This window comes from Malus domestica, chromosome 16 (genome assembly GCF_042453785.1).
Source record: "Malus domestica chromosome 16, GDT2T_hap1".
NCBI lineage: Eukaryota > Viridiplantae > Streptophyta > Magnoliopsida > Rosales > Rosaceae > Malus > Malus domestica.
The window spans coordinates 7,029,343-7,099,920 of record NC_091676.1 but is presented as its reverse complement, the minus strand read 5'-3'; the positions used below and the strand labels follow the sequence as shown (position 1 = coordinate 7,099,920).

Below are 70,578 nucleotides of genomic sequence, written 5' to 3'. Positions count from 1 at the left end.
TACTGCCGGCACACGTCAAAATTGTATAAAATATTATACATCGATATTTTATATGGGTAAAAAATATTATATAAAAAAGCAATGCGACAAATCCGCCTCCAAAAAAATTTCTTGTAAACATCTTTCACAAACTCATATCTTATGCAAACGAAAAAAAACCTTCACATTGGATAAAACACAAGAAAGAAAATATATAAGCAATGAAGTCCAATTCTTTCATACTGGCAAATAAGTTAGTTCAAAGTCATGTTTCTAATGCCCACAACCGCCTGTATTGTATAGAGATGTAAACCAAATACGAAGAGTACATATCCCAAACCTTTTATATCTTGTGGGAGGGCCACAAGTATTATTCTTCTACGAAATCATTTCCTAAAACTTACGGTTTAGCTTTGGCTCCGCCAGTGATTAAGACTAAGCAACATCACTCAAAGATTTTATATATGTGGGACGCCGAATTTGATTCCAACAACATATATAGAGCTTAAGATGGCATATATTATAATATGATATTAGGCAGGTGGTGGTGTCTGTGCATGCCGACAACATCCAGGATGGCAATTGTCCAAGAGGATGATCCGGTGGTGGTGCATGCCGGCGACATCCCTCCCATCGTCAGCTTCCGCGGCTTCTCCCGCCAGTTCTACAAAGAAACCAAAAAGCTATGGTACCTTGCTGGCCCAGCCATCTTCACTTCCCTTAGCCAATATTCCATAGGCGCCATCACACAGATCTTCGCCGGCCATGTGGGCACCTTAGAGCTTGCCACCGTATCTGTCGAAAACTCTGTCATAGCCGGTTTCTCTTTCGGTTTTATGGTTCGTACCCTCACCATGCTACCATAATCAACATATATACATTTATTTGGAATTGTTATTAACACTTCATAAAATATATTTTATATTTATTGGCATTCAAAAAAAATTATTTTACACTTCATACTTTCTATGATTAAAAAGTAAAATACACTTGTAGAGTGTAAAATGAGATTTTTAAAATGCTAATAACAATTCTCATATTCCTTCTATTTTGTTGAATATATACTTATAAAATACTAGTCACATACCAAATATGATAAATTTACAATATAACGTTAGGATACTGCTAAGGAGACCAACTTTTTAAACTAAATTTCTAAACCAAATTTGATGTCACCAATAAAAAAGCAAACACGTTAATCAATAGTTGAGTAGTAATCTACCATCAACTACCATTCATTTGGTTTTAAAGGTCTCCCTACCATTACGGTCGTGTAAAATTATCTTAAGTTTGCATCTATTTTTTTTATTAAAAAACATATTGACTTGTATATTGAAATTTTATTGAAGTATGGAATGGGGAGTGCGCTTGAGACGTTGTGCGGGCAAGCGTTCGGAGCTGGGCAGCTGGACATGTTAGGAATCTACATGCAGAGGTCGTGGGTGATCCTCAACGCCACCGCCGTACTGCTCTCCTTTCTTTACATTTTTGCAGAGCAGCTACTCAAAATGATAGGGCAGCCCGATGACATATCGAAGGCGGCGGGACAGTTCGCGATATGGATGATACCACAACTGTTCGCCTACGCCATGAACTTCCCGCTAGCCAAGTTCTTGCAGTCGCAGAGCAAGATCATGGTCATGGCAGCGATATCCGCAGTGGCTTTGGTCTTGCACACGTTGTTCAGCTGGCTTTTGACGCTCAAACTCGGGTGGGGACTGTTGGGCGCCGCCGTCGTGCTCAACACGTCCTGGTGGTTCATAGTTTTGGCTCAGTTGGTTTATATATTTTCTGGGACATGTGGTCGAGCTTGGGCTGGGTTCTCGTGGAAGGCCTTTCATAATCTTTGGGATTTTGTTAAGTTGTCTATGGCTTCTGGAATCATGCTCTGGTAGACTAGCTAAATTCAATTATAAATTATTTTTGACAATTATTTCAAAATGCTGAGATATATTAATTTTTCATAAAAAATAAAGGAGATATGATCAAAATTGTTCATTATATACTCATTATGTAAAGATTATTTCTACAAAAAATCAATTAAAACCAAAGTTGTTTAGTCAATCAATTATAGCAAATAAATAGACGGTTCGTAATAAGTTTGTTATTATAAGGATAATTCAAATTTAAATGCAAAAAATATGCCCTGCTCTAACTAACTTGATTATACTTACATCTGCAAATCTCATATAAAGTTGTTAGTCAAAGGTTGAGATCATGATTGACGTAACATTATGGCTTAAGCTATACGTGTTTAGTGTCAAATTGACCTTTGTCTTTTTGGTTTTACATTGAATATAGAATCTATATATATATAAAGGAATATATCAAAAACATTGCATATAGATTCTTGTCCAATTGCTCTTTTTGTTTGGTAAAGAAATGTTATTTCCATTATTTGTATGCAAAATATTATTTCCAAAGTTAAATGCTCTTTCAGGAATAATGTAAAGCTTTTGCACAAATTTTATTCATGATACTATATTATATATGTAATCAACCCTAAAAGTAATAATTTGTGGTATAATTTATAGGGGTGTGATATCCACACACCTCATTTTACTTCTCACACATTTTTTTAATTTTCGACCATCGGATCAGATGAATTGAAGAAAATCAACGGACATAAATTATCAAGGAGTGTGTGAGAAGTAAAATGGAGTGTGTGGATAGCACACCCCTAATTTATATTCAAGGGTTTTACAAATTGAATAAGCTCATTTGATTTTATTTTGTTAAATCTTGTGCAGTTTGGAATTTTGGTACTTTATGGCACTAGTTCTTTTTGCTGGGTATCTGAAGAATGCGAGGGTTTCTGTGGATGGCATGTCCATATGGTGAGTAGTTTCTTCTTCTGCTATTTTGTTACGCATTCGGGTTAGTTTTAAGACACATTGGCAAGCCTTGTTTGCATGGCATATATGGTAAAAATATAGAAATCTTGAACTATGTTTTGAAACTTTTGAGATAACACCAACTCCAAAAATTCCGAGAACTCCAAGATTTTGATTAATTCACAATTAGAAATAAATTTTGTTTCAGAAATTTAACAGATTAGAATCGGAGATCATGCTCTCGATTCCATCAGTTTGAAATCACCCCGTACTGAGACTCTTAGAAATAGATCATGGATCAACCACCAGCAAAAAATCCCAATTAGGACCTGCATATTGTAAGCATTATGTAATTCTTTAAGCAAGTGCATATTCTAGAAAATGAGAGATCTAAAGAAGTTATGAATCCAAATCCTCTTTCCCTAGCCCAATCAGTGAGTCGTGAGCGCTAAAAAGTTAAATTGGCTCAACCGAAATGTGGTGAAACGTACTTGGTGCATAAACATATTTCTTCAGGGTTTTTTTTTTTTTTTTTTTTTTGGCCAAATGTTTCATTTTGGTATATACGTTGTTCATTATCTTAAATTTCAGATAGACGGGCCATGAGCCCACTCTAACAACACCGATATTGTCCCCACTTGGTCACCTGCTGAATCTGTCAGGTGTGGGGCTTTAATACAAAAAGTCTCCCCTAAATCCGTAAGGTGTGGGGTTTTAATACAAAAAGTCTCGGTGTTAGTTAGAGTGAGATAATTCTATTTAAAGGACTTGTTCTCAAGCCTTTTGGCCGATGTGGGATAGAAGAATTCTAACACTCCCCCACACGTAAGACCCCATTTTATGGGTCACACGTGAAATTCCACACATCGGCAACCATGTGAAGCCAAGCCGGGGCTCACCAATTCGAGCGGGGAATGGGGACCCACCCATTCACATGGCATCTCTTGGCTTACGTGGAGCCAAGTTAGGGCTCACCCATTCACGCAGGGTCAAAAGGGACTCACTCGTTCATGTGGCAGTACGGGCCCGTCCCCTGGCTTTGATACCATCTTAAATTTCAGGTAGACGGGCCATGGGCCCACTCCAACAACACCGATATTGTCCCCACTTGGCCACTTGCTCAATCCGTCAGGTGTGGGGTTTTAATACAAAAGGCATCAGTGTTAGTTAGAGTGGGTAATTCTATTTAAAGGGCTTATTCTCAAGTCTTCTGGGTGATGTGGGACAGAGGAATTCTAACACATTAATTATGCAGTTCGAACATATTCGGATGGACGTTCATGGCAGCTCTTGGCATGACCACAGCTATAAGGTCAGTCGTTCAGTCCCACATCCATACTAATACATATCAAACCGATCTTCCTAACTTAAAAAAAAAAACATAAAAAAACATAATATGAAATGCAATCTTTATCACTTTGTAGTGTGAGAGTGTCTAATGAACTAGGCGCAGCTCACCCAAGAACGGCAAAGTTCTCGTTAGTAGTGGCCGTGGTGACTTCGTTTTTTATTGGCGTTGCTCTCTCACTAGCACTCATCATCACCCGGGACATATATCCGGCTTTGTTTTCAAGCGATCTGGCGGTGAAAGCTCTCGTGAAGCATCTCACCCCATTGCTGGCGACCTGCATTGTTATAAACAGCATTCAACCAGTTCTCTCCGGGGTTGCCATTGGAGCAGGATGGCAAGCTGTAGTGGGTTATGTGAACATAGTATGCTACTACGTATTTGGGGTTCCCTTGGGCCTAATCATGGGTTACAAGCTTCACGGGGGTGTTAAGGTGAGTTTTCGCAAACTGACCTAACCAACAGCTGCTTCCATTCTAGTTTTTATATTTCAAGTGGTAAAGTAAATATATATTGATAATTTCCAGGGTATTTGGACTGGAATGCTGTTGGGGACAGTCCTTCAAACTTGTATCCTTTTTTCGATGATTTGTAAAACCAGCTGGAACAAAGAGGTAACTATGGAGGTTGATCGAATATTCTGGTCTGTCCAGTAATAAAAACATAAGTTGAGAGTAATTTGTAATTATATTGCAGGCATCCATAGCTGAAGACAGGATAAGGAAATGGGGAGGGCAAATAGAATCGAAAAAGAACAGAGGAGGCTATACAGATTCACAAAACAACAACGGTGGTCATAAAGATTTGGAAAAGAACGGAGACCATACAGATTCGAAAGGAAACGGCATAGAAAATTGAAGTTAAAAGATCAAACAACATTCAGAAATTGATAAAGATCACACGCAATCATGAAGGAAAGACAAGAGAGTCATTCCCAGAGATTGAGTTATAAATAAAAGGGGTTTTTTAACTTTCAGCCTTGAAGGAGATTAAAATTCAATAAAAATCTGTTGGTAGATTGAATATTGATTTTAGTCCTCTAATGTGTATTTAATTCAAATTTATATTATATTTTTGTTTTAATATTTAATAGATATCTTATTTAATGTCATTACATTAATGGTGTGTTTACATAACCGCAATGAAAATAGGAGGAATTGAATTGAGGAGGAGTTGGAATAAGGAGAAGTCAGAATCAGATTCCTCTTTAAACTATTTACTTAAATGTTCTGGAATTGAAATAGAAATGACACTAATTTCATAAAATTGTTTACTAATTCAACAGAATCGGAATATAAACTAGTATGATTACTCAAATGCCCTTATCCCAAATCAAATATTTTATATAATTTTTTTAATAAAATTTGATATAATATATAATAGTAAGAAAAAAAATTAAATTGCTTTTTTATTTCATAGACAGATTAAAATGCTTTTGTTTATTTATTTTTATAAATTTAAGTATTTACTTTAATATTTAAATTTTCTTGCTCAAATTGTAGTTTCTTCTCTTCGGCATATGCATAGAGTTGTGCATAATGTGAATGTGGGCATAATAGGAAGAAAAAATGCATTCCTGATTCCTTCACCCTCCTGGAGGCTGGAATTCAAATACCTCATCTATCCAGGGAATCCCACTCCTCCAATTTCAGGTGGGGTCCACCCACTATTGATTCTCCAGTATTTAGTAAACACCAGAGTAATCCGTAATCGGAATTTAATTCCTTTTTTTAGGCACATTACCCTTACATAAATGCGCTCTAAAATTTAAATTTATTATTATACACATTTTAATTCATTAATTTAATTTTACTTCTTCTAATTAGTGTACTTAAACTTCCGTATCATGATATATTTTACTAAATTTGTGTACCGAAATGTTTGTAGCTAAATATATTGTAGTGAATTAGTGGCACATAAGACAATATGCAAAAACATAAGTGTACCGAAAAATTCAGTACCTAAATATATGATACTAAATTAGTGTACCAAAATATCGGTACCTAAATATATTATACTAAACTAGTGTACCAAAATGTCTGTACCTAAACATAATATACTAACCTAGTGTACCGAAATATTCGTACCTAAATATATTGTAATGAATTAGTGACACATAAGAAAATATGCAAAAACATAAGTGTACCGAAAAATCTGTACGAAAATATTTTCTTATATAAAATACTTACCATACTAAGAAAGGAAAACTAATGAAAATGGTTTGAAAACTTTAAGTTTTAATGATAAGGACAAAATAAAGGGTAAAGTGAATAGTATCAGGATTGACTTTTTAGTGTAAAAATGTGGTTTTTCGTTAAAGTGAACAGTACCGGGTGCTTTTCGTTAAAGTTCCCTATTAAGAATTGAAATTTATAATATTTTCATAAAATTATAAATAAAAAAGAGAGACATTCAATACATATGTTGACATTAAATAGAGTCTATGAACTAAAATAAATTTTTAATCTTGTATAAGACATTTTACTAAACTTCATCTTATTGAAAGATTAAAATTTAGTTTTCTATAAATAAAATCGAGTTATGTATATGCCTATGCCAGCCTCATACAGTATAAAGAAAGATTGAACTCAAATAGTGTTTGGATGCCAGGTGGCATTCTTCTATTGGTCCGTCAATAGTAGATACTTTTACTTGTATTTTCCTTACTGTGGGTCAATCATTTGTGAAATTTGTGAAATTTGTAACCTTAGTTAGTTGTTAGTTGGGTTATTGTAAATCGTGGTTAGTTGTTTGTCGTCAATCGGTTGGATGAGTTGAGAGATAAGCTTTATAGCTATCCATTGTAACTTTGCTCATTAGTGAAAGAATTTGCATCTATTTTTCTTGTTCAATAAAAGTTGAAGTTTCTTGTAATTAGAGTCAAGGTTGATTTAGGTCTTATCAAGAAGGAGGGCTACATATGGGGAAAGGTTGTGATTATGTGAATCCTGTATGGCAATGGAAGTCGACAATGAAAACATATAAAGAAGAATATTACTAGACTGTAGTACTAAGTGGCAAATATTTGAATCGCTTAAATAGCCATTATTTGAATACGGATGGGTACGTAGAATCTCTTCCCTTGATTCGTAGGTACGTCGTCCTTTCAGAGCTTAGCGAGTAACCCGTTCTGAATAGGTTTTGCAGCCATCCCATTGTCCTTGAGGTCCAAATCGCATGTGCTCGGAGGGACATCAACCGTGCGGCTGCATTACAAATAATAAGGTCAATCAGAATCGTGAACATTTTATCAAATGTATGTGCACTTTGGAGGTAGCAGCTCAGAAGTGTCAGAGGTGCAATTTCATGCAAATATATATGCTTTTGATCCCATTAAGTACCGATTTCAAGTTTTACACTATCGATAGTAGGGCTGCTCTCGGTTTGGTAGCCAAACTGAAAATGCCAAACAAAAAACCGAATCGAAATTTCAGTTAACTAAAAATCTAAACCCAAAATGAACCGAAATATTGGATTGGTTTTTGTTTGGTAGGCCAAATTATTTGGGCTCTCCCAATTTTAGCCCATATTTAAGTGACCATTGGAAAATTTTATGTAACTTCAAAATTCAAATGGCACAATAAGTTGAGTTCAAGTTGAAAGTTGAAACAGAAAGCAACTAGTTAATGAATCGAGAGGGAGAGGGAATGAGTCGAGGGGGAGATATAGAGAATGAGTCGAGAGGAAAGAGGAAGAATGACTGAATGAATTTGTCTTTATCAACCAATGGTCTCAATAAAATACATTAATATATTATATATTTTTAATAATAATAAATTTTCGTTCGGTTTGGTAAAACCAAACTGAAAAGTTCAATAATTGTCGGTTCTAGTAATTTTGGTTTTGGTATGCGGTTCATAAAATTCCAGCCCTAGTCGACATCATCATATGTTGACTAAAACTGTCCTAGGAAAGAGGTATATGGGTGGTTTGGGAGTGAGGTGCTTAAAAAACAAAGCACCCATGAAAAAAAGCTGTGAGGGTTTTAGGTGTTTGGTAAACTGAAAAAAAATGGCTTATTTTGGAAGCTGCTATGAGAATAAGCTGAAATCAAAGGAAAAAGCTCAAGCTGCTATTTGCAGCTTTAGAAAACTGGCTTTTTTTCAAAGCACACAGAGCTACAGTGCTCCTTTAATGAAAAGACTCACTATCAGACTGTTTTTTTTTCCAAAAGCACTTTTACTAAAAAGTTTACCAAACACTCTGCTGATTTATTTCACAACCGCTTATTCTCACAGCACAGTCGCTTATTCTTACAGCAACGTTTTTTCAAAATACAACAATACCAAACCAGTCCATAATGTAACAAAATATAAAGACAAGTCAACAATTACGAAGAAGTTGAACAAAAACAATAAATTGCGTACCATGAGAGTAAAGCCAGTCTTCCAGTCGAGGAGTGTGTGTCATTCCAAATACATACCTGTAACATTTGGACATCAATCAGATCATAGAAGTCTTAAGCGAACAAACACTGGAATTCGAATCACAGCAAGACAAGGCTATTTGGTCCCTCGAATCGCTTGCAATAGCTATCGATATAAACAACGAAAGTGCTGATGCACGGGTACATATAAGTCCGGGTGCAATAGTTGTACCATACGTTCGGGTTTCTCCTGGTTGCAGTGCACCAACGCTTAGTAGAAGTTTCACCTCAGCTTCAATATGCCCATCCTACAGAAAGAGAAAGTTGATAAGCATCACCATCGCTTTATTTTCTCATCTCGAGCGACAAAATCATAACCAAAAGAAAGGGAGCAGGCCAGGGTAGGTCAACTAGAGAAGAAGCACACAGATCGTCTAACTTCTGCTAAACTCGTTCTCCAATCCTGATGCTTCCATAAGATTCCGTGATCCTCCTCATGCAAGCAAACACAATTTTCAATTGTTTCAACACCTGCGGTGAAATTTGTTAAGTTCGCATCAAAGTACTTGATATAGCCTAAACAATCGCAACCTCCGACCTCGACTACCGTCAATATACGCGACGGAATAGATAACCAAGCCTTCCTTGGAGGTAAAACCAACGCGGAAATTCCACTGCCAACTGGAAATAAAAAGAAAATACGAATCAATATGACATGCTGATGTGAGGCAATCCAATGGTGCAGTTGCAAAAAATAATCAAGAATATTCTGCCATAATTACTTGACGAAAAACCTAACACAAGTATAACGTACAGTGGAAGAAAATCAAACTAAAGGTATGACTGCGAGACGTCATTATTTTATGTTATTTTGTTTTAATTAAGCTGATTAGTGAAATGGGCTTTCAGCCTTTTCTTTATGATGTATCTGGGTTGGGCCTATTTTTATGTTCACTAGTGTGCCTTGCTAAATGCTCAAATAAGGTTCCAGTTTAATCCTGATCACATAAACTTATAAAAAAAAAAAAAAAGCAAATGACAACGTACATGTAACGTGCTTGTCCATAATTGATTTGGATTGGCCCCAAATGACCCAGGAGGATCCCGAGGATCCTCTTTGTGAGGATTATATAAGAGGGTTTTTATTTTTAATGCATGTTGTTTGCTTTTTGAGCTTCTTTGAGTTCGTCGTGGACTGGGTTTTGATGTTGGTGGCTGCAGTCTGTCAGTGCCTTTCCGGTCTGCCTAATCTGTTGGGTTTGTATTTGATGACGACGAGCGTTTGCTTTTGCTTTGCAAGTTGTTCACTGTATTTTTGCTAGGTATACAGTTGAGGTGTATGTTGTTTTGTCTCACTGAATGCCTTCTCCTTGTTGGGTATACAGTAGCTATATGTTTGCCTACTCTTCATATGGTGGAGTCCAGATGGTTTCTGGCTTGTTTGTGGAGTAAAGAGCTTTTCTTTAAGTTGGTGTGTTAAGAATGAAACCTACATTGCCAGTTTCGTGGCTAAACTGCACCAACCCACTTTCTCTGTCTACCCCATTCGCCATTTTCTCGATTCTCTTTCTAAAAAGGTGAAGTCTTAATAATAACCCATAAATCCCAGAAGGTTAAATCAAAATAAAATTTTACCCATGTATTAACAGATAGTTAATAGAAAAATCACTTTTGCTAACGGAGTACACCACAGGGGTTTAAATCCGATTTTTTTAGCACAGAGACTATCTTCCAAATACCTTATGACCACATGTATCATTTATCTGATTTGACCTTTAGAATTTAAGACACACCTTAGATCCACAAGATGAACAAACTTCTAAGCACGGACGATTGAATCATGTGACTATGTTAATACATACAAAAACAACCGACTTCTCATACTTTGATCTCATCCCTATATAATATTATATTATTGAATTAAAATATCATAAACAATATTTAAAATTTCTTCGATACGATTGATATTTTCATGAAGATATAAAAAAAATCAGAGAAATATATGAAAATAGAAGGTGAAGTCTTAACTTTATCTTATATCAGATAAACTCTTAATTTGGGTTAAAACTTAAAATCGACATATATTGTTGATATTTCTTACGCATCTTTTAAATATTGGAGAAACTTGTATTTTGTCCAAATCAATGTTTTACAATCCTAAAGTTTTTTTAAAAATTATCATTATTTCTATCGAAAACAACTGATATCGATATTTCAATGCATCCATCGATATTTCTACAAATTTTCATATCAATATTTTAAATACTAATCATAAATGATGCTAAAATGTTTCGTATAAGTCATTTTACATGACCACGTAAGTATATCATTGATTGTCAGCTGCTTTTAAAAATACAAACAGCCATGATTAGGGATAGGCAACGGTTATGGCGGGCGGGTAACCGCGGTTATTTAGCCATAACCGTTTATGCTCATACCCACATAACCGTTTAGCCGTTGGGTAATTGCCTAAACGGTTATATTCATACCCATAACCGTTTATAAACGGTTAACCATATCCATAACCGCATACCCATTTAACCGTAACCGTTTAATACCCGTTTACCCATTTATCCTTTTTAACACGTTTATCTTTTTTTTTATGTTTTATTTTACCATTACTCCTTTTTCACCTGTCTACATGTTTTTTAACAACTTGAAAATTAAAAAAATTGTCATAATTTTCTCTTTTTTTTTGACAATTTAACACCGTTATAGATACATTCATCATACATTTCCATATTTTAATTTTTTAAGTCCTTATACCATTCTAATAATTGAAATAATAGTTTACGGACGATATTTTTAACTGTTACCAATGAAGGTAAAAATAATATTTGCTAAGTATTATTGGGTTACAAAAATTGTTTAGAAGACATTTTTGTCAAAGCATTTATGTCAATTTCACGGTTGCCCGCAAGATATTTAAATTAATTTGACCAATTCCTTGATGATGAGAATCATTATTCCTGTAGTAGTGTTATTAAGAGAAGGACCAATGAATTCCTTGCTAATTTATTGGGTGCTAAGTATTATTGGACCGAGAACATGGTTTGTGTTAGTTTTACATATATATAAAATAAATGGGTAAACGGTTACCCGTTTATAACCGCGGTTAGTACCCATAACCGTCCATTTAAATTTCGCGGGTAAATGGTTATATCCATAATCGTTTATTTATCTAAATGGTTACTCATAACCGTAACTGTTTAATTTAAATGGACGAGTAATCGCGGTTACCCATAACCAATGGGTATTTGCCCATCCCTAGCCATGATATGTACATCGGTTGACTAGTAGCTTCTGTTCTAACAAGACTGACAAATTATCCGGTGAGGTGCAAGGACATTGGAGAAAGTGGCCACTAATAATCTGGTAGCCAAAACGATCAAATCAAAAGAAAGCTGTGGAATTAACTCCGTGTTGTCTACCCGCCCACATGGTTCCAAATTAGTTAACGGGGATAAACAAACAAGACAGTCCTACTGCCGGCACACGTCAATTTTAACCACGTCAACCAAAAAAACATCATCAAATGGTCTTCGAGAGCTGAAATTTTGAAAGGGGGAGAGTGATTTTTTTGACAATATTTTTCGTTTCTTCATGGTCTTTTGTAATTTTGGTAAGGTTTTAAAAGATATTAGGCATTAGTCGGATGACGAATTAGAGTTTAATGTTTAGGCAGGACATATGTGGAATAGACGAATTTAAGTAAATTTATTACTATATATATGTTTATATATGTATAAATACCTATTTATACTTAAAAAACACATAATTGTATTATGATACACATAAATTGTAAAATAAAATGACATATAGATTATAAAATATTAGAATATATTAAAAACACGGGGAAGAAGCATTTAATAAGTGATCATCCAAATATCCAACAAGTGTCTTACATTTTTTAATTGATAAAAGAAAATATAAAATGAAAGTTAAAAATTACTTGACGAAAAACCTAACACAAGTATAACGTACAGTGGAAGAAAATCAAACTAAAGGTATGAATGTGAGAAGCCTTTATTTTATGTTATTTTGTTTTAATTAAGCTGATTAGTGAAATGGGCTTTCAGCCTTTTCTTTATGATGTATCTGGGCTGAGCCTATTTTTATGTTCACTAGTGTGCCTTGCTGAATGCTCAAATGATGTTCCAGCTCAACCCTAATCACACAAACTTAATAAATAAATAAATAAATAAAAGCAAATGACAGCGTACGTGTAACGTGCTTGTCCATAATTGATTTGGATTGGCCCCAAATGACCCAGGAGATCCTCTTTGTGAGGATTCTGGGGATCATTCAATTACATCTATTTATCGTACATCTTGCGGTCAGAAATCATTGTAAATTTTTTTATTTAAAATTGAATATAAACAGTACCTGATAAAAATCGGCTACACGATGTATGATAAACAGCTGTGATTAGAGGATTCGGTGAGGATCCTCTCTCCCAAATAACATGAAAAATTATGGACGTTACAATTATTGTACATTTAGAATTTAAGACACACCTTAGATCCACAAGATGAACAAACTTCTAAGTGCGGACGATTGAATCCTGTGACTATGTTAATACATAAAAAAACAACCAACTTCTCATACCTTGATCTCATCCCTGTATAATATTATATTATTGAATTAGAATATCATAAACAATATTTAAAATTTCTTCGATATGATTGATATTTTCATGAAGATATAAAAAAATCAAAGAAATATATGAAAATAGAAGGTGAAGTCTAAATTTCATCTCATATTAGATAAACTCATAAGTTTGGGTTAAAACTTAAAATTGACATATATTGTTGATATTTCCTACGCATCTGTTAAATATCGGAGAAACTCTTATATTGTTCAAATCAATCTTTTACAATCCTAAAGTTTTTTTTTTTTAAATTATCATTATTTCCATCGAAAACAACTGATATCGATATTTTAAATACTAATCATGAATGACGCTAAAATTATTCGTACAAGTCATTTTACATGACCACGTGATCACTCATATATTTCATGCATTTATACCATCCATTTCTAAAGTCTTTGTGATGTTTTTGTGTTAAAATGGTTGCCTTTTACCTTACCTTGTGTTAGTGTGCAGTTAAATTTGCTTTAGGATCAATTTCAAGCAAAAAGGAGAAAATGAAATAATAAAAACAAACAAAAGAATTGGAAATGAGGCTTGTCTTCCAATTGTGGCCTTAGTGACTTGGAAAAGAGCTGCCTTTTGGTTAAGGGCAAGGAAAACACACGGAAGTGGAGGTGGGGAAGACAGAGAGGACACGACAGAGAGTGAATGGAGCAGCAGAAAAGTAGGAAAAGAGAGAGCAAAAGAGGAGGAGCACACACGGAAGTGGGAAAGAAAATATGGTAGAAAATAGGAGATCATGGGGTACCCACTATGAAGTGGAGTTTGGTTGGTCTTCCAGTTGTAGCTTTGGTTGGTTTTGGCAATGATGGCCTTTTGTTGAAGGCAATAACGAGGGGAAAACGGAGGAAAGGCAGAGGAAAGAAGTGAAGAGCAATTGAAAGGCAGAGGGGAGGAAGTCAGGAGCAGAGGAGAGCAAAGGAACAGAGAGCTCGTCTTGTAAAAAAGGGTGTCTTCTTTCTTTGTTTTTTCATGGATAATTTCTTATGTATTAATACAAGTATGTGTAACTAATTTCCTTTCGCTAGAATGAGGCCATGAGCCGCAACATGATTACGTAGATTTCTCTTTCAATTGCTTAAGTGTTGTTACATGCTTGCTTTGATATTTTCAATCTCTAAATTAAATTATCTATGTGTCTTGATTATTGATCACCATTAGGATGCTTAGAAAAGTCATTGGATGCAATTTTGAACGAATGTCACGTTAAAATTGGTTATGCTTCTTGTGATTGAGGATTGTAATTTCTTCTAAGGTAAATATCATACTCTTAGGGATTACATGGTTTAACAAAATGATTTTCATCAAGATTAATGAATCATTCATGTTTATATTTAATCCAAATGTTATGGATAAATTGCATGTAGTGGTATACGTTTTAACTTGAATATCACAAGTAAAACATACACAAGGAAAACCCAACCTTCAAAGCATATATGTTTTTTATTACTTAAGCAATTGGAAGAGCTACGTAGGAGTGTTGTTGGTAAAGGTTGAACTCTAGCATATTGTCAATCTATTTTTCTTCAATCATTTATTTTATCTTGAATTTCCTCATTTACTTGTTTTGTTTAGTTGAATCATTATTTCTATAAGCCATTTCCCTTTTTAAATGTTTGTTTAAGTCACGTACAATAGTATTTAGTTTTGTTGAATTAGTGTAATTCTTAGAGTTAACTAAGTTAAATACACAAAAACTCATAAATTGTTTATACCAGTTCATGAGGAGATTGACCTTGCTTGAGTCATTCTATACTACAACACTTGTTCTCTTGCAAGAATTTTCTATGGTTTAAACCTTTGTTTTACAAGTGGTAAAAATCACCATCACCACGTAAGTATATCATTGATTGTCAGCCGCTTTAAAAAATACAAACAGCAATGATATGTACATCGGTTGACCAAAAGCTTCTGTTCTAACAAGACTGACAAGTTATCCGATGAGGTGCAAGGACATTGGAGAAAGTGGCCACTCATAATCTGGCAGCCAAATCGATCAAATCAAAAGAAAGCTGTGGAATTAGCTCTTTGTTGTCTACCCACCCACATGGTTTCAAATTAGTTAATGGGGACAAACAAACAAGAGAGTCCTACTGCTGGCACACGTCAATTTTAACCAGTTCAACCAGATAAACATCATCTAATGGTCTTCGAGAGCTGAAATTTTGAAAGGGGGAGAGTGATTTTTTTGACAATATTTTTCGTTTCTGCATGGTCTTTTGTGATTTTGGTAAGGTGGAGGTGGATTGTCTGCCCTCCCATTTCCATACTCTTCTCATGCTATCTTGTTATGTGTGGTCACGATTAAGCCACGTCAATATTTTATATTAATTTTTTATAAAAATAATAAAACAAAAAGCAATAGGAATATAAAATGTTGACATGGCTTAACCGTAACCACACAAAAAGGAGGGGATGGGGAGAGTATGGAAATGGGAAGGCAGACAATCCACCTCCTTAAAAGATATTAGGCGCTAGTCGGATGGCGAATTAGGGTACGGACTAGACGAATTTAAGTAAATTTATTATTATATATGTGTGTGTGTGTGTGTGTGTGTGTGTGTGTGTATACCTAGTTATACTTAAAAAACACATAATTGTATTATGATACACATAAATTGCAAAATAAAATGACATATAGATTATAAAGTATTAGAACATATTGAAAACATGGGGAAGAAGCATATAATGAGTGCTCATCCAAATATCCAACAAGTATCTTACATTTTATAATTGACGAAATAAAATATAAAATGAAAGTTCAAATTTTTTGTCGAACTAATAGTCACGACCTAGGCAAGTTTAAGCGGGTTAGGCGGGCTAGGTGGGTGCCCATACGGGCTAGGCAGACGTCTAAGCGGATCTAGTCACACTTTCTTAGTTTCAAACGTTTAAGGACTAATCGAAACGGTGGCCAGCTATTTAGCACTTAAGCGAAACCTAGACCACGGTAGACATGATTTTTAGCAGAACGGGGTCATACAAACAAATAGATTGCTTTCAAAACCACTTGGCACTGACATATTTTCAAATTTCAACAGAGCATCTGATCTTCTTCGCACTACATGCTCCACAAATGCAAATAGAATGACAGTATATGATTCCGTCTAACCATAAGGGCTGACAGAGAGAATATGATCCCCCAGCAGCATATAGCATTTCTATTACATTGGCCGATCAATGCCAGAACTAGTCATAATTTAATTGTTCCAAACCCTACTTGTTGTTCTATATAACAGAGATACACTCACCCACAAATGCAGTTAAGTACCATACTTAATTACAAACAAATGTATATTTGGTTATCTCATTTACGAGAGTCAAACTCTAACATTGTCTAACCAATTAAAAACACTACCGGGCTTAACTAAATCTAGTTGTTTGTGGTTGTTGATTTTACCTTACTATGACCATCTGGGCTATATTTGAGGGAGAAGCTTCCAAGTCTCAAGGAAGGAGAGGAGTCATGAATTTATGTGTGGGAGGGCCAACATAGAAACAAAAAACAAATCATTAACCTTAAAAATGTATGGTAAAAATTTGAAAGACAGAAAATGATTATATTTTTAATCATGTAACAAAATAAAGATTGCATCTGAAATTAACCAAAGTTTGGAGGTAGATATGTGGCACCAATTTTTTTACACAATTTTTAACACACGTTTGGAGTTCATTCCGTAATATATTTAATGATTGGAACCGTCCATTTTTTAGAACATCATTCATAGATCATCCTAAAATTAGACAAATCCAAAACCATTTAGACATTTTGTAGTGAAGAAAATAGGCGGATACAACTTTACAAAGAAACAATAAACACTTAATCCAATGGTCATATAATTTTAGATTTGAATGATTTTTGGTAGACATGGTCTTGGAGGAAAGACCTAAAAGGTAGACAGTCTGGATTGTTGAAATACAATACTAACTGGCCCCCCAAATATATGGGTAAAAAATATTATATAAAAAAGCAATGCGACAAATCCGCCTCCAAAAAATTTTGTTGTAAACATCTTTCACAAACTCATATCTTATGCAAACGAAAAAAAACCTTCATATTGGATAAAACACAAGAAAGAAAATATATAAGCAATGAATTCCAATTCTTTCATTCAGGCAAATAAGTTAGTTCAAAGTCACGTTTCTAATGCCCACAAGCGCCTGTATTGTATAGAGATGTAAACCAAATACGAAGAGTACATATCCCCAACCTTTTATATCTTGTGGGAGGGCCACAAGTATTATTCTTCTACGAAATCATTTCCTAAAACTTACGGTTTAGCTTTGGCTCCGCCAGTGATTAAGACTAAGCAACATCACTCAAAGATTTTATATATGTGGGACGCCGAATTTGATTCCAACAATATATATAGAGCTTAAGCTAGCATATATTATAATATGATATTAGGCAGGTGGTGGTGTCTGTGCATGCCGACAACATCCCGGATGGCAATTGTCCAAGAGGATGATCCGGTGGTGGTGCATGCCGGCGACATCCCTCCCATCGTCAGCTTCCGCGGCTTCTCCCGCCAGTTCTACAAAGAAACCAAAAAGCTATGGTACCTTGCTGGCCCAGCCATCTTCACTTCCCTTAGCCAATATTCCATAGGCGCCATCACACAGATCTTCGCCGGCCATGTGGGCACCTTAGAGCTTGCCACCGTATCTGTCGAAAACTCTGTCATAGCCGGTTTCTCTTTCGGTTTTATGGTTCGTACCCTCACCATGCATCCATTATACCATAATCAACATATATACATTTATTTGGAATTGTTATTAACACTTCAAAAAATATATTTTATATTTATTGGCATTCAAAAAAAATTATTTTACACTTCATACTTTCTATGATTAAAAAGTAAAATACACTTGTAGAGTGTAGAATGAGATTTTTAAAATGCTAATAACAATTCTCATATTCCTTCTATTTTGTTGAATATATACTTATAAAATACTAGTCACATACCAAATATGATAAATTTACAATATAACGTTAGGATACTGCTAAGGAGACCAACTTTTTAAACTAAATTTCTAAACCAAATTTGATGTCACCAATAAAAAAACAAACACGTTAATCAATAGTTGAGTAGTAATCTAATCATCAACTACCATTCATTTGGTTTTAAAGGTCTCCCTACCATTACCGTCGTGTAAAATTATCTTAAGTTTGCATCTATTTTTTTTTATTAAAAAACATATTGACTTGTATATTGAAATTTTATTGAAGTATGGCATGGGGAGTGCGCTTGAAACGTTGTGCGGGCAAGCGTTCGGAGCAGGGCAGCTGGACATGTTAGGAATCTACATGCAGAGGTCGTGGGTGATCCTCAACGCCACCGCCGTACTGCTCTCCTTTCTTTACATTTTTGCAGAGCAACTACTCAAAATGATAGGGCAGCCCGATGACATATCGAAGGCGGCGGGACAGTTCGCGATATGGATGATACCACAACTGTTCGCCTACGCCATGAACTTCCCGCTAGCCAAGTTCTTGCAGTCGCAGAGCAAGATCATGGTCATGGCAGCGATATCCGCAGTGGCTTTGGTCTTGCACACGTTGTTCAGCTGGCTTTTGACGCTCAAACTCGGGTGGGGACTGGTGGGCGCCGCCGTCGTGCTCAACACGTCCTGGTGGTTCATAGTTTTGGCTCAGTTGGTTTATATATTTTCTGGGACATGTGGTCGAGCTTGGGCTGGGTTCTCGTGGAAGGCCTTTCATAATCTTTGGGATTTTGTTAAGTTGTCTATGGCTTCTGGAATCATGCTCTGGTAGACTAGCTAAATTCAATTCTAAATTATTTTTGACAATTATTTCAAAATGCTGAGATATATTAATTTTTCATAAAAAATAAAGGAGATATGATCAAAATTGTTCATTATATACTCACTATGTAAAGATTATTTCTACAAAAAATCAATTAAAACCGAAGTTGTTTAGTCAATCAATTATAGCAAATAAATAGACGGTTCGTAATAAGTTTGTTATTATGAGGGTAATTCAAATTTAAAATGCAAAAAATATGCACTGCTCTAACTAACTTGATTATACTTACATCTGCAAATCTCATATAAAGTTGTTAGTCAAAGGTTGAGATCATGATTGACGTAACATTATGGCTTAAGCTATACGTGTTTAGTGTCAAATTGACTTTTGTCTTTTTGGTATTACATTGAATATAGAATCTATATATATATAAAGGAATATATCAAAAACATTGCATATAGATTCTTGTCCAATTGCTCTTTTTGTTTGGTAAAGAAATGTTGTTTCCATTATTTGTATGCAAAATATTATTTCCAAAGTTAAATGCTCTTTCAGGAATAATGTAAAGCTTTTGCACAAATTTTATTCATGATACTATATTATATATGTAATCAACCCTAAAAGTAATAATTTGTGGTATAATTTATAGGGGTGTAATATCCACACACTCCATTTTACTTCTCACACATTTTTTTAATTTTCGGCCGTCGGATTAGATGAATTGAAGAAAATCAACGGACAGAAATTATCAAGGGGTGTGTGAGAAGTAAAATGGAGTGTGTGGATAGCACACCCCTAATTTATATTCAAGGGTTTTACAAATTGAATAAGCTCATTTGATTTTATTTTGTTAAATCTTGTGCAGTTTGGAATGTTGGTACTTTATGGCACTAGTTCTTTTTGCTGGGTATCTGAAGAATGCGAGGGTTTCTGTGGATGGCATGTCCATATGGTGAGTAGTTTCTTCTTCTGCTATTTTGTTACGCATTCGGGTTAGTTTTAAGACACATTGGCAAGCCTTGTTTGCATAGCATATATGGTAAAAATATAGAAATCTTGAACTATGTTTTGAAACTTTTGAGATAACACCAACTCCAAAAATTCCGAGAACTCCAAAGATTTTGATTAATTCACAATTAGAAAGAAATTTTGTTTCAGAAATTTAACAGATTAGAATCGGAGATCATGCTCTCGATTCCATCAGTTTGAAATCACCCCGTACTGAGACTCTTAGAAATAGATCATGGACCAACCACCAGCAAAAAATCCCAATTAGGACCTGCATATTGTAAGCATTATGTAAATTCTTTAAGCAAGTGCATATTCTAGAAAATGAGAGATCTAAAGAAGTTATGAATCCAAATCCTCTTTCCCTAGCCCAATCAGTGAGTCGTGAGCGCTAAAAAGTTATATTGGCTCAACCGAAATGTGGTGAAAAGGACTTGGTGCATAAACATATTTCTTTTTTGTTTTAATATTTCTTCAGGTTTTTTTTTTTGGCCAAATGTTTCATTTTGGTATATACGTTGTTCATTATCTTAAATTTCAAGTAGACGGGCCATGGACCCACTCCAACAACACCGATATTGTCCCCACTTGGTCACCTGCTCAATCTGTCAGGTGTGGGGCTTTAATACAAAAAGTCTCCCCTAAATTCGTAAGGTGTGGGGTTTTAATACAAAAAGTCTCGATGTTAGTTAGAGTGGGGTAATTCTATTTAAAAGGCTTGTTCTCAAGCCTTTTGGCCGATATGGGACAAAGGAATTCTAACACTCCCCCACACGTGAGACCCCATTTTATGGGTCACACTTGAAGTTCCACACATCGGCAACCATGTGGAGCCAAGCCGGGGCTCACCCATTCGAGTGGGGAATGAGGACCCATCCATTCACATGGCATCTCTTGGCTTACGTGGAGTCAAGTTGGGGCTCACCCATTCACGCAGGGTCAAAGGGGACCCACTCGTTCATGTGGCAGTACGGCCCGTCCCCTGGCTTTGATACCATCTAAAATTTCAGGTAGAGTGGGGTAATTCTATTTAAAAGGCTTGTTCTCAAGCCTTTTGGCCGATATGGGACAAAGGAATTCTAACACTCCCCCACACGTGAGACCCCATTTTATGGGTCACACTTAAAGTTCCACACATCAGCAACCATGTGGAGCCAAGCCGGTGCTCACCCATTCGAGCGGGGAATGAGGACCCACCCATTCACATGGCATCTCTTGGCTTACGTGGAGCTAAGTTGGGGCTCACCCATTCACGCAGGGTCAAAGGGGACCCACTCGTTCATGTGGCAGTACGGCCCGTCCCCTGGCTTTGATACCATTTAAAATTTCAGGTAGACGGGTCATGGGCCCACTCTAACAACACCGATACTGTCTCCACTTGACCACCTGCTCAATCCGTTAGGTGTGGGGTTTTAATACAAAAGGCATCAGTGTTAGTTAGAGTGGGTAATTCTATTTAAAGGACTTATTCTCAAACCTTCTGGGTGATGTGGAACAGAGGAATTCTAACACATTAATTATGCAGTTTGAACATATTCGGATGGACGTTCATGGCAGCTCTTGGCATGACCACAGCTATAAGGTCAGTCGTTCAGTCCCACATCCACACTAAATACATATCAAACCGATCTTCCTAACTTTAAAAAAAACATAAAAAATCTTAATATGAAATGCAATCTTTATCACTTTGTAGTGTGAGAGTGTCTAATGAACTAGGCGCAGCTCACCCAAGAACGGCAAAGTTCTCGTTAGTAGTGGCCGTGGTGACTTCGTTTTTTATTGGCGTTGCTCTCTCACTAGCACTCATCATCACCCGGGACATATATCCGTCTTTGTTTTCAAGCGATCTGGCGGTGAAAGCTCTCGTGAAGCATCTCACCCCATTGCTGGCGACCTGCATTGTTATAAACAGCATTCAACCAGTTCTCTCCGGGGTTGCCATTGGAGCAGGATGGCAAGCTGTAGTGGGTTATGTGAACATAGTATGCTACTATGTATTTGGGGTTCCCTTGGGCCTAATCATGGGTTACAAGCTTCACGGGGGTGTTAAGGTGAGTTTTCGCAAACTGACCTAACCAACAGCTGCTTCCATTCTAGTTTTTATATTTCAAGTGGTAAGGTAAATATATATTGATAATTTCCAGGGTATTTGGACTGGAATGCTGTTGGGGACAGTCCTTCAAACTTGTATCCTTTTTTCGATGATTTGTAAAACCAGCTGGAACAAAGAGGTAACTATGGAGGTTGATCGAATATTCTGGTCTGTCCAGTAATAAAAACATAAGTTGAGAGTAATTTGTAATTATATTGCAGGCATCCATAGCTGAAGACAGGATAAGGAAATGGGGAGGGCAAATAGAATCGAAAGAGAACAGAGGAGGCTATACAGATTCACAAAACAACAACGGTGGTCATAAAGATTTGGAAAAGAACGGAGACCATACAGATTCGAAAGGAAACGGCATAGAAAATTGAAGTTAAAAGATCAAACAACATTCAGAAATTGATAAAGATCACTCGCAATCATGAAGGAAAGACAAGAGAGCCATTCCCAGAGATTGAGTTATAAATAAAAGGGGTTTTTTAACTTTCGGCCTTCAAGGAGATTAAAATTCAATAAAAATCTGTTGGTAGATTGAATATTGATTTTAGTCCTCTAATGTGTATTTAATTCAAATTTATATTATATTTTTGTTTTAATATTTTATAGATATCTTATTTAATGTCATTACATTAATGGCGTGTTTACATAACCGCAATGAAAATATGAGGAATTGAATTGAGGAGGAGTTGGAATAAAGAGAAGTCAGAATCAGATTCTTCTTTAAACTGTTTACTTAAATGTTCTGGAATTGAAATAGAAATTACACTAATTTCATAAAATTGTTTGTTAATTCAACATAATCGGAATATAAACTAGTATGATTACTCAAATACCCTTATCCCAAATCAAATATTTTATATAATTTTTTTAATAAAATTTGATATAATATATAATAGTAAGAAAAAAAATTAAATTGCTTTTTTATTTCATAGACAGATTAAAATGCTTTTGTTTATTTATTTTTATAAATTTAAGTATTTACTTTAATACTTAAATTTTCTTGCTCAAATTGTAGTTTCTTCTCTTCGGCATATGCATTCCTGATTCCTTCACCCTCATGGAGGCTGGAATTCAAATACCTCATCTATCCAGGGAATCCCACTCCTCCAATTTCAGGTGGGGTCCACCACACTATTGATTCCCCAGTATTTAGTAAACACCAGAGTAATCTGTAATCGGAATTTAATTCCCTTTTTTGAGTCACATTACCCTTACATAAATGCGCTCTAAAATTTAAATTTATTATTATACACATTTTAATTCATTAATTTAATTTTACTTCTTCTAATTAGTGTACTTAAACTTCCGTATCATAATATATTTTACTAAATTAGTGTACCGAAATGTCTGTAGCTAAATATATTGTAGTGAATTAGTGGCACATAAGATAATATGCAAAAACATAAGTGTACCGAAAAATTCAGTACCTAAATATATGATACTAAACTAGTGTACCAAAATATCGGTACCTAAATATATTATACTAAACTAGTGTACTGAAATGTCTGTACCTAAACATAATATACTAACCTAGTGTACCGAAATATTCGTACCTAAATATATTGTAATGAATTAGTGACACATAAGAAAATATGCAAAAACATAAGTGTACCGAAAAATCTGTACGAAAATATTTTCTTATATAAAATACTTACCATATTAAGAATTGAAATTTATAATATTTTCATAAAATTATAAATAAAAAAGAGAGACATTCAATACATACGCTGACATTAAATAGAGTCTATGAACTAAAATAAATTTTTAATCTTGTATAAGACATTTTACTAAACTTCATCTTATTGAAATATTAAAATTTAGTTTTCTATAAATAAAATCGAGTTATGTATATGCCAGCCTCATACAGTATAAAGAAAGAATGAACTCAAAGAGTGTTTGGATGCCAGGTGGCATTCTTCTATTGGTCCGTCAATAGCAGATACTTTTACTTGTATTTTCCTTACTGTGGGTCAATCATTTGTGAAATTTGTGAAATTTGTAACCTTAGTTAGTTGTTAGTTGGGTTATTGTAAATCGTGGTTAGTTGTTTGTCGTCAATCGGTTGGATGAGCTGAGAGATAAGCTTTATAGCTATCCATTGTAACTTTGCTCATTAGTGAAAGAATTTGCATCTATTTTTCTTGTTCAATAAAAGTTGAAGTTTCTTGTAATTAGAGTCAAGGTTGATTTAGGTCTTATCAAGAAGGAGGGCTACATATGGGGAAAGGTTGTGATTCTGTGAATCCTATATGGCAATGGAAGTCGACAATGAAAACAGTTGATAAATGAAATCTTATGTTAAAGCTTTGGATGAACTGGGGCTTCAATATGGCGATAGCCCAACCATAGCATTTGTTTTGTCCACATGAAATTGTGTAATTAGGACTAGGGACTTAATCCAAACAAAAAAATTGAAATAATAATTTCAGTAAAGGGAAAATTAATAGAAAATCGAACTGATTTTTTCGGTTAACGAAAATTCGAGAAAGCTAAAAAAGTTTCGGTATTCAGTCGGTTTTGGTTAACCAATTTTTGCATATTTCTTGTCCAATGTCGCCAGTCCACCACCCCAAGACGCTAGCCATTTTTCTAGATCGAGCGTGTCACATTCTGGTCCGGGTCCCCACCACATCTCGGGCTCAACTCCGCCGTAGCACGATATTGTCCGATTTGGGCCTTGACCACGCCTTCACGGTTTTGTTTCTAGAAACTCACACGAGAACTTCCTAGCGGGTCACCCATCTTAGGATTACTCTCGCGCGAACTCGCTTAACTTCGGAGTTCCAATGGAATCCGAAGCCAGTGAGTTCCCAAAAGGCCTTGTGCTAGGTAGATATGAGAATATACATATAAGGCTTACATGATCCACTCCCCTGGGCGATGTGGGATGTAATAAAACGTCAGTTCTAGTCTGAAGCAGGTGGTGTCACACCCCCGATCCCGAAGTACGTCCAGGTTCGACACGTGATGTCACCAAATACCCGTATCTCTAACATACCCCGCCTCTAGGAAATGGCAAAAAACAACTTAAGATCCAACTGCGCAACAATTCTTCATAGACTTTATGGCTGCATCTAACATCCTCGTTAGACTGCCTACGCACCCTAAATAGGGATCAAACCATTCGTAGTTCATTATTCACTACATTAGAACATTCATCACATAACTCGTTATGTCCCAACAATATACCACAATGCATATCATGCAATATTTCAAAGAACAAACGACGAAGCACAATCATACTCTCTAGCCATATTTATCGACAAGTCTAATCATAACAATAACAATGATATCTAACAAAAGCCATAATTCAGTTCTCATCCAAGTGATCCAATGATGTACGCATTCAACAAGAGTAATCAACCATGAGATAAATAATATAACATTCCATGATGTTAAATACAATCAATCTATGTCATATTTCCCCTACTTGGATTCCTAAGCATTGTTCTTAGTTACTAACACCCATTGCAGCCAAATTCTGTTTCACAATTGTAAGATATTACTAAATGCATGACATGAATTTTAATCCTAGTTAAAGTACTTCGAATTACTAATGTAACAGTATCCAAATTCAATGCCCTTTTGGTTGATCTAAAATAAATAATTGTAAATACATGAATAGGAATAATTTTCGACCATTAGTAATGATGTGTTTCAGTAGGTATAAAAATGCACCAAAACAATAAAATAATTGAGCTTATAATTATATCATAGCTTTACTCAAATTTATCTTATCAGCCAAGGGATGGAATCATATAGTGCACACTTATCAGCCAAAGGATGGAATCATATAGTGCACACCTATATAATATACATTGTTTCTGACTTTAAAGAAATGCTTTGATCGATAAAGTTGGAACTACACAACAGCTACAGAAAAAAAACAGTCTTAGTCAACCAAGATTAAGCTCGATTTTGAACACCCATAACCATACCAAATGATGCAAACTTACATGAGATTGGAAGCTTGTTTTGAGTACATTAAAAGCATATAAGATTTGTAGGAAACGGGGTTCTGAGTTGAAAGTTATGCAAGATACAGAATAGATCCCCGAAACTAGAAATCCAGTATTTGCTATTGTTTGGCAGCTTCAGGACTCAAATTTGTTTTTGTGTACAATTTGATGACCAAATGATCTCATAGTTAATTAATTTTTTGTAGAGATAATTTTTATGTAGTGATTTATAATATGAATGATTCGGATTATAAGCATGAGGTTCCGTAAATTGGCTACATAGTGAATTGAAGAGGAACTCCTCATTCATTGAGGAGCCAAGTTAATTCCAAAATAAAGGTAATTTAATTTTGTGAATAATGGCAAGTGAGGAAAAATATATTCTATGCTAAATTTATCTAAAAGTTATGAGGAGGGTGATTTGAACTTCAGTACAAGAGAAAAAACACTACTCTAACTAATTTGAATAAGAATATTTTTATAAACTTATTATTATTAAGGGTGGGGAAAGGGTTGAAACTATTACAACAATTTCACGAACGAAATTTCAAATTTGAAACGTATGGGTAGAAGGCTAACACCCTATCCATTATGATATAGACCAAATGAAACGTATCGGAAATCTTTGAAAAAAAATTAACAAGGCGCATCTCACCCAAGAACGGCAAAGTTTTCGTTAGTAGTGGCCGTGGTGACTTCATTTCTGATCGGCGTTGCGCTCTGGCTAGCACTCATCATCACCCGGGACATATATCCGTCTTTGTTTTCAAGTGATTCGGAGGTGAAAGCTCTAGTGAAGCAACTCACTCCGTTGCTGGCTACCTGTATTGTTATAAACAACGCTCAAACACTTCTCTCTGGGGTCGCCGTTGGAGCAGGATGGCAAGCTGTAGTGGGTTATATGAACATAATATGCTACTATGCATTTGGGGTTCCCTTGGGCCTAATCATGGGTTACAAGCTTCATGGGGGTGCAAAGGTGAGTTCGCACTAACTGACCTAGCCAACGTCTGCTTCCATTTCAATTTTTATATTTACTCTAGTGGTAAAGTAAATATATTTTGATAACTTCCAGGGTATTTGGACCGGATTGCCGCTGGGGACTGTCCTTCAAACTGGTACCTTTTTTCGATGATTTGTTAAACCAGCTGGAACAAAGAGGTAACGGTGGTGGTGGTCGATCGATATCGAATATTCTGGTCTGTCCAAATATAAAAACATAAGCTGAGACGTAATCTGTAATAATATTGCAGGCATCCATGGCTGAAGACAGGATAAGGAAATGGGGAGGGGAAATAGAATCGAAAGAGAACGGAGGGCATACAGATTCACAGAACAACGGTGGACATAGAGATTTGGAAAAGAACAACGATTTAGGTCTTATCAGGAAGGAGGGCTATATGCTGTAAGAAGTAACATAGATCTTGTGAATCCTATATGGCAATGGAACTCGACAATGAAAACAGTTGATAAATAAAATCGTGTTATTATTCTTTATGGTTAAGTACCGCTCGGGTCATGTTCAGTTTTTTCGGTTTTCTTCCTTTTCAGCCCTAATTAGGACACCGCCCCAGTTGCATGTAAGTTCTTCTCCCAAACAGCAGCACTAAAAATTTATTACATCTTGCATCATATGCTTGTACAGCCTAACAGAACAAACTAGCAAATGCAGCTATATGTAGTGCTTAAGAACATCTGCTTTTGATAGTTACTAAATACTTAACTGAATGGATTAACAAGAAGGACAGAAGATCAATTCAATTTGACTCTGCCTCTATAACATCTGTTCAACTTGTAACCAACCAAGAACACATCACAAATGCAAATGAATGTGAATCTTAAGAGGGTCTAATATGCAAAACAATCATAAACTGTTAAGCAGTCGGATGGCCTCTACCCTAAACACACCGGTTAAAAGCATTTCCGGCCATACATCCTTTGCAGTGGAGGACTAACAAGATACAGTTATGGCCTACGCCCAGCCAGCACATATGTTGTCGAAAAGAGATGAAATGCACAAATGCAAAAACTCGATTTCACAAGTGCAAGTGGCGTCGAATCAACATGAATTTCAATGCTGCATTCGGAAAGCATACATAGCAATGCTCACGAGCTTTCGAAAATGGATAATCATAATGCCAAACAAATTGTAACAAACACAAAATCGAAACAAAACCGTCACGATACCACAACATAATCATACATCCACAGCAAAACCATTCATTTGGAAAAGCAGAAATGCATATAAATATCCGCTAATTAAACTTCCAAAATATAACATAAACTGTAGCTCAGCAGTCTAAACAGAAATTCCAAATCCAAAAGACAGCAACTTTAATCGAAAACCCTAGTGCACAAAATTCCAAAACAACCCAAACCTAAGCGGTGAGCACGACGGCGCCACCGGCCTCCTTAATCTTCTTCTCAGCGGTCTTGGAAATGAGCTTGGCCTTGACCACGACGGGCTGGTTCTGAGGCAACACGCCCTTGCCGAGGACCTTAAAGAAGCCGTACTGGGTCACGTCGATGAGCGGCGTGTTTTCCTTGGTGGCCTTGTCCTTGGCCTCCTGGGGGAGGAGCGACCAGAGCTTGTCGACGTTCACGATGGGGCAGTAGAACTTGTTGCGAAGCTTGTGAAAGTACCTCATACCGACTTTACCGAAATACCCCGGATGGTACTTGTCGAAGAGGATCCGGTGGTGGTGCATGCCTCCGGCGTTACCGCGACCTCCGGGATGCTTTCGGTGCTTGCCGATACGACCGTGACCGGCACTGACGTGGCCTCTCTTCTTGCGGTTCTTCTTGAATCGGGTCGTCATTTCTCTCTCTCTGTCTGCGCCTCCTGCTCTCACTCACCTAGCTAGGGTTTCGGCGGCACAGAAGACTGGGGGGGGGCAGGGATTTGGGGTATTTATCCGGTGGGAATTCGTGTGGTTTTACGCTTTTACCCTGAGGATTGAGGATTCGAGAGGCGTTTCAAGTAGGGCTAACTGTGGTATTTTAAAGCCAGGCCATATCTGTACTCTTTGTCATAGCCCAATCATCCGGCCCACACCAGAAATAATTTTAGGACCTAAAGAACCCCACAATGTGAAAATTAACATTTCAGATGTCAAATTCCAAGTGGAATCATGGAATGCCACACAATCAAATTTGAAGGTAGAAAGAAACTTTAACCGATATGCAATCCTACGTGGATTGACATATGAATTTTTTAAAACGGGCTCAACTCACTTCTAGATTGTATAGAGGCCACACTAAAATCATTGGGTGATTCATTGTCATTTCAGAATACAATTCGTTGTCAGTTCGGAATATTGTGACCTATTTGATAATATTTGCTTTCAAAGTTGTTAAAATCAGGTTACTCAAACAAAAAGGAGTTGGAAATGAAAATGCAACCTTGAGAAAGTAGAGAGATTCAACATTTTTGCCATGAAATGTACATATATTACAAGAACAACCAATAATTACATGAATAAGAAGAAGGATTTGTATAATTCAGTTTTGAATAAAGAGCGCAGCTCCAACTAAACCCAACCACAATGCCAAACCTATCCAGAACGCTTGGTTTTTCTCCAGTCCGATTGGAGGTCGCCATACCATAAAGTCTCCGAAATAGTCTCTAGACGACGAGAGCTGATTGGTCACTGTCCCGCTGCTAGTCGGTTCTTTGCCTTTGTATTTATCACTCCACGTTCCAGCATAGCTGCATTGCTCAAGCATCATAAACCACATTAGTCAGGGAAGATTTGAGAAGAATTGCAGGAAATGAGAAAAAACTGAGACATAAACGGGTGTTAACCAAGTGTTTTTGAGAAAAAACTAAAAGCGATGTGGTTATCAAACGACCTCCAAATTATTCAAAACAAAGCTACTGAACTGTGATACAGCCTTAGTTCAATATGTTTATTTGCATTTGCAGCCCTACTTCTCTAGAACTAGTAGAGACTAAGGGTGACACCAACTCAAAGCATTGATTTCAGACAGACTCCAAATGTTAATTAAATTCAAGATTATCAAACATCCGTCAAGAGGTTAATTTTCAGTATGACCATCTTAAACAAAGATTTAGGGATCAATAATGTCTCCATTACAAGTTGGAAGGACCTTAATGCTCGACGAGGAGGGCATCAAATGTTTTAGCTTTGTAATTGATAGACCGAGAACTGGAAAGCCCAATGCAGGTGATTCAGGGATTCCTCTATGCAGATCGAAACACATGCACTTTAACCATTGGCTAATTACAATTAGCATGATATGCTTGAGTGAGAAGGGCCAATACCTGTCATAACTAGAACCAATGAGTGGTATGGTTACCATCTCTTCTTGTGTTATCTTGAGCTTTGGTGCTTGCAAAATGTACCGAAGCTCTGCTGCTTGGCGCCGGATGCTGGCACTCGGGTGCTTCTTCTCCAATTGATGGTAAAGTTCAATGCAATCGGTATGGCGGTTGTTAGCCTCGTAGGCCATAGCAAGCCAAATTTGTATCTGAAAACAACACAAAAAGTTTCCATTAGCAACTGAACAAACATGTACTGGCATTAACACAATTGTCCGAAGAAGTTCCACATGGTCCATGGGAAATTAAACCAACCTCACCACCGAATAACGTGGGCCTAGGAATGATCGTGAGCGCGCCTTCTAAAAACTCAATGGCACGGCCGTACATGCCCCTTCCATACGCCTTCTGTCCCAAATCAAACATCAACTGCGCCGTGGCTCTCCGCTCCGCCTGCTCCTTAGCCACCTGCCCTCATACCACAAAAACAAATTAAACCAATCAATCTCATTATAACTACAATTGAACCTACCCGTAATTTCACAACCAACCATGAAATCAAACACATATTACATGCGCCTAAAGCAATAAGCACTTCAAGAATCGAGCTTCAATTTGCTATATAAATCAATCGGGAAATAATTTCCGCACAACCCCTTTATCCTTCTGCACACCTTGTTCACGCGTATACTTGTGTCACGCAAAGTTACGTGCCTCCTTTTTATTCAATGTGTGCAAGTGAGAAAGGGTGTGCGCAAATCACTTGTCGACGCAAAATCGAAAACTTTTACTCTGTTTTCCGAGGAACCAAACAGTAAATTAGCTCAAAAGACTGACCTTTTCGAGCTCTTTCCTCACTCTCATCCGCTTCTCCTGCTCCGTCTCTTCCCTGCCGTCGTCTTCGAAATCCTCCTCCATCCGGTTCTGTATCTCCTCCGCCTTCTTCTCCAACTCCCTCCTCTCCTCGATCTCCTTCACCCTCTTCCGCATTTCCTTCTCCCAATCCAACGGCTCCTGATCGTCCCCGTCCCCGTACCCATTCCCGTTCCCCTCCTCGTCCCTGTCGAAGTCCACGCCGTTTACCTTCGAATTCGCTTTTCCCCGAGCCACGACTCGCTGGCTCCGAGTCTCCCCGTCCGAGTCAAACCCCTTGACCGCGATAAACCCGTTGTGTGCGTGACTCTGCGGGTCCCGCTTCGGCAAGGTCAGGTTCATGTTCAAAAGCGCGTCGAGCGCCACCGGACGAGTCTTCCGATCAGGAATTATGGTCCTCGGCGACGTGACGTCTAGTAGCAGAGCTAGGTTTCCGATAACCACGGCCATCGTGTTCCGGAAAGAGCCAGAGAAGAGTAAGATATGGGGTTCCCGCTGAAAAGCCAGTGGGAGAGAGATTTGGGTCGTTGATTTATATAGACGGAAATACCCTTAATTTGATACGTAATTACGTTAATAATCTGGGCGCTCTGGTTCATAGATTCTGAGTTTGGCTAGGGCAATAGTCTTGGAAAGCATGTGAACGTGGCGCGTCACAGACGAGAGACGTGTGGCAACTGTAGCAGCCTCGACTTGTCTCGGGAAAACACGTTTCTCACGCCGTCGTTTTACGAGTAGGCGTACACGCGTCAGTATTTTTTTTTTTTGCGGTAACTTCAGATATGCCCAAAAAGTTTTGCCTTCAAAATTTTTTTATTTTGTACACATTTCTCTTAATTTTTAACCGTTTAATTAAATTATTGAAGTTCGGTTGCTTGAAGTAGGTACCCACCAAACCAGGAGGCTTAGTATCTTTTGTACCTGCTAATCTCTCTTCCTTTTCATTTCTTCTTATTTGAACGATTATGATTAAACTACGTCAACATTCTATATTGATTTTTTATAAGGAACTTTAACGAAAAGCTTCCGGTACTGTTCACTTTAATGAAAAACCATATTTTTACATTAAAAAATCAATTATATTACTATTCATTTTACTTATTATTTTGTTTTTATCGTTAAAACTCAAAATTTTCAATCACTTTTCGTTACTTTTTCTTTTTTATAATTTGAATACAACTTTTGTGTTACACAGACTGGGAGTCACAGGGTGGTTCTCTTTGGGGATGGCCTCTATGCACGACTGACGAGAAGACAAGCCGATGCTGTGGCACGATCTAAAGAGGATCATAACAACACAAGTTTAACTCGTATTTATTCGATTATTTTTTGTTTATGAGATGCATCATGGATCATGGAGGTGCAACCAAATTTCATACTGCTGACACATACAATACGTGGAAACGAGAACTCGCAGTGGGTGTAAAGTTGTGAAGCAAGGTCCTCTATAGATCATGCAGCACCAGAAGCCGCTGTTATAGTGATGCCATTGCCAACTCCACAAGTTATACAAATGCTGCTACAAACGGAATCTGCAGCGTCGTACTCCCTTTTTTTTTTTATGCCTGAAACTGTATGGATTCAATCCAGTGACAGGAAATATACTTGTACGTATGGCTTCGGAAATATACTTGTACACCAAAGTTTTTATAGAATTTGTGTATATACTCACTGTTGTATTTATGTAAAACGAACAAACACAATTATAGAAAAAAATTTGAGTGATTGATTATGATTTAATTAGCTTGTTTGGCTCTTGGTTGAATTGCTTAATCCTACCACAATTTTGTGACTCACTTACTTTCTTTGTACATTTCTTTTTTTTTTTCCTCCTTTTGTGAATCTGTGATGGAACCGATATTGGAGGACTTGAACACAGGATCTTAATAGTAAATGCTTTTAAATATTCACACTTATGTTTAATCTTGTCTAATCATAAAAAATAAAAAGAATGTAAGAAAGTAAAAGTAAGATGTGAAAAATCAGAACTGCAAAATATAGTGAAATTCTTAAATAAACCCCCACGGCCCAAAGGCCCAAGTTAGAGCAAGTCCACCGAGGACTTTTAGGCCGGCACCTAGCCCAAGTTGGTCTTCAGGCCAGCCCAAAATCGACAAACCCATAGGACGGTCCATCTAACGTTATGCTGATGCCAGCGTGACGTTGGAGGCCATTTTAATATTTTTTTTTACGCCAGGCCCGTGTCGCCGACAAGAAATTAGAGGCGGGCTCACTTGCGCAGGTGCACTAAACCAAACTGATGGGAGGCCATGTGGCCCGTCCTGGGCCGTTGGATTTCCAACGGTAAAAATTTTTTGAATTTGACATCCAATGGCTAGTGATGTGGCTTGATCTGGACTGTCCGATCCAGAGATCAACAATCCACGTTTTTCCCCCACAAATTTTTTTAAAAAAAGGCACAACAGTCATAATTATGACATTTGGCCACGTGTCAACGTATAGGTTGTTGGATTTGAATTTTTTTCAAATCCAACGGTCTAGATTAATTACCTAAATTAAAATTTATAAAAGTTAATTAAAAATTATTAAAAATTGTTAAAAAATACATAAAAAAATTAAAAATTAAAAATATTTTTCCTATAAATACCTAACCCTCATCTTCCACCTTACACCATATTTCAATATTTTCAACACTTCCTACCAAAACTTTCATATACTTTTTGTGCAAAAAAAATACCAAGACCCTCATCCTTTATGTTTTTGTTCATATAAACTCTACATCCCTACATCCCTACATCCATCTTTATTGTTTTCAAATCTTGAGTTTTTACAATGTCTTCTTCAAGGAGAGTGTATAAACAGTTTGAAGAGTAACAGAAAAGATTGTTGGCACAACAGGAAGAATTGGTCAATCTCGAGGAAGGTGGAGGTGGAGCTGAGGCTTTCGCAATGAAGGAGGATGAGGATGATAACCATAGAAAGCAGATGGCCTCACATTCTCGCCGTGTCATGGAAGTTGTGGGTTAAATATCCAAACCCAGACGTGCTACAAACTTCGAAAGAAAGAGGGAAAAAAGAGGTACAAATCTCTTGAAAGATTATTTTATCCCCAACTGTATATTCCCTTATCATGTTTTTAAACGTCGTATTATAATGCAATGAAGTTTGTTCGACAAAATCATGAGTGCTATTTGCAACCATGATCAATACTTTGTGCAAAAAAATGATGCTTTTTATGTTTTAGGTTTTCTTCCTGAGCAAAAAGTTACTACTGCCTTACGGATGCTTGCATATGGAGTATCTGTAGATCAAGTGGATAAGATAATGAGGATGGAAAAATCAACTGTTCTGGAGTCCCTGATGCAGTTTTGCTCCGCAATCAAAGCCCTCTATATGAAGGAGTACCTCCATAAACAGACACTTAGGGATTTGCAAAGGCTACTAAGGAAGGGTGAGATGCGATGCTTCCCTTGCATGATTGGAAGCATCAACTGTATGCACTGGACCTGGAAAAACTGTTAAAGTGTGTGGCAAAGAGCGTATGGCAACATAAAATGAGCCAAAAATATCATTTTGGAAACGGTGGCTTCATTTGATACATGAATTTGGCATGCATTTTTTATGTTCCAGGAGCTAAAAATGACCTAAATGTCCTTGCCCAATCTCCAGTCTTCGACGAAGTGCTGTAAGGAAAACACCCAGAGTCATATATTCAGTTAATGGCCATACATACAAAATGTCGTACTACCTTGCATATGAGATTTACCCAAGGTGGACACAGTCCCACATCCACAAAGTGAAAAAGAAAAACACTTTGCAAAATGTCAAAAAAGGTGTAGGAAGGATATTGAACGTTGTTTTGTTATCTTGTAAGCTCGTTAGGCAATTGTCAGGTCAGCTGCCAGAATGTTTGATGTCGAGGCACTTCGATCCATTATGATGACGTGTATCGTTCTCCACAACATGATTGTGGAAGATGATTATGATTATGATGCCGTCGACGGATACGAATCGGACACAATGAACAAATCAAGAACGCGTATCTATTGTGCTCATGACGGCACCGAAGATCCTGTGTAACACGAGCCATTGGAACGAGATGAACGTTACAATCAATTGATCACTAAGCGGTACACTTCATTGCAAGAGCCATACTAGCACTGTACCCGTCAAAGTGACTTGATTGAGCACCAATGGGAATTGCAACAAGGTCAAGATAATTAAAAGGAGCTTGTGGTGGAACAATAAAGTTCTTAGTTTATTTAGTGTATTTTTAAAGTTTATTTGATGAGTTTATGTAATTTTATTATGATAATGACATATGACGTGACAAGATTGGTTAAAAATCGTATCCGAAATTTAAACTATTTATTTATTTATTATTTTATAAAAAATTTAATAATATTTTAAATGGGCTGGATGCCAGCGCATTTTATAGGAGTAGAGATTATTTGTGTCAACGTATTTTTTAAAAGTGAAGATGTTTTTGGCCTATTACTATTTATTGGGATTATCACTGTCACTGAACGGATTAAATGAGTTTGAATCTGACGCATTTTTTTTAGGATGGACTTGCTCTTGTAGAAACCCACCGCGGCCCCGCGGGAGTGGAAACATAGAAACGAAATCAGAGGGCCCCTTTCTTCCTCCTCTGTCTTCATTCAATTGCACAACACTTGTGCAAACCCTCGCTACAAACAACCAAAAAAAAAAACGAAAAAAAAAAGAAAAAAAACAGGAAAAAGAGCCAAAAATCCAAGGGGAAATCGCCATGGATTCGTACCAAGCGCAGCAGCGGTACCTGAGACCGCCCCCGCCGCCGCAACCACCGGTCACGTCGGATCCCTATCACTACCAGCAGCAGCAACAGCAACCAAGGCCAGAGTGGTACCCCAACCAGTACCAGTACCCACCACCTCCGCCGTACGCTGAACATCTCCCTCCCCCGGGTTCTTATCCTCCGCTCCCTCACCCTTATCCTGCGCAACCCCCAAATCACGCCCACTTCCCTCCTCCCCCTCCCCCTCCTCATCAATCTCGCCCTCACCTGCCTCCCCCTCCGCCTCGCCCTCCTCCACCTCATTCTTATCAGCACGCCCAGGCATTCCCTAAACTCTCTCTCTCTCTCTCTCTATATATATATATGTATATTTATATGTATATCAGTACATGTATATGTATGCATGTGCACCTGGTGTTGATAAATTGATTTTTGGGTGCATTGAACTCGTTGTTTCTCCTTGAATCTTGATGTGAGGGTTAACATAAAGTTGGAATGCTGATGTTCTAACGCAAAGCATAAACCTTTGCAGGAGTGGGGAGCTGCTCCTCCGAGTTGGCCGAATTACGCAGGTGAGTTCTCTCCGCATCACATTTCATGTAAACCACAACTTTATTTGTTGAATTCATATGCAGTAAAACACTATGTTCCCCGTTATATCTTTGTTGTCCACTTAATCTGTTCGGTGGAATTAGTTCCCTTGTGAAGTAAAACAAACTCAGGTCCTATTAGTGCAACTATCCAATTGCTTATTTGATCTAGTGTATAGATTAAATGCTGCTAGGAATAGGATTTTCTGCTTTTTGTGGGTTAATGGCAATGAATTAAATTTGATTGTTTTATGAAATGGTAGCCCCAAATAATCAAGATTGGGAAGCAAAGGCTAAGGCGTGGGCAGATGCCAGAACGGCAATGGAGACTCAACATCAACAGGTGCAGTTTCCACCGGCGGGGGGATTAGAAGAACAGAGTCACTATCAGGAACAGTATCCCCACAACGGTGACCCGCACTATTCTGGTAGTCACCATCAGTCATTTTCTGCATCTAGCTATCAACAGGTTCCAGATTCAGGTGCTCCAACACACTATCCACCGGGAATTCATTCCCAGGAGACTTCATCAATCGGCTCTGAACTATCTTCTTGTGCTCATCACGCTGTTAGAGATGGAAAGCCAGCTGGGGACTCAAATGCTCTGTTTCACCGTCAAGGAATCTTATCTACAAGTCCATCTGTCCATCAGCAGGAGGTACCTTATAGTTATTCTTCTGTTACAGGTAATAATTCAAATGGTATTGGCTTTGCATGTGAAGCTTGTGTTCCACAACTGCTGTTATGGAACTCAATTTTACTCCTTAGTTTGACATTCTGGATTTTTTCAATTATACCAAATATAGGACCTTCCATACGGATTATTAAAGTATCTTGATTATCTATTTCAAATGGATGCTCAGTTTCTTTTTCGCAATCCTAATACCATTTTTTGCAGGTTGGTTATAGATGTAATGCAATGAAATGCATAAACTTGACACTCTTTCTGCATATGTAGGCCTCCATCTGGATTTTTTAAAATAATAATTATAACAATGAGAATGAGAGTATATTATTCCCAACTCCCTTGCAAGACATAGTACTACCTCTCTAATATTTATTATGACTACGAATTGGTAGAATACAATAAAGCTCGTTATGGGTGAACCGTGCAAGCCTTAGAAATTTACGAATTTTACACGTTGGTTAAGCAAGAAGTGGGGTGAGACCCACATTAGTCGGGTTGGATACGAGTTCGAAGGAGAAATTTTGGGAAGATCTTGGAGACTTGGTGCAAGGAATTGCTCAGACGGAGAAGTTATTTATAGGAGGAGATTTAAATGGACACGTGGGCAGGGAGACAGGCAACTATGGAGGTTTTCATGGTGGCCATGGTTTTGGGGAGAGAAACGAGGATGGGGAAGCTATCTTGGATTTTGCAATGGCATATGATCTCTTCTTAGCCAACACCTTCTTTAAGAAGAGAGAAGAACATGTGATCACCTACAAGAGTGGGTCGTCAAAAACACAAATAGATTTTCTTCTAATGAGGAAAGGGGATCGTATAACTTGTAAGGATTGCAAAGTTATACCAGGAGAGAGCGTGGCTAATCAACATCGCTTGTTGGTGATGGATGTACATATCAAAAGAGTAAGACAAAAGAACAAGACTTGGAAGTGCCCAAAGACTAGATGGTGGAATCTAAAAGAAGAAAAACAAGCCATTTTCAAAGAGAAGGTAATCACCCAATGTGTGTGGGATAGAGAGGGGGAAGCTAGCCAAATGTGGGATTCCATGGCTAGTTGTATCCGAAAAGTAGCAAAAAAGGTATTAGGAGAGTCCAAGGGCTTTGCCCCACACCAAAAGGAATCTTGGTGGTGGAATGAGGAGGTACAAACAAAGGTGAAGGCTAAGAAGGAATGTTGTAAAGCCTTATACAAGGAGAGGACCGATGAAAATGGTGAAAGGTATAGAAAAGCGAAGCAAGAGGCGAAGAAAGCTGTCAGAGAAGCTAAGTTAGCGGCTTACGACGATATGTATAAACGACTAGATACCAAAGAAGGAGAGTTGGATATCTATAAACTATCTAGAGCAAGGGAAAAGAAGACAAGGGACCTAAACCAAGTGATTTGCATCAAGGATGAGGATGGAAAGGTTCTTGCTACAGAGAACGCGGTTAAAGACAGATGGAGAGGTTATTTTCATAATCTTTTCAATGAAGGACATGAAATGAGTGCTTCTTTAGGGGAGTTGAGTAACTCAGAAGAGTGTAGAAACTACTCTTTTTATCGTCGAATCCGGAAGGAAGAAGTGGTTGTAGCTTTGAAGAAGATGAAGCATAAAAAAGCAATAGGCCCAGACGATATACCAATCGAAGTGTGGAAACTTTTGGGAGAGACAGGTATAACATGGCTCACTGACCTTTTCAATAGGATTTTGAAAACGAAGAAGATGCCAAATGAGTGGCGAACGAGCACTTTGGTGCCTATCTACAAGAATAAGGGCGACGTACAAAATTGCATGAACTATAGGGGTATTAAGCTAATGAGTCATACAATGAAGCTCTGGGAGAGAATCATTGAGCATAGATTGAGGCAAGAGACACGGGTTTCGGACAACCAATTCGGGTTCATGCCAGGGCGCTCAACCATGGAGGCAATCTATCTCTTACGAAGATTGATGGAAAGATATAGAGATGGGAAAAAGGATTTACACATGGTCTTTATAGATTTGGAAAAAGCGTATGATAGGGTCCCAAGAGACATTCTTTGGAGGATTTTAGAGAAGAAAGGAGTACGAGTAGCATATATCCAAGCTATAAAGGATATGTATGAAGGAGCAAAGACTGCCGTAAGAACTCATGAAGGACAAACCGAAAGCTTTCCTATAACTGTAGGATTACATCAAGGCTCATCCTTAAGTCCTTACCTTTTTGCGTTGGTAATGGATGAGTTAACAGGACATATTCAAGATGATATTCCTTGGTGTATGCTTTTCGCAGACGATATAGTGTTGATAGATGAAACTCAGGAAGGGGTAAATGCAAAGCTTAACCTTTGGAGAGAAGTGTTGGAATCTAAAGGTCTTCGCCTAAGCCGATCAAAGACAGAATATATGGAGTGCAAGTTCAGTGCAAATGGAGGCCAAAATGAGTTAGGGGTGAGGATCGGAGATCAAGAAATACCAAAGAGCGACCGTTTTCGTTACCTAGGATCTATCTTGCAAAAGAACGGAGAATTAGATGGAGATCTCAACCATAGAATACAAGCTGGATGGATGAAGTGGAAGAGTGCATCCGGCGTGTTGTGTGACCGCCGTATGCCACTGAAGCTCAAGGGAAAATTTTATAGGACGGCAATAAGGCCGGCGATGCTGTATGGCACAGAATGTTGGGCGGTGAAACATCAACACATACACAAAATGGGTGTAGCGGAGATGAGGATGCTTCGTTGGATGTGTGGGCACACGAGAAAGGATAAGATTAGGAATGAGGATATCCGGGGTAAAGTAGGAGTAGCCGAAATTGAAGGAAAGATGAGAGAAAATCGGTTACGGTGGTTTGGACATGTGCAAAGAAGGCCTACTGACGCTCCGATTAGAAGATGCGACTATGGGACAGAGGTTCAGGGCCGAAGGGGTAGAGGAAGACCTAAGAAAACTTTGGAAGAGACTCTAAGAAAAGACTTAGAGTACTTGGATCTAACGAAGGACATGACACAGGATCGAGCACAATGGCGTTCTAAGATTCATATAGCCGATCCCACTCAGTGACTTGGATTTTCCAAGTCTCCAACCGAGAAGTTTTCCTCACTCGGGAAATTAAGGGAACACTACCCCAACCTACATGCTCCACTCAGAAAGCTTCAACATACAAGCTTCAACAAAAGAAAATTCAAAGAACTTAGCGAAGAAGGCTTTGGTGTATTTAACACAATACGTTGAAATGAAGGAAAACTTATTTATTGATATCCCCGATAAGCTACAAATATGTACATATACATGAGTCAAATAAACACACAAGAGGGAGCCTTCACAAAGGTTGCTTAGGAGAAGTCTCAGCAGTCGGTAGAGCCCCAGAAAGAGAAGGCACCGGAGGGGGATCATTTGGAGCCTCAGTACTGGACAGAACCCTAGAAGGAGGAGGCATCAGAGGTTGATCATTTGGAGCTTCATTACGTGGTACAGCCCCAGAAGACGAAGGCAATAAATGCCTTTGGAACAACACAAATCTCTGATGATCAAGTAAAACCTGACCATCAGTTTCCTTCATCTGGTCAAGCTTCCTCTTCATGTTTGTAGCATAGTCATGTGCGAGCCGGTGCAACTGTTTATTCTCATGCTTGAGCCCCCTAATCTCCTGTTTGAGAGTCATCACTTCAGCCGCCAATGATTCAACTTGGCGGGTTCGAGCAAATAGGCGTTGGGCCATATTAGACACAGAACTTGCACACTGAACACTGAGAGCCAGCGAATCCTTAACAGCTAACTCATCAGACCGTTTGGAAAGTAGTCTGTTATCTTTGGGAGTGAGAAGGTTCCTGGCCACCACCGCAGCGGTCATATCATTCTTCATCACGGAATCCCCAACGGTAAGAGGACCAGTAGGGGAGACGAAGGATGGGCGCCATATGTTGTCTGGAGAAGGCGGGGCTGCCTCTTCAACAAGGTTCAAGTCAAAACGACGGTCGGAGGGGCCAGACATTTTCAAAGGTGTTGAAGAGAGAAGAGGTCGGACAAATCAAGATCTTAGAAGTGCAAGAATGAAGCTTCTACTGGTGGAGATTCAAGTGTGCTTTGGAACTTAATGCCAGCCCCTATAAAAATCTGCACTCGACGGAGCTTCAGAAATCGAAGAGGCGTTTGCTTTCTCAAAAGCTGGGCTGCTTAGAGATCACGAGGGTTGATCTCAGAAATCGAAGAGGCGTTTGCTTTCTCAAAAGTTGGGCTGCTCAAAGACCACGAAGGCCGATCTCAGAAATCGAAGAGGCGCTCGCTTTCTCAAAAGCTGGGCTCCCTAGAGACCACGAGGGCCGATCTCAGAAATCGAAGAGGCACCTACTTTTCCAGCCTTGTCAGCACCTGTCACACGCACACTCAGCTTTGCGGAAATTATGGGCATTCTGTCAAAGACTTCTGGGGAAGTAGAAAACACATGAATCTTACTGTTCAATCACCCACTTCCCACACGCAACAATAGCTCATGGGTACCACAGATAACTTTGCCAAAGTTCTCTGCCAAAGTTGAGCACGTGAAGCTTGCAGCTCCCACTACATCGCTCTGACCAAGAAGGGTAAAAGAATAGCAAAGAAACAGCACTAACAAAGTTTAGACCCATAAATTTTGAAGGTCTAGCTACCATATTATTACCCACAAGGGTAAAGGAACAGTACCACTGCTGGATAATTGGAAAGTCCCTGTGTGTCAACCTCTGTGCTTCGTGGCAAGGTAGACTAGCAAACATGCCCAACCTTTACTCACATTCGAGAAAACACTCCCAATAAGATTGCTTGCTCCAAAATCGAAGAGGCACCGTCCTCCGAATCTCAAGAGCCAGACTCCCAACATGACTACTTTCTTAAAAATCGAAGAGAGGGTAAAGGAACAGTACCATTGCTGGATAATTGGAAAGTCCCTGTGTGTCAACCTCTGTGATTCGTGGCAAGGTAGACTAGCAAACATGCCCAACCTTTACTCACATTCGAGAAAACATTCCCAACAAGATTGCTTGCTCCAAAATCGAAGAGGCACCGCCCTCCGAATCGAGAGAGCCAGACTCCCAACATGATTACTTTCTCAAAAATCGAAGAGACACTGCTCCCCGAATCTCGAGAGCCAGACCCCCAGCATGATTGCTTTCTCAAAAATCGATGAGGCATCGTTCTCCGAATCAATCGAATAGGCGCTCGCTTTCTCAAAAGCTGGGCTACTCAGAGACCACGAGGGCCGATCTCAGAATTCGAAGAGGCACCTACTTTTCTAGCCTTGTCAGCACCTGTCACACGCACACTCAGCTTTGCAGAAATTATGGGCATTCTGTCGAAGACTTCTGGTGAAGTAGAAAGCACATGAATCTTACTGTTCAATCACCCACTTCCCACACGCAACAATAGCTCATGGGTACCACAGATAACTTTGCCAAAGTTCTCTGCCAAAGTTGAGCACGTGAAGCTTGCAGCTCCCACTACATCGCTCTGACCAAGAAGGGTAAAAGAATAGCAAAGAAACAGCACTAACAAAGTTTAGACACATAAATTTTGAAGGTCTAACTACCATATTATTACCCACAAGGGTAAAGGAACAGTACCACTGCTGGATAATTGGAAAGTCCCTGTGTGTCAACCTCTGTGCTTCGTGGCAAGGTAGACTAGCAAACATGCCCAACCTTTACTCACATTCGAGAAAACACTCCCAACAAGATTGCTTGCTCCAAAATCGAAGAGGCACCGTCCTCCGAATCTCGAGAGCCAGACTCCCAACATGACTACTTTCTCAAAATCGAAGAGAGGGTAAAGGAACAGTACCATTGCTAGATAATTGGAAAGTCCCTGTGTGTCAACCTTTGTGCTTCGTGGCAAGGTAGACTAGCAAACATGCCCAACCTTTACTCACATTCGAGACAACACTCCCAACAAGATTGCTTGCTCCAAAATCGAAGAGGCACCGCCCTCCGAATCTCGAGAGCCAGACTCCCAACATGATTACTTCCTCAAAAATCGAAGAGACACTGCTCTCCGAATCTCGAGAGTCAGACCCCCAGCATGATTGCTTTCTCAAAAATCGAAGAGGCATCGTTCTCCGAATCTCGAGAGCCAGATACCACAGACCACTTTTTCAAAGTGCTCTGACAGAGTTAAAACATGTGAAACTGGCAGCTCCCACTACCGTGCTATGACCAAGCAGGGTAAAGGAATAGCATTACTACTTGTTGTTAGGGAGACTCCTATATATGTCGACCTCCATCCCCAACGGACAGGCAGACCTGCAAAAATGCTCAACCCTTCATCATATCTGAGAGGGCACTCCGAACGAAGCCTTTCGAAATATTCAGCTTTCTTTCCCCCCGATAATACCTCTGCAAACAAGCTATACTAGAGCAAGAATATCTCATATCATCAGGGTTAAAAGCAAGAGTATCCCATATCATGCTTTTTCCCTGTCTTTTCTTTTGGCCTTGTTTTTACCTGCAAGACAAGGAGAAAGAGAGCAATCGGTCAGCACTTGGAATCAAGCTTCCAGCCAGGAACTGACTGCCTGGAACCCCTTACCTGATTACTTACCTGGCATTGCTCTCGAGTACTCATCTTCAACATCTTATGTTTCCAGGGAAGATTCCGCATCTGCTTGAGGAACAGATAGGGCAAGTGCGAAGGATACAAGGAAGCATGTGGAGACAAGCGTAACAGCACACGTGCCGATACATCCATTACTCTGTCAAAAGCAAAAGTATCCCATATCAGCAGGGTGGAACGTACTCTAGATTTGATGGACTTGTTTTGACCCTCAAATTCTTCAGTCGGCCTTATACTTTGGAGGAAACCAGAAAACCCTCCAGCTCAGTTCAAGAATAAGCCTGTGGAAAGTTATTTCTTCAAAAGCAAAAGTATCTCATATCATCTCTTCTCATTTTTCTTCTCTTTATCCTTCATGCTGCTGCAAGATGGGGAGAAGGTGAACAATCAGTCGGAGCTCTGATTGCTTACCTTGTCTGTCACCTCTTTCAGCAGACCTCCTAGCTCGGCGACTTGGGGGACTCCTACTACATGGTTTGTATCGCGCTTGACCAAGCCTGAAACTACAAGTAAGCTTCAAGTGAAATTGATACATTACCTTGTGCATCTCCACCAGTTAAAGATACCACCCCTGGATGGAGGAAGAGTACTTCCAGAGAAGATGCCACATCTACCTATGAGACAGATAAGGCAAGTCAAGACGACACCACACTCCGATACTTAGAAGTTTCGTGATTACGAGATCTTTCTCCCACAATATTTCCTAATGTCATTTGTACTAAATCATTCACTTGTACTCACTAAAGGAGAGCTTGAACCTATGTACTTGTGTAAACCCTTCACAATTAATGAGAACTCTTCTATTCCGTGGACGTAGCTAATCTGGGTGAACCACGTACATCTTGTGTTTGCTTTCCTATCTCTATCCATTTATATACTTATCCACACTAATGACCGGAGCAATCTAGCGAAGATCACAAAAAGCGACCGTTTTCGCTACCTAGGATCTATCTTGCAAGAGAACGGAGAATTAGATGGAGATCTCAACCATAGAATACGAGTTGGATGGAAAGAGTGCATCCGGCGTGTTGTGTGACCGTCGTAGGCCACTGAAGCTCAAGGGAAAATTTTATAGGACGGCAATAAGGCCAGTGATGTTGTATGGCACAGAATGTTGGGTGGTGAAGCATCAACACGTACACAAAATGGGTGTAGCGGAGATGAGGATGCTTCGTGGGATGTGTGGGCACACGAGAAAGGATAAGATTGGGAATGAGGATATCCGAGGTAACGTAGGAGTAGCCGAAATTGTAGGAAAGATGAGATAAAATCGGCTCCGGTGATTTGGACATGTGCAAAGAAGGCCGACTGACGCTCCGGTTCGAAGATGTGACTACGGGACAGAGGTTCAGGGCCGAAGGGGTAGAGGAAGACCTAGGAAAACTTTGGAAGAGACTCTAAGAAAAGACTTAGAGTACTTGGATCTAACGGAGGACATGACACAAAACCGAGCGCAATGGCGTTCTAGGATTCATATAGCCGACCCCACTTAGTGGGAAAAGGCTTTGTTGTTGTTGTTGTTGTTGTTGTTGTTGCAAGAGACACCTTAGCAAGCAATTGGTGCAAAGTTCAAAGGAGGTTAGAGTAATTGACTCATACCCAATCAGATATGCTGATTTTGTTACTCTGCGAATTAAATTATCTTATTTTTTTAAGCTGAAGGAGTTGTACCATTCACACAAAGAATACATTTTCCATTTGATTGAGTGGCGACCATCTCCCTTAAAAGAGCAATATTAATTGTCAAGAACTCCATCTCCCCTGTTCAGATGCTCCGAGTTGGATTCGTGGAAATATAAATGGGTTTTTGGAAATAACATGCCTATGCAGAGATTAGAAAGAGAATAAGTATCCAGCTCTAATACTTTTAGTTGAATTGGAATATTTAGAGTCTGTTTACATCTTTGTTCTCACGTTTACATCGGATATTTATGGTCCATGTAGGAATTCATGCAAAAGAGATGAGCTTTAATGATCGAATTCCTAGTAGCGAATTTGTACCCTTATTTGTGCCAATGATATTTCCCCTAAAAAGCCTTTTGATTTGCTGTTTGACTATTTACTTGAATGGCAGGCAATGAAGGGACTGCAGCTCAAGAAGGACAACATCACATGCAGCCATCGCAGCCCTTTCCTTTTGCCTATGGCAGTCAGTCTGCTGATCCAACAACCAATCTTGCTGACCAGCCTTTAGAATTTGCACCTGGGTTTAGCTTTGATCATGGTCCACACATGCAGTCCAGCTATACTTATCATGATTCACATGGAACTATAAGAGGTGTCGACCCAGTGACCACAGCACCCTCCGTGAATACCTGGCCTAGTTCTGTTGCACCTGGTGTAGGTTATCCTCATAATGTTCCAGTTCCATCAGGACTACAGGTGTTAATTCTGGTGTCATGTGTCTATCTTCAGTCCTAAGTCCTTTGTATGAATGTGTGCTGACATTTGTTTAATTCTGCAGCATGATCCCTGCAATGCAATACCATCTCCTGTTCCTGGCCATTCTCCACATTCGTTTGGAAGTTTCCCATCTGCTGCAATGCCCTTTGGTCTCACTGCAGGAACCACAGTTCACTCTACTGCAGCCTTCCCTGGTGATGCATACGGAGTTTCTACAGTTACTGAGCGCCCCAAAAAGGTAAACTATGCCATTGTTAACATATGTTTATACTTGATGGTGAGCTACATGATTGTTATTAAATCTGTTCTACTGAAATTTCTGCCAGGCTCCAGTGCCTAGTTGGCTTAGAGACGAAATTAAGAAAGCAGTCATCACAAGTTCTTCTATGGACCATCCTAAGGAGGAAACTCAATCTTTTGAGGATGAAGGTTTTGACAGATCTTTTGGGAAAGGTGATCAAGCAGACAGCAAGAGCGTCGATTCTTCTAGACCAACAGAAGAAGAGGATGACGAGGTTTTGTTCTATCACCTGAAGATGATTCATTTTGCATCTGACTGACTCGCCTCTAGTGAACTGCACTTTCTATAAAATTGCATATTTTTTCTTTGTCCATATATTCACCTCATAATAATAGGTATTTCATGCATTTCATTTTCATTGGGAGATCGACAGGCCATATCTTTTTGTTTTGTAGGATCAAGTGGAAGCTGCTAGGACTGCAGCAATTAACCAAGAAATAAAGCGTATCCTAACTGAAGTTTTCTTGAAGGTTGTAGTGTTCAGGAGTGTGGATTGCCTTATTTAACTCCATTATACTGTATCTTTAACTTCTATGTTTCTATGCAGGTTACTGATGAGCTGTTTGATGAAATTGCTACAAAAGTTCTTACTGAAGATGATCTGACAGTTGAAGGTAACTTATATATTTACATGTTGTTTGTTTAGTCTAGCACTCTTTCTTTGTATTTTTTTAATAACAAAGAAGGAAAGAATTTAATCAATTGTGTCATTTGGTACAGTGGAACAGAGCGCACTCATTTCAAACCATAAGGTTTTGCCATCTCCACCAGCAGTTACAACTCCCAAGGCTTCTGCAAAAGTTCTAATTGCGGCCAAGTCTAAGGAATATGAGACTGGAGATGTAAAATCCAGTTCTACTTTACCTGGTGATGTATTGGGTCTTGCAAATTATGCTACAGATGACGAAGATGGAGATAGTGATATTCAGAGTTCTGGTGTGCCAAATTCTGGGAAAGATGCTAAGCTTCAGCAGTTAACTGTCAGAACGCCTTCAAATGATAGGCATAATGCCACTGTAAATGACCGTTCTTCTGTAGAGCTTCAAGAGCATAGTAAAAGTCAGACAATTTTGGAGAGTGGACGGGGCAAAACCAGTTCACTTGAGTCTAATAATAGAAACAAGAATGATGATAGTAATGGTGATAGAATTTTGCCAGATGGAACTACTGCCTCTAGGTTGAAGGATACTGTAGGGATATTCAAACCTGAACTACCTAAAGAAACTGTCAATGTGAAAAACACATCAAAAGATGACCCACAAGTTATGGAGTCCAGGATGAAACCTGATAAGCATGATCGAGATGAGAATAAAAAGAGTTATGTAAAAGATATCAATAAGGAGATAGAAAGTGGTAAGATTAGGACAGATGAGAAGGGTGACGAGAATCATAAGGGACATTATCCGAGAAAGGAAAGGACATATGATCGGAATGGCTCAAAAGAAAAGGTGAAAGAGCAAAGTGTTAAGGAATCTGAGTCAAGAAAAAGGTCTTCCCATGCTGATGCCAAGGAGGGCAGAAGAGAAACAGAGCAACTCCATAGGGCTAATGCTAAAGAAGACAAGGACAGGAAAAGAGGATGGACAAAGGAAAAGGAGGGTGATAGATCAAGACATAAACATTCTACTGACTCAAGCAGGCACAAGGGAAGGCGCTCCTCTTCTGTTGGCAGTAGAGGAAGAAACAGCAAGGATGATTCAAGCGATGAAGCTTCTGATGATTCTAAAAGGTTCTTCATTGTGGTCATCTGACTATATCTATTTCAGTTCAACTTATATTACACTGTGATTCATATAATATAATGTGGCAGGAAGCGCCATTCAAGGAGATGTAACTTATCACCATCACCCGTCAGGTCCAGGAGAAGGTACCATTTATCAGTAATTTTTTTTCTTCATTTTTTCTTCCCAGCTGCATTATAAGGTTCATCCCAATGAGTTTTACAAAGCTCCTGTAAATCGAAATTGATTATATGTTTTGGACTGTTGTCCTCTTATATCAAAGTTTTATACAGAGAAATCAAAATAAACCAAAGGTAATGTCATTAGCAGGTTAATGCAAAAAGTAAAAGATACAAAATGAACTGATTTTAAATCTGTTTATCTGAGGTTCTTTTGTGGCTCCAATGTGACTGTTGCACGAGATTGGAACTTTTTTGTGATGGTTCATGTTTTATACTTTGCAGTAAATCAGTGTATATTCTTTTCTCAATTACATTGCATTTTTCTTTTCCGTTTTTTTGTATTAGAATTTGTAAATCTTTCAGCTTTCTCTTTCCTTTTGTGAATGATTTTACTGCCTTAACATTTTGAGGTTACGAAATGTCGGGTATAATATGTTTAGCTCTTTATTTTGAATTGATTCACAAGATCAGAAATAAAAACTAAAATTCGGGATGAAGACTGAAAAGGTATACATGGTTTCATTGTTTGTATATTGTCAAGTAACCGTGTTGAAATTGATTTCATTTGGATATTGGTGTATTGCCTATATGAATAGAGATCAATCATCTGGATCTTGGTAACCTTGTATGCAATGCTGCAGCAAAAACATAATTGTGGTGGTGGGGGGGGGGGGGTGGTTTATCCTGGACCTCACTGTATGTTGTCTTTGTCGGTTTTACCATTTGGAACTTGTTTTATGTCTGGTTTAAGTTGACATGTAGTAGTGTGCAGAGAAAGGCTTAAACCTTTTGTTTTCTCAACCCTTTTGAGAATTATGACTTGCTCATGTATGTTCTTTACATAGTCATCAGAAGCCGAAAAATATGTTCTAACGGGTCACTTATCAAGTATGACTCTGCAAAAGGCTGAGCATTTCTCTTCTGAACCGTGCATGTTTAATTCACCAAATAAGTATCATGGATGTTTTCATTTCTAGACAAGTTTTGCGGTCTCCACATAGCAAGCATTCTCAGCGCAGGCATTCTCCTTATTCTTCTCTTGAGACGAGCAGGTATGTTGCCATGAAATCTTTGTTGTGTATTGTTTTTCAGACATATACAGGTATCAATAAGCAACTAATCAGGTGATATTGCAAGGCATCCGCTTCTACAACTCTAATCGCTCTCTGGTCTGTTTTAACTATACTAATTAACATACAGGGGAAGAAGGTCAAGATCCAGATCACCTGTGCGGCGGCAGAGATGATTGGAGGAAGGATCCTATAGCCATAGAGAGCCAGAGTAATGTCCATTACTAGTCTGAATGTCAGATAAGTGCTGGAACTGAGTTTCGCAACAAAGCCAGTGCACCATATGCAGCTACGGCAGTCGAGTACTGCTCCAAATATGAAATCGGTGTACATTGTCAAATGTTCCATTAAGTCCCAAGGATAACGGAAGTGTGGCACGTCATGCACGACGGCTTGAAGCTGGCCGCTGATGGTGGTTTTGGAGGAATTATAATCCGGTTTCGTGGCATCACGATTTATAGTTGCAGAGTCTTGTGACCCAACATAATTTCTCTCTTGCCTCCAATGTTCCTACAGTGTTCGTTCATATCAACATCGCTGATTTTTCCCCTTGGTTTGTGTCTAAAGGATCAGAAATATGATGTCTATTTATTATTCTACCCAGATGATGATGTGTAATCTGTTTTTTTTTTTTTTTTTTTTTTGTTCTGAAGAAATTAAATTCATTAGGACGTTGACAAGGAATTGCAAATGCACAATTTCTTTCTACGATAAATATGGTTGACTCTTATAAGTTCAAGATTCAAAGAAGCACATCAAATGGAGATTTTTTTGTGGGACTAGAACACGAAGTGTTAGATCACGTGTTATTATACAAATAATGAAATATATGTGTTCAAAAATTAATAACTTAAAAAATAAAATTTCTCACCATTTATATAAAAACATTTGTACGATTTAGATAATTTCTCTATCAAACGAAGAAAGGTGACAGGGAACGGAATCTGACGTGCGGAAGACGACAAGTCGTAAAACTCACATGGATCCCGCACGGCCTTCGTCCTTGGTGCGAGCAACGCTGCTGCCTGCCTGGTTCTTTCATTTTCTTACGTCGTTGTCGATAACTCCACGTCAAATGAAGATCACTAACTCCCCTGCTTCTAACAATCTTTTGTTTCTCTCAGCCATTGTTCCACAAACAAAAAGACAGAATCTTGTTTTTGTTCTTGGGTTTTGCAGGCATTTAAGGTGGGATTATGGAGTTTATGGTCAATTTGGCTAACTGGGTTGGCGCTAACTACCCTCTCCCTGTATGCCACCCAATGCTTTCCTTACCTCAAAGATGAGATCATGAGGCCCCAGCTTGGTCAACGAGCTGTCGGCGGTTCGGACACTCGGAGGACTACTATATTCTCCATTGATCAGCCAGCCATTCAGGACACCTCCATTGACCATTGATATTGTGCTCTCTTCCTTGAGTTGCAGGAGATTTTTGTTCAGAGGTGGCCGTGGACTCCCCGTGAAGTGAACTAGGGAAGTTGCTTATGGCATGGAATAACGGAGATCTGCCCCTACATTCGGGAGTCCTTCCTCCTTTCTTGTACAGTAGAGGGGTGCACAACAGTTGGATCGTTAATGAGGCCTTGTCGTCTGAGCTGAGGTTTGTATTTGATGCCAGCTGGACAGTCTCAAGCTGCTATCCGATTCTTGACTTTCTCAACTGTTGGAGTATGTGGCCAAGTGGCCAACTTTTGACTATAAAAAATTATAAAGAAAAAGGTATACAAAATAATTATGTCTCTTCCTTATTTTGGGGAAAAGAAAAGGGATATTTGTCTAAAGTTTTCTTGGTCTATGGGAAGTCACGGGGTGACTTGAATGAAGACTATGTTATGATGAGGGAGCTCCTGCCCTTTTGTTTTTTAAGAGAGCAGAAAAATTGGTGAGCCGAAGAGAAGAGAGGGAGAGAAAGAAGGTACTGCTGCAGTACCATTTTGAGAGAAGGAGTTGTTGTTCCTTTCATTGGATAGTTCTCACTCCATCAAAGTGATATTGTTGTAATAGCTTTGAGCTTTGTATAGAGAAGAAATTAATCACTATATTTCTTTCTCTATTTGTTTCTTTAGAGTGTGAGAGTTATTGGGTGTATTGGGTTATTTGGGTTGTGAGATTGCCAACACTTTGTAAACTCCCATTTGGTTGATAATGGATTATTGGGTGAGCTCCTACTGCTCCGAGGACGTACTCTAGTTACACTGACTGTTGAGGAACCTCGTTAAAATCTTGGTGTTCTTTTATGTTTTGTTCTTGCATTTTTATTTGATAAATTTCCTGTGGGTTAGCTTGAGTTGGTTCCAACGGGTTTGGTGCTATCCTAGCACAACAATTGGTATCAGAGCACTGGTTGCTCTTGGGTACTGTCTAGTTGCCAAAGATGTCAGACGGGCAAGATGAGAATCCTTTTGGAAGCAGCTCCGGGTTTGCAAGAACTACGGTGCAAAATGCAAAGTTCGAAGTGGAAAAGTTTGATGACACAAACAACTTCGGGATGTGGCAATGTGAGGTCAAAGATGTGTTGGCTTAACAAGATCTACTTGCCGCTTTGGGAGAGAAGCCGGAAGCCATGTCGAAGTCAGAATGAGAGAAATTAAATTTGTGGGCTTGCTCTTCAATTCGGTTGTGCCTTGCAAAAACTCAAAAGTATTTTGTGATGCAGGAGACATTAGCAAGTGTGTTGTGGCAAAAATTGGAAGACAAGTATATGACAAAGAGTGCAGAGAACCGGCTACACTTGAAAAAAAAGCTCTACCGCTTCCAATACAAAGAAGGTACAAAAATGATTAGACACCTTGATGCTTTTAATAAGTTGATTGCCGACTTGTTAAATTTAGATGAGGATATTAAGGATGAAGATAAGGCCTTAATATTGTTGAATTCCTTGCCGGACTCTTATGAGCATTTTGTTACCACTATTATGCATGGTAAAGAAACTGTGAAATTTGAAGATGTGTCAAATGCCTTGATGAATTATGAAATGAGGCATAGAGATAAAAATCATGATAGTACCTCTGAAGCTTTATTTGTTAGAGGTAGATCATCGGAGATGAGATCATCTTCTAGTAGGAAAAAATCACAGTCTCGACCTAGAGGAAACTCTAAAGGTAGAAAACCTTTGGAAAGGGATGAATGTGCCTTTTGTCGTAATAAGGGCCATTGGAAGAAAGATTGTCCTAAATTGAAGACCAAAAGCAAAGAAAGTTCTGAAGCTAATGTTGCTGAGGTTGAAATAGATTTTTCTGATTTTGCTTTAACCACTTCCTCATCATTTGATTGTGCTACTAAGTGGGTGTTGGATACGGGTTGTACTCATCATATGACTCCTCACAAGGATTGGTTTTCAAGCTTGAAAGAGTTTGATGGTGGCGTTGTGTTCATGGGAGATGACAATCCTTGCACAACAAAAGGGATTGGTACAGTTCGTTTGAAGTTGCATGATGGCATGGTTAAAGAGTTGACAGGTGTTCGGTATGTACCGAATTTGAAGAAAAATCTTATTTCTTTGGGTACTTTGGAATCCAAGGGTTTCAGGTTTCATTCAGATAGACAGACATTGAAAGTTACTTATGGTGCACTTGTTGTGATGAAAGCTCCTAGATGTGGCCATTTGTATTTATTGCAGGGAAGCACTGTGACAGGTGAAGCATCTGTAGTCTCTGAAAATATGGGCACATCTGATTCAGATACTACTAGATTGTGGCATATGAGATTAGGCCATGCCGGTGAGAAAGCTCTACAAGGGCTTGTGAAACAAGGTCTTCTAAAAGGTGCCACGACTTGTAAGCTTGATTTCTGCGAGCATTGTGTCTTGGGGAAGCAAACTAGAGTGAAGTTTGGTACTGCTGTACATCAGACGAAGGGCATTCTTGATTATGTGCATTCGGATGTTTGGGGTCCTACAAAGACTCCCTCTTTGAGTGGTAGACATTGGTTCGTGACCTTTGTTGATGATTATTCAAGAAGGTCTTGGGTCTACACTATGAAGCACAAGAGTGAGGTGTTAAGCATTTTCTTGGGTTGGAAGAAAATGGTTGAGAACCAGACTGGGAGAAAGATTAAGATTTTGAGATCGGATAATGGTGGTGAATACACATCCGATCCTTTCTTTAAAGTTTGCAAAGAAGAAGGAATTGTGAGACATTTCAGTGTTCGGGGAACTCCACAACAAAATGGAGTTGCAGAAAGATTGAATCGAACCTTGCTTGAGAATGTTAGATGTATGTTGTCTCAATCGGGTTTAAGCAAGTCATTTTGGGCAGAGGCAGTTAATTATGCATGTCACATCATCAACCGGTTACCCTCAGCTGCTATTCAGGGTAAAACACCAATGAAGGTATGGACTGGAAAACCTTCTTCTGACTATGACTATATCCGTATTTTTGGTTCACCTGCTTATTTTCATGTGACTGAAAATAAACTTGATCCTAGAGCCAAAAAGGCTATCTTTCTTGGTTTTAGTAGTGGTGTCAAAGGTTATAGGTTGTGGTGCCCAGAGATGAAAAAACTTGTAATCAGCAGAAATGTGACATTTGATGAAGAAAGTATGTACAAAGTCTCTGAGAAGAATGTGAAAGATGTCCAACAGGTGGAGCTTGAGAAAGTTGCCTCTGGTACTTCAAATCCTATTTCCGCTGATGTCGAAGCCACTACAAGTGAAGAAGTTGGAGACCATGAGGATGTTGAAGAAGTTGAACTTGAAGATTCTATTCAAGTTGAAGAGGAAGTTTCACCTCAAGAGTCTATTGTCAAGAATAGAGGAAAGAGACAAATTACCAAGCCAGCTCGGTATAGTGACTATGTTTCTTTTGCTCTTCCTATTATCACTGATGAGATTCCATCTAATTTCGAGGAAGCCATTGAGAGTGAGGAGAAGAAGAGGTGGTGCAATGCCATGGGTGATGAGATGAATTCTCTCTTGAAGAACAAGACTTGGGAGTTAGCTAAATTGCCTAAGGGCAAGAAAGCTATCGGTTGCAAATGGGTGTATGCCAAGAAAGAAGATGCTGATGAGAAAAGCAATGTGAGATTCAAAGCAAGATTAGTTGCTAAAGGGTATGCACAAAAGGAGGGCATTGACTACAATGAAATATTTTCTCCGGTTGTGAAGCACTCCTCAATTCGTATTATGTTAGCTCTTGTTGCACAATATGATCTTGAGCTTGTGCAACTCGATGTGAAGACGGCTTTCCTACATGGTGATTTGAATGAAGAGATCTATATGTGTCAACCGGATGGGTATATAGTGAAAGGGAAGGAAAATTTGTTTTGCAAATTGAAGAAATCGCTTTATGGCTTGAAGCAATCTCCAAGGCAATGATATTTGAGGTTTGATAAATTTATGAGAGGCCAAAATTATTCTAGAAGTCAATATGATCATTGTGTGTACTTCAAGAAGTTGCAAGATGGATCTTTCATTTACTTGTTGATATATGTTGATGATATGTTGATTGCCTCAAAGAATGTTGAAGAGATTGAGAAATTGAAGAAACAAATGAAGAATGAGTTTGAGATGAAGGATCTTGATGAAGCAAAGAAGATCCTTGGCATGGAGATCACTAGAGATAGAGAGAAGGGTTTGGTCAGTTTGAATCAAAGACAATACCTTGAGAAGTTGATTCGAAAGTTTGGAGTTCATGATTCAACCAAACCGGTTAGTACCCCTTTGGCTCCTCATTTTAAATTGAGTTCTCTACAATGTCCTAAAACTGATAAAGAGAAACTGCAAATGAAAAATATACCATATGCAAATTTGGTTGGTAGTTTGATGTATGCAATGGTATGCTCTAGACCGGATATTGCTCATGCAGTTGGCATGATGAGTCGATATATGCATAATCCAGGTAAAGAGCATTGGCAAGCAGCTAAATGGATATTGAGGTATCTCCATGGTACTCGAGATGTTGGTTTATGCTTTGAGAGAGATGACCCTGGTATTGGTCATTTTGCAGTTGGTTATGTTGATTCAGATTATGCAGGTGATCTGGATGGAAGGAAGTCTACTACAGGCTATGTGTTTACTATGGCTAAAGGGCCAGTTTGTTGGAGGTCCATTTTGCAGTCGTCTGTTGCCTTGTTTACTACAGAGGCTGAATATATGGCAGTTGCTGAAGCTATAAAGGAGGCCATTTGGATACATGGGCTTATTAGAGATTTGGGGGTTGATCAGAAGCAGGTGGAGGTACATTGTGATAGTCAGAGTGCCATTTATTTGGCTAAGTATCAGGTTCATCATGCGAGGACCAAGCACATAGATGTGCGTTATCACTTTGTTCGTGAAATTGTTGGTGAAGGGGAAATCATTCTCCAGAAAATTCCAACTAAAGACAACCCCACTGATATGTTGACTAAGGTTGTTGGTGTAGCCAAGTTTGTTCACTGTTTGAACTTGATTCACATTTTGCCTATATAAAGAAGGCGTTGAGCAGTAGGAGTTTTGGAGCATTTGGCTCGGCATGAGTTGTTCTCTTGCTATTGTTTGGGAGTGATGTTGTGTGTTAATTGTGTTGGTTGGCTTATCATGGCGTTTTTCGGAACTTGGCCAAGGTGGAGATTGTTGGAGTATGTGGCCAAGTGGCCAACTTTTGACTATAAAAAATTATAAAGAAAAAGGTAGACAAAATAATTATGTCTCTTCCTTATTTTGGGGAAAAGAAAAGGGATATTTGTCTAAAGTTTTCTTGGTCCATGGGAAGTCACGGGGTGACTTGAATGAAGGCTATGTTATGATGAGGGAGCTGCTGCCCTTTTGTTTTTTAAGAGAGCAGAAAAATTGGTGAGCCGAAGAGAAGAGAGGGAGAGAAAGAAGGTACTGCTGCAGTACCATTTTGAGAGAAGGAGTTGTTGTTCCTTTCATTGGATAGTTCTCACTCCATCAAAGTGATATTGTTGTAATAGCTTTGAGCTTTGTATAGAGAAGAAATTAATCACTATATTTCTTTCTCTATTTGTTTCTTTAGAGTGTGAGAGTTATTGGGTGTATTGGGTTATTTGGGTTGTGAGATTGCCAACACTTTGTAAACTCCCATTTGGTTGATAGTGGATTATTGGGTTAGCTCCTACTGCTTCGAGGACGTACTCCAGTTACACTGACTGTTGAGGAACCTCGTTAAAATCTTGGTGTTCTTTTATGTTTTGTTCTTGCATTTTCATTTGATAAATTTCCTGTGGGTTAGCTTGAGTTGGTTCCAACGGGTTTGGTGCTATCCTAGCACAACATCAACAAAAGTGAAGTCCCTAATGGTTTTGAAGATACTGACGCTGGGTTACAACGTGCTTCTTAGCAATGTGGATGTATATTGGTTTGGAAATCCGCTGCAATTGCTCTACTCTTTTGGCCCTGCTATTCTTGTCGTTCAATCTGATGAATTCAACACGACAGGTGCTTTTCTTGCGGATATCCTGTGTACATGATCACTCTTCTTTTCTAATGCTATATAAACACTTGGTACAAACGTAGAGTGGAGGAGAAAAACAAAATTGATGCAATTGATCCCCATCAGTACGACAATTTATCTATCGCCTTAAAAATCTCTCTGTGGTACTTTTCTGTGGCAGAGGAAAAACGTGAGAGCTGCCTGTGCGAAGCGGGGTTGTTTGGTTCTCCATAACAACTGGATCAGCGGAAGACTGAAGAAGTTGGGAAGGCAGGTTTCTTCAGGCCTATGGGAATATGATACCAGCACAAGGATATGTCGGCACGAGTTCAAACTAGTAAACAAAATTTGAGTCCTATTTGGTGGTTTATTATATTCATTAGCATCCGCTTTGGTTTTCACATCCGACAGTGACAACGAAATTGTTCCTTCCTGATGTTTGCAACTATGAGAGCCTTGGTTTCATCACAGCTTCCTGTGGAAGAGAATACTATATGAAGGAAAGCCGGCCACGAAAAACCAGGAACTATGCGGTGTGGTCAATGCTCAATAATATCAAGGCAATAGAATGCTCACACTTCCCACCAATGGAGTATGCTGAAGGGTTTCGATCAGGCTACTGCTAACTGAGGCTATGCTGAAGCCGTGCATCCAGTTGTTAGGCCTAGCTCGGAATCCTGATAGTCGATCTTAACGAAACAAGCAGTTGACAGCACCTTTCGTGGATGACAGATCCGAAGTAAAGGAAGTAGATGCTGCTTCCATATCATTAGACTTGAGATGGTGCTCGAAGGATGTATTTCTGAGGATAGTTCATGCAGGCGGTCGAGAGGAGCTGTACCAGAATGTAGTTCCTGCATCTCAGTTGATGGAAAAGTATCCTGATATGTGTGTCGCCCGCCCAGAAGTGTTAAAAAATCCGCAGGAGGCCCTTTTAAGGCCAGAGGAGAGTCTGTTGGTTGGTCAGAAGTATTATATGATACCATCTACGACAGCACACAAAATTAAGAAAAAACACCAAAAGAAATTGATGGCCGAAGAAGCTGCTGAACGCAAAGAGGAGGCTCCGGATGCGAAGATCACCGTGGATTCAGGAGGTTCCGACACAGATGATTCTGTTTGCTCCGCTAAAGAATATTATGGCTCCAAAGAAAGATGGTCAAAATGCAAACGGAGAAAAAATTTCAGAGGAAAGAAGCCTTTCGTTCCCCCACTCCCGAGGACAAGCTCATGTAGAGGAATAAATTGGGAGCAAGTCTCACTTCTGTGCAAGAGCTTTCTCCGTGACTTTCTGTATGCTGTTAACCTGGTGTTCGGATTCTGGTGCGTGATTGTATTGCTACTGCCAATTATGTCGTCAGTTCCATTAAAATTCTGAGAGAGATGTATTGAAAATTTTATACACCGTAATAAGTAATGTACCGTTTTTCCAGCAATTTATTCTATTTTCTAGATCGGATCACTCGTGTACAAGGTATAAAATATCGATATTATCCCGATATTTTTATCGAAATTTCCGTATTTTTGGACTACTGATATTTCTGATATCATCGATATTTTAGACCTTGATAGGAACTATATGTGGTACTAAGTCACTCATGTATTTTATCATGTAATGTATGAAGTGTAAAATATTGTATTAATTCATTATATATAAATGATTATGGTGTGTTTAAACTTCTTTCATTAATTACTACATATTTTCGACACTCACAAAGTTTGTCAGCTCGCTATATAATCAACTTAAATCAATTAAATTCATCATGCAATGCATTTCCTTCCAATTTTTTTATGATAAACTAATAGATAATTGACTAAATAAACATCCTACAAAGTTTCAATAAAAATTTCCAAGTTTTTCTTATAATTTCCGTGGTTTTTATTCAATTTTTATGGATATCGATAATATCCCGATATTTCCATCGAAATTTTCGTGTTTTTGAACTACCGATATTTTTGATATCATCGATATTTTATACCTTGCTCGTGTACGATAATTATAGCAGTTTCTTTGAACAACTTTCCAGTGTCAGATTTGCCAAAATACTGATTTTTCCCTGGAAATAGAAGATCACTTCTGTCATAAGAGCTTTAGTATAGGTGGATTCTGCCACAAAATAACATACATTTATTTAGCAGTTCTCCAAAGAAATGCCCAATGAAGGAAATTCGAGTAGAATAAGGCTTTTGAGAACATTAGTTCGACAAATCAAATTCAGAAAAAAAGTGATTGTTTTCTTAATTAATAACTTACATCAGGTTTCATCACTTCAATCTTCAAATGTAGTCTCACAAAATATAAGATAAAAGCTTGGTAAAGATCCATGTGTATAAAACCGAAAAGAAAGCACCAGCAGGAATTGTCACAACCCAAGAAGTCACAATTTCCCTCACAGTTTCTGCTCTAACACTATTGAGCCCCCTTGCAAATCCCACCCCCATGACTGCACCCACCAGAGTATGTGTGGCGGAGATGGGCAGTCCCAGCTTTGATGCAAACAGAACCACCGAGGCTCCTGCAAACTCAGCCGCAAATCCTCTTGTAGGTGTCAGTTCTGTAATCTTCTTCCCAATGGTTGCTATCACCCTATACCCCCACATTGTGATACCTGCTACAATTCCAAACCCTCCCCATGCTAGAACATCAGTTGGAATAACAATCTCCGCTCCACTAGTGCCGCCATGAAGAATAGATAATGCACCAGCCAAAGGACCTATTGCGTTGGAGACATCATTCCCGCCGTGAGCAAATGACATGAAGCATGCTGAGAGGACTTGCATGTATCCGAAAACCCCATATACTATTTCCAACTGTGTACCGGTTGGACCTGAAATATCAGTGAGAAATCCGATGTTTTTTTGCTGGATGGTACCCTCCGTTTGCTCTGCTTCCGATGACATGGCCTTGACGAGGAGATGACCTAGCTGCCTGTGGATAATTCTGTACACGAGGACTGCACCTGCAACTCCACAGGCTAGAGCCTTGGCCAGAGCCAAAGGCAAGCTTTTCCCGAGAGGAAAGACTGCGAATGAGATTCCGGTTACACCGACTAGTACAGCAATTGGTGCTGCTGCAGCTGCGGCTTGTCCAGGATTTGGAGCGCTGTACACATACTGAACGGAATAGAGAAGAAGAAGGGTGGTAAGAAGTAAGAACTAAGAAGTGTATCAAAATTCAAACATAAAACCAGGTTATAAGCCCTAAGTGACGATTCTAAGCCCTAAAACAATCAATCATGTCAATAGACGAGATCAAAGTTGAAGAAAACTGAGTAGAAGTGACGATTTCTCATTGCATTGTGTCCTTCATAAAACAAGACGTCCTGCAGAGTCGGACTACAATAAGATGGATTAAAGGTTACAAGTGCAACAAATATTGGTGAGCTCAATTTCTGATATGGTATCAGAATTCATAAGCCAACGGCATACCCATATATGATAAAAGGCAGAGGATCATTTGACAGTTGCATCTCCAAGGAAGTAGAACATACCCTACGAATGCATTTGTACACAAGAAAAGACACCAGTGCTCCCATGAACGGAGAGATCACCCACGACGAAGTCACCCTCGCCAACGAACTCCAGAAGACAGCATCTGGACCGCCATAGACAAGCCCGAATCCGACCATGGATCCAACTATACAGTGCGTTGTCGAGACCGGCCAGCCATAATATGATGCAACCTGACTAGCAGAAAACAATTACTCATGGATGGAAGAAAGAACATGGCAATGTACCACATAAAACCTTATGAAACGAATAATAAATCATTTCATATCAACTTATAAACTTATGAATACTAATTATTTGAATTTCATGTCTCCCCAGAGGCTATAAGATTTGTACCAAGTCCGCAAAAGCTTCTTGTTACTATCTCCCCTTTTGTCGCATGGGAATTTTTAGTAATTGAATCCCATAAGTTGGGAAACCAAAAGGAGGAATTTTGAAAACAATGAAGACAACAACATGCTATGATGCTAACTTCAAAAGTACTAATACTCTATTAGGGAAAATTTAGCAACTCCCTTAAGTTGTAGACCTCGTTCACTTTACCCTTTGAACTTCCAATTTTTTGAGCCCTCTAAATTTTTACGCCGATGTTCCCTTAACTATCAATTTTGTTAGAATAGCACAACTTATCAGTCGACTATGTGGTTCTATTTATTTTATTTCAAATATTGAGTTTCTTCTCATGCAATGATGCAATGCATGTGAGTAAATTTTTGGGGCATATACGTCCACAAAATGTTTTTACTTAGTGAATTAATAATTATTTGAAATTATGATAATCGAGTTGTGACAAACAAATTCAGAAGAATCGTAAACTTATACATTTGCAGTAATTCAAACTAACGTCGGGGGTAAATTGACACGAATTAAAAGTATAGCGAGGTTCAAACTAAATTGAAACTTGAGGCAATACGAACTGTCATATAGAGGCATTAGCCTTAATTTGCATTACCATGCACTTTTGGATGCTGAATTGAAATTCCAATAAAATGTCACGCAATCAATTAGGATATATGGAATTAATCTATAAAACGAAAACAAAGGAAGAACAGAAGTACACCTGCAACCAAGTACCAGCAGCAGCAAGAGAAGCTAGCAACCCAGCAAAAAGCAGAGTATCCTTCCCCTGAAACACATTAGCAACAAGGATCCCCTTTTGCATTGTGCTCGTCACGTGAGTCCCCATTAGAAACGCCCCTGAGAATTCCAAAACCGCCGCCGTCAGCACTGCCTGCCGCAGCGACAGCGCTCCCGAGCCCACCGAAGTCCCCATGGCATTGGCCACGTCGTTGGCTCCGATGTTCCACGCCATGTAAAACCCGAAAAGCAGAGTAACATAAGACAGCATCTTGGTCTTAACGGCCAGGCCTTGCCCCAGAGACTTCATGAAAAACGGAAGGCTCAGAGCCGCAAACGCTATGCAGATGGAAATGGCGGAGGCGGTGCTGGAAGATATGTGGAAGGCCTGGGCCATTCCCGGCGACTTGGTTCGTTCCCCTGTTTCTGCTATTTCGTGATGTTGTGCGGCTTTGACATCTTGGTTTTGTTCTTCGTTTTCACCTTCGGCATCGGCGAAAGAGGATAAACTAGCAAAAGGGTGTGTGAGTTTGGAGGTGTTGAGCCTCAAAGTGGGGAGAAAAGACTTGGGTAATGGTGTTTGGGAGCTGAGAGAGTTTGTGACTTTCTTGGGAAAGTGGGGTTCTGTTGGGAGGAAAATGGAGCGGTGCTTTGGGAGGTAGAGGTGGGAATTGTGGAGGAATGCTTTTGGTGTGGAGGTGGTTCTTGCAGAAGATAAGCAGTAGGAAGGAGTCATGTCTTAGGTGAAGAGAGGTGGCGGCGGCTGAGAGGGCGAGGAGGAGGAGGAAGAGAAAGGGTGGATAATCCAGAGGGAATTATTCAGGTGGATTCTTGGCATCCATGGAATTTGGTGAGGGAGAGGAACAGTATGCAACTGAGGAGTGTGCATTTTTTTAATTGGATATAATAATTATTTTCTTTTTTAAATTTTCTTGGTGGAAAGAAAGGGAGGTGGGAGTGGATTTGGCTGCTTCCTTTGGTTCGGTTGATACGCGTGGTGGTGGTAGTTCTAGAGAGACTTCCCACCTTTCATTCATATATTCCACTGGCCAAAACAGAGAATATACCAAGCGCCATATCTAACAGAATGATGATTTTTCTTCCCGAGAATGATTTATATAAAACGAGTTCACCGTTATCATAACTTTTGATTTCAATAAAACAGTGACATGTATAAGTTGCTCTCCTCTATATAACGTAATGAGACAAAGTGATGGGGAACTTGATTAGCTACACAAATTTGTATACTTTGGAACGAGGAAGGGTTGAGTTACTATTCACTTAAGTAGTTATTGATATACTATTTTTCCTAACTCAATGCTGCTAATATACACTATGGCCACGTTTGTTTTAGAATTATTGAATTGGATAATTCATTAGATTTCATATATGATGAGCGAATAAATGAATGTCAACTTTTAAATTTTGTTCAAGTTGAAGCTAAAAGGAGGAGGCACATATGTGGCCACTAGGTTCCATCGATTTTAATAAGATTTGAAGAGATAAAGTTTCTCACTGATTCATCTTTTACCTTCAGCTTGGACAAAATTTGAAAGTTTGTCTCAAGTTCTTCCTTTAATGTACATTGGATATAGTAAGTTGTCCAATACAATCTCCTAGGCACCAATGATGGCTTTTAAAACATAGTAGTCTCAAACCCTAAGGTAGGGATGCCGTGGCAAAACAACTCATTGGATTGTTAATGGTTAACCATTAAGACCATTTAGTTAATTTCCCATTGCACCATCATCACCATTAGCAATCTCACCAACATATTATGTTGAAATCAAAAGCAACGGATCTTAATAGTTATCCATAAACTATCTAACAGGTTGATTTCTCACCTCTACTGACCATCATAATGAATCAAGTCGAAAGAGTTCAATTTAACCGAACCAATTCGGATCTCAATTTTGCCATTCAAAAACCGAACCAGATACATTAACTACCCATATATTGATATATATACCATTTTACCTCATGGATCTAACACCAAAATCCTAGGCTCTCTCATCTCTGCCCATAAATCTGTCGGGGCCGAGCCCACACAAGAGCTCATGTGAACAAACGATAACTGGGTCGGGGAGCAAATTAAAGAAATCTGTACCAACCACAAAAGGAAAGCCCATTTTTTCTGTCCTAGGCTTTAGTTGGGCCTCAAACTACTGACAGCGCTAGCCCATCGGCTTCAATTATTCCATAATTTCCTTTCCTTTTGTTCTGTCCTAAATGTCAGGATATTTAGTTTCAAAAAAAAAAAAATGTCAGGATATCTTTTCATTAAAGGTAGGAATTTGTGGCCAAGCCATACAAGAAGTGAGCTAAAAGTTCTAGCATCTTACTCGCTGTCTACGAGAGTCTAATATCAAAAATTTCCACTTAAATTAATAGTGAAAAAAAATACTCTTAAGCGGTAGTACTTATTAAGGGTACAAGTGTAATACTATTAGTAATACATTTAGTAAGTTTGTTTAAGTTTGTTTGTATTTGGTTAAAGTAGTTAGGATTTCTCTTATAAAAACAGAGTGTGTAATATTCATTTGTCAGTTAATATAAATTCTATTTCTCTCTCTAAACTCTCTCTTTCTCAAACTCCTGTGTTCATCTTTCTTCTCTTCATCTTTCTTCTTAATTTTCTCTTCAATTCCCAAACACTATAATGTAGTTAACATGGTATCAAAGCCACCAGGCTCACGCCTTTGATTCTGGTGGTTCCATTTCCCATTATTTTTCATCTATTTCTAGCTTAGTTTCTTTCCAAATTTTCATTAGATTTTCGGTGCTTCCGCGATTGTTCTTGGGTTGATTTTCCTGCGATTGTTGGGATCGCGATTGTTACGATTGTTGGGTTGATTATTCTGGTTTGAAGTTACTGGGTCGTGTTTTTTATGAAGTTTCGAGGTCGAAATTGGGTTCTTGGGTGGTGCTGATCGGAAGTGCTTTTTGGTTTTCTGGTGGTGGTATTTTCAGAAGGTGTTGCAGTGTGTTTTGGAAATCTCGATCTCAGGTGAAAAGTTCTGAATTTTTCCCTTTCTGCATCTGCTGTGATCAATTCTTGAACACTTAAGCCAAATGGAATCTTTGTTTCTAGGTTCTTTCTTGAAATTTTTCTCTTTGGTAGTCTATTGTTTGATTTAGCTAGATAAATAGTTGTTGGGCACGAAGCCATTAGTAGCTAAAGATTTTGGGCACGAAGCCATTTCTGTGAATTTCTTTGAAGAGTTGTTCAAATTTGAGGGCATGAAGCCATTAGTAGCTAAAGATTGTGGGCACGAAGCCATTCTTTGTAAAGTAGCTTGAAATTTGTGGGCACGAAGCCATTTCTGTAAATTTCTTTGAAGAGTTGTTGAAATTTGAGGGCACGAAGCCATTGCTGTGAATTTTTGTGAAGATTAGTTCAATTCCTGTGGACATTGTTAGTTGAAATTTGAAGCATTTCTGATGAGGCTGTTCTTTGACGAATTCAGTGGGATCCATAAATCTTGGACCATCTTTCTTTTGCTCTGTATGTAGCAGGGGATACCATGGCTTTAGCTAATCAAGTTGAATAACTGCTCCCTGGGTTTATGGATTGTAAAGCAATATTTTACATCATAGCTCTCTACTAATATGGAGCAGGTTTTGATATTTTGCAAAAGTGATGTGTGATGATAATGGGATGAAATTGCACCGTTCTTGAGTATGGATTTAAGTTCTCAATACCTGTCAGTTTAGTGAGCAAGTAGCATCTGTACAAGTAGCATGTTTGAGTATGGATACCTGTCAGTTTAAGTATGGTTTTAGGTTCATGTTTGTGGGATCGTAGTTGAGAAGAACATGAGGAGCAAAAGCAAAACACTAACACCACCTTGAGCGTAGTTTGTACTGCTCTCATGAGGTTCAGCCTTGGTAATCATGGCTACAGATCCATGTTTTGCCACTTCAAGGGCATAACAGAGTCATCTTTCAAGCTCGATGAAGTGATTGTTCTTAAGGTCTTTGAGTTCTCGTTAATTGGAGACGGGGAAAAGTTACATCTTTGGATCTGCAAGAACTTTGATACCACTTGCGACCATGAAAAGTCTTTATGTATGCATTCACTAAATGCAACACTGGCAATCCAAGAAGTCCTTCTACAACCTTGTCCCTTGATGTCTCTCACCCTACAGTGGAGTCTGCCACTTCCAGCGGTTATACAAGTTGCCATTGCAATCCTCTTGTGGGTTTAAGAGATTGTTCTGACCAAGTATTTCAGCCACTCGTTTCTGAATCTGGGCATTGCTGGTTTTCAATGAATGAACATTCAGTGATTGCAGATATGTTCTTCCAATCTCAAACTGGCTTTCCCCAGTTGAGATTGAGGGGGAGTATTAAGGGTACAAGTGTAATACTTGATGAAATTGAGGTTCCACCATAAAACCAATTGGCAATATGGGGAGTAGCCCAAAACCATATAAGCACATATCAAACTTTATCCCTCACCAATGTGGGACAACTCTCAACACGCCCCGCACGTGTGGCGGATTTTCAAGCCTACAGGTGGACAACAACTGGGTGACGTGGAGCACGTGTGGCCATTTGGCTTCACACGAGGACAACCTGCTATGATACCATGATAAAATTGAGGTTCCACCATAAAACCAATTGGCAATATGGGGAGTAGCCCAAAACCATATAAGCACATATCAAACTTTGTCCCTCACCAATGTGGGACAACTCTCAGCAATACTATTAGTAATACAGTTAGTAAGTTTGTTTGTATTTGGTTAAAGTAGTTAGGATTTTTCTTATAAAAACAGAGTATGTAATATTCATTTGTCAGTCAATATAAATCATATTTCTCTCTCTAAACTCTCTCTCTCTCAAACTCCCTGTGTTCATCTTTCTTCTTGATTTTCTCTTCAATTCCCAAACACTACAATGTAGTTAACAGTACTAAGTGATTCAACACAACATACTTTTACGTGCATTCACATGATACAAGGATATGCCAAGCATATTGTATACTGGACAATTAGGTCGGTCTCTTGTGTCAAAAAAGTCGGGAATCCAATCATGTAGAGAGCTTCCTAGATTGTGGACGGTTTTGGACCCTTTATGCTATTGTCATCTTACACTTTCTGCACTCTCTTATTCCAACTTCAAAGTTTGAATGTAGTAGTTTCCTTTACGAAACTAGATTCCTCGTCGACCTCAACTTACATATATTCCCAACGCTTTTACATTGTATTGAAGATAATACTAGCATAAGAGCATTCAATCTAAAACTAATGTTTTGTAGGCATCGACGCAACCGTTATATTATGTAGGGCCTAGATCTCACAAGATAGATAAGCTTCTTTTCTTTTGAACTTACAATGCATACCAAAACATCATATAGATTAACTTATTTCTAAATATTATTATGCAATTATTTACCACTACTCATGTAACAAAAACTAGTTTGGGGTAACATATAATATATAATCAATTGCATCCAATCGTGTGTTTATCTAGTCCAACGTGAGCCTTCGAAGCTTGGTCCATTTGTACATCAACTTCTCAAAATTTAATCAACCATTTGGCAAACCATTAATCAAGCATAATTCATTATATAGGTTGGTGGAAGAGAAATCTAATTAGGAGGAGGCAACCTTTCTAGACTTGGCAGTACAAAACTAGCATAACACTACCAACCCTAACAAAAACACATGGCTTCTAGAAATAATAAATTAAAAGAATGGCGAAAAAATCTTTTTGATAATATCATATCAATAAATTTTCTTTGTACCAGCGATATTTAAAAAAATAATAAGAATCTTTTTGGTAATATTCTTCTCCATTGAACTTTGTATCCGTTCAATAATACTTTCAGTTCAGAGTTCTCAACCTTCAAGGCATCAAATTCTCAAAAGTCCAATAGGGAGTGGAGGACCATCCACACATCACTGAACCCTCAGGTCCCCCACTGAGCTCAGAAATTATAAGAAAGTTCCAAGGCTTCAAGACTTACAGCTCAAGGTCCACTGGGTTCCAATCAACGACGTCCCAGCCCCCGTCCATCACTTTTACCAATTTCACATCTTTGGGAGAGTGCCAAAACCCTGCACAGTGCATGCAGCCAATCCATGTCATCATCTGGCATATTAGGAGTCCAAGAATATATATCGATTTCACTCCTCAGAGGGATTCCCTTCTCTATTTTTATGGCTCTATCCCCTTTTCTCCATAAAACTTGGAAGGCTTCTTCTTAATTACCAGTCAGTACTATCAAATTGTTACACCGTGATCCTCCGTAACCATTGTTTTAGTGGGAATTTGATAGATTTATTTAATTTTGCATGCACAGTACTACATATTGTTTTAAGACACTTATTTGTTGTTCATATAGCATACAATAACTCACGTGCATATGTAAGGAAAAAAAAGTTTAATTGTGTTACATCTTACAAAAACAAAGATTAATAGCTAGCTTGATGGTTAGATTATTTGTACTGATTGGTAACCTAAATGTTCGTTTTGCAATTTTTGAATGACATGAACTAAATTGTCATGGATCTCAAACTAGGAAATTGTAAACTGTTTGGCGACGGCAAATATTAGTAAATTAGAAAGAAAAAAAATATATCATGTAAACTATAAGTTTTCTATGAAAGCACTTGTGCTATGTTTGGAAGAGGAATTTTAAATTACTAAGGAACTTTAACTCATTCTTGTTAAATGTGTCTTACACGAAGACTAAAAATGAACTACTTAAACTAGAAAAACTAATACTACAAATACTACAAATGCACTACAAATACCACTACATGCACTACAAAGGCACTAAATTGGCATCCGAAGTTCTCTCAAATGTGTTGTTTCTAGTCGTTTTCATGTCGTTCTATCAAGTTTTTAAGGTATACCTACTACATTTGGTCTAAGTTTTGCTAAACTTTTACCCTCATCGAAATGTACCACATGAAAGAGCACAATTGGCACGAAAAACTTCTTCTCCATCCATTTTTCGTTTGGTGTCATTCTCTCGTTACAAAGTGAGAACAATATTTTTTTGGAAGTGTACTTAAACTTAAAAGAGTAATAGCCATCAACTTTTTGTATGTTAAAAATTCTACCCATGTGAATCAATTTTAATGGTAAGTTGGTAAGTAGGGTCCAATATGGGTTATATCCTATATCAATATGCCGGCACAAAATTGTATAAGGTGATGATCATTCATCGTGCATGTATTGAGAGCTCACTTAACAAATTGTTAGGTACATATATCATACACAACAAAGTTTCCACAACATATCTGCTCTACTGATCATTTCATCAGTCACGGTCCTTCCCCAATATTAGTGTCTATTAAGAATATCGATCCTACATCGAAAAAAATGGATTGATACTCTCAATATTGTCCCATTGAAGATGGGTCAAGTTTGAAGATGACAAAAGTGACTCACACACTTTAGAAAATTGATACAAACGACAACCAACTAGGTATCTTTTTTTTTTTTTTTTGAGTTGAGTGATATTAGCAACTGACGTGGTTCGAACTTAAGCTATCATGCAAGGACCTCATCCCTCTTCACCATTGTAGTAGAGGGCCACCTGCCCGACTAGGTATCTTAAAACTCCAAGTTGGATGGTTACTTGTTAGGGTTAGACAACAAGAAGGCTTCAGCATCCCATTTACAAGTGTCCTAGGTGGGTCCTTGCCAAGGGTAAAAAGAGATTTGCAAGGGCAGGATATTTTAGTTGTGTTTATATGAATATCCGATCCCAAATGTATACCACAAAAGGCAAATAAAAATTGTGTAACTAACGGAATAAGGAAAAGGTGAAAACAGCATCACAAAAGAACAGGAAAATGCTTATTATTTATTCTTCACAAGGGTATTGCTAAATCCACACCAGAATGACTGTATGAAATGCAAAAATGGAATTGCAAGGAATTGCGTTTCTAGGGTTCGTTATGTCCTCCACTTTGTAAATGGGAGTTGGGACCTACTTATACTATATTAATATGCAAGTGGCTTATGTTTGATGTATGTGAATAATCCAAGCAAAGTGCATGATTCTCTCTCGTACAGGATAAGGAGATAAAGGTGGATATGCTCACCATTTGAAATGTTGTGCAAATAATTATGGGTGGAGTTTATTCACTTGCTTTTATTTTTATTTTTTACAGACTCCTTGAAATTTTTTGTTATAGATCATCTTTAGTTTATTCAATCCGACAATAAAAAAATGAGAGAGGTATATGGAAGTTAAAAAAGAGTGTGTAGATAACAACACCCATAATTATTATAAGACTAGTTGCACCACTAGAAATCTCATCAATACACATCGTTTTTAAAGTGTGCGCATTGATGCTTAGACACAGCTCATCCGCGCGCAATGTTGTTTAGGCAACAAAACAATATTAAAGGAAATTGAGGCTCTACCATAAATACAATTGACAATATGATGAATAACCAAATACTTTATAAGTACATGCAAAGAATAACCAAATACATTTGACAATATGAAGAATAACCAAATATGAGGGGTATACTTACCATTTGAAAATTTCATTAAATGGGTACTGTTCACTATGCTTTAAAAAAATATTTTTTAGAAGCTTGGTAGACCCTTCTTTTACTTTTCTACTGTCATTGACAACATTTTTTTTTGGAACTTTCATGAAAATAGCTTGGGCTAAATATATTTTAACCAAAAACCATGTTATAACTTTATTTAATAAAAAATAATTAAATTTTATTGAAAAATCCTTAAATTTTAATAAAAATGATAAAAGAACTTAAATTTAAATGAAAATTGTTGATGCACAAAATCAGCGAAGACTTTGGTACAACAGAAAGTGTCAGGTTTTGTGACCTTCGCTTGGTTGCTTCGGTCACTAGTGAGGATAAGTACGTAAATGAATAGAGACAGAGAAGCAAACACAGGATGTACGTGGTTCACCCAGATTGGCTACGTCCACGGAGTAGAGGAGTTCTTATTAGTAGTGAAGGGCTTACACAAGTACAAAGGATCAAGCTCTCAATTTAGTGAGTTCTTGTGAATGATTTAACACAAATGGCATTAGCCAATATTGTGGGGGGATGACCCCTATTTATAGAAAAACTTGTAGCTTTGTCACATTGACATGTGTCATGTTATGATTGGTTCTTGATGTTGACACGTGCTGCGCTCTGATTGGCTTCTAATCTTGACACGTGTCGAGTAGTGATTGGCCTCCTGGTCGGAGGGGAACTCTTCTGG

General features: G+C 38.5%; 7 protein-coding genes across 8 annotated transcripts; 4 read left to right on the top strand and 3 right to left on the bottom strand.

The window, feature by feature from the left end:
- Positions 1-368: 368 nt before the first annotated feature.
- On the top strand, positions 369-5,251 carry LOC103403071 (protein DETOXIFICATION 29-like). Its single transcript, XM_008341890.4, has 7 exons — positions 369-818; positions 1,329-1,870; positions 2,730-2,816; positions 4,069-4,125; positions 4,238-4,595; positions 4,689-4,775; positions 4,858-5,251. The coding sequence occupies exons 1-7, from the start codon at positions 507-509 to the stop codon at positions 5,017-5,019; spliced, it is 1,605 nt and encodes a 534-aa protein (XP_008340112.3). The 5' UTR covers positions 369-506; the 3' UTR covers positions 5,020-5,251.
- A 12,170-nt stretch (positions 5,252-17,421) lies between these two features.
- LOC139192715 (protein DETOXIFICATION 29-like) lies at positions 17,422-22,658 on the top strand. Its single transcript, XM_070815267.1, has 7 exons — positions 17,422-17,891; positions 18,412-18,953; positions 19,814-19,900; positions 21,482-21,538; positions 21,650-22,007; positions 22,101-22,187; positions 22,270-22,658. Exons 1-7 carry the CDS (start codon positions 17,580-17,582, stop codon positions 22,429-22,431), a joined length of 1,605 nt encoding a protein of 534 aa, XP_070671368.1. The 5' UTR covers positions 17,422-17,579; the 3' UTR covers positions 22,432-22,658.
- A 5,584-nt stretch (positions 22,659-28,242) lies between these two features.
- On the bottom strand, positions 28,243-28,951 carry LOC103403070 (large ribosomal subunit protein uL15x-like). The gene has a single exon (XM_008341889.4). It carries the CDS (start codon positions 28,836-28,838, stop codon positions 28,398-28,400), a length of 441 nt encoding a protein of 146 aa, XP_008340111.2. The 5' UTR covers positions 28,839-28,951; the 3' UTR covers positions 28,243-28,397.
- A 471-nt stretch (positions 28,952-29,422) lies between these two features.
- On the bottom strand, positions 29,423-31,842 carry LOC103403069 (uncharacterized). Its single transcript, XM_008341888.4, has 4 exons — positions 31,139-31,842; positions 30,617-30,769; positions 30,305-30,510; positions 29,423-29,728 (listed from the first exon to the last, which is right to left on the bottom strand). The coding sequence occupies exons 1-4, from the start codon at positions 31,622-31,624 to the stop codon at positions 29,521-29,523; spliced, it is 1,053 nt and encodes a 350-aa protein (XP_008340110.1). The 5' UTR covers positions 31,625-31,842; the 3' UTR covers positions 29,423-29,520.
- Positions 31,843-34,084: 2,242 nt separating this feature from the next.
- Positions 34,085-35,215, top strand: LOC103403326 (uncharacterized). Its single transcript, XM_008342139.1, has 4 exons — positions 34,085-34,157; positions 34,380-34,586; positions 34,766-34,820; positions 35,029-35,215. Exons 1-4 carry the CDS (start codon positions 34,085-34,087, stop codon positions 35,213-35,215), a joined length of 522 nt encoding a protein of 173 aa, XP_008340361.1.
- Positions 35,216-35,704: 489 nt separating this feature from the next.
- On the top strand, positions 35,705-50,128 carry LOC103425503 (uncharacterized). Of its 2 annotated transcripts, XM_029095579.2 has the most exons (12): positions 35,705-36,236; positions 36,448-36,487; positions 36,769-37,191; positions 45,811-46,118; positions 46,201-46,377; positions 46,466-46,654; positions 46,836-46,910; positions 46,988-47,054; positions 47,161-48,169; positions 48,251-48,307; positions 49,321-49,395; positions 49,544-50,128. In XM_029095579.2, exons 1-12 carry the CDS (start codon positions 35,907-35,909, stop codon positions 49,587-49,589), a joined length of 2,796 nt encoding a protein of 931 aa, XP_028951412.1. In that variant the 5' UTR covers positions 35,705-35,906; the 3' UTR covers positions 49,590-50,128. The 2 variants fall into 2 exon arrangements, with proteins under 2 accessions (XP_028951412.1, XP_028951411.1); XM_029095578.2 differs by having other exon boundaries at positions 35,735-36,236; positions 49,321-50,128.
- Positions 50,129-58,997: 8,869 nt separating this feature from the next.
- On the bottom strand, positions 58,998-62,444 carry LOC103403064 (inorganic phosphate transporter 2-1, chloroplastic). The gene is made up of 3 exons (XM_008341882.4): positions 61,354-62,444; positions 60,275-60,466; positions 58,998-59,897 (listed from the first exon to the last, which is right to left on the bottom strand). The coding sequence occupies exons 1-3, from the start codon at positions 62,104-62,106 to the stop codon at positions 59,073-59,075; spliced, it is 1,770 nt and encodes a 589-aa protein (XP_008340104.1). The 5' UTR covers positions 62,107-62,444; the 3' UTR covers positions 58,998-59,072.
- Between the last annotated feature and the right edge of the window lie 8,134 nt (positions 62,445-70,578).

What these genes read in the sequence shown, in the direction of transcription:
- LOC103403071 (XM_008341890.4), top strand. Translation starts at nt 507, where the DNA reads ATGATATTAGGCAGGTGGTGGTGTCTGTGCATGCCGACAACATCCAGG. An exon ending in GCTTCTGGAATCATGCTCTG is followed by an intron (nt 1,871 to 2,729) that starts GTAGACTAGCTA and finishes AATCTTGTGCAG; the next exon opens with TTTGGAATTTTGGTACTTTA. An exon ending in AGCTTCACGGGGGTGTTAAG is followed by an intron (nt 4,596 to 4,688) that starts GTGAGTTTTCGC and finishes GATAATTTCCAG; the next exon opens with GGTATTTGGACTGGAATGCT.
- LOC139192715 (XM_070815267.1), top strand. Translation starts at nt 17,580, where the DNA reads ATGATATTAGGCAGGTGGTGGTGTCTGTGCATGCCGACAACATCCCGG. An exon ending in GCTTCTGGAATCATGCTCTG is followed by an intron (nt 18,954 to 19,813) that starts GTAGACTAGCTA and finishes AATCTTGTGCAG; the next exon opens with TTTGGAATGTTGGTACTTTA. An exon ending in AGCTTCACGGGGGTGTTAAG is followed by an intron (nt 22,008 to 22,100) that starts GTGAGTTTTCGC and finishes GATAATTTCCAG; the next exon opens with GGTATTTGGACTGGAATGCT.
- LOC103403070 (XM_008341889.4), bottom strand. Translation starts at nt 28,838, where the DNA reads ATGACGACCCGATTCAAGAAGAACCGCAAGAAGAGAGGCCACGTCAGT.
- LOC103403069 (XM_008341888.4), bottom strand. Translation starts at nt 31,624, where the DNA reads ATGGCCGTGGTTATCGGAAACCTAGCTCTGCTACTAGACGTCACGTCG. An exon ending in TGAGGAAAGAGCTCGAAAAG is followed by an intron (nt 30,770 to 31,138) that starts GTCAGTCTTTTG and finishes GTATGAGGGCAG; the next exon opens with GTGGCTAAGGAGCAGGCGGA. An exon ending in ATTGGTTCTAGTTATGACAG is followed by an intron (nt 29,729 to 30,304) that starts GTATTGGCCCTT and finishes TGAGCAATGCAG; the next exon opens with CTATGCTGGAACGTGGAGTG.
- LOC103403326 (XM_008342139.1), top strand. Translation starts at nt 34,085, where the DNA reads ATGAAGGAGGATGAGGATGATAACCATAGAAAGCAGATGGCCTCACAT. An exon ending in GCAAAGGCTACTAAGGAAGG is followed by an intron (nt 34,587 to 34,765) that starts GTGAGATGCGAT and finishes TTTATGTTCCAG; the next exon opens with GAGCTAAAAATGACCTAAAT. An exon ending in CCAGTCTTCGACGAAGTGCT is followed by an intron (nt 34,821 to 35,028) that starts GTAAGGAAAACA and finishes GGCAATTGTCAG; the next exon opens with GTCAGCTGCCAGAATGTTTG.
- LOC103425503 (XM_029095578.2), top strand. Translation starts at nt 35,907, where the DNA reads ATGGATTCGTACCAAGCGCAGCAGCGGTACCTGAGACCGCCCCCGCCG. An exon ending in AGATGATCTGACAGTTGAAG is followed by an intron (nt 47,055 to 47,160) that starts GTAACTTATATA and finishes CATTTGGTACAG; the next exon opens with TGGAACAGAGCGCACTCATT. An exon ending in CCCGTCAGGTCCAGGAGAAG is followed by an intron (nt 48,308 to 49,320) that starts GTACCATTTATC and finishes TTTCATTTCTAG; the next exon opens with ACAAGTTTTGCGGTCTCCAC.
- LOC103403064 (XM_008341882.4), bottom strand. Translation starts at nt 62,106, where the DNA reads ATGACTCCTTCCTACTGCTTATCTTCTGCAAGAACCACCTCCACACCA. An exon ending in CTGCTGGTACTTGGTTGCAG is followed by an intron (nt 60,467 to 61,353) that starts GTGTACTTCTGT and finishes TCTGCTAGTCAG; the next exon opens with GTTGCATCATATTATGGCTG. An exon ending in TGTACAAATGCATTCGTAGG is followed by an intron (nt 59,898 to 60,274) that starts GTATGTTCTACT and finishes TATTCCGTTCAG; the next exon opens with TATGTGTACAGCGCTCCAAA.